Below are 72,089 nucleotides of genomic sequence, written 5' to 3' on the forward strand. Positions count from 1 at the left end.
GGAAAGAGTGCCCTCGTAAGAGGAAAACGATTGATTAATTTAGATTGATTGAGTGTAGTTGGTCAAATTGGTCGGTCATGCAACGGAGAGGTGGTACCGGAAGATCCGAGCTTACGTGGTCGGAAGTCCAAGCACGTAGGCGCCAATTAGTAAGAACGAAGTCTAGAATGCAAAGGGAGAAGAGAAGGGCGGACACTCGCGTGAGAAATATGAGGAACGAAAGCTCCTATTTATACTAATCACGCGAAGGAATAGGGTTTCGGAGACTCTTTGGAAGTGAATCTCGGAAAGATATAAAAAGATACGTAAATCATGCAAAGAAGGGCCTGGGGAAGAGCGCGCAGCGATCACTGCGTCTCTTGGAAGAGGCGCACACTGCTGCGTCATTCCCATTCCCGGAGGTTTCTCTCTTTGAAGAAAGATTTCGCGTTTGAGTTATGGTAGGACGGAAATAATTCGATTATCTTGTGAATATTACGGGATATTATTTGCCAAAAGATAAAATTTATGAAATATGGAATAGAAATATCCGGAACATTCCAGAACATTCTGACTCGGGATTTAACAGCTATCAGAAAATGGAGACGGTTTTTGACCCGGACTCCGAATGTACTCTAATTACTGTCAAAACGGCCGTATCAGGACGTAGATGGCAACTAAGAGGTTGGCATTAATATTTGAGCAAACACTTGACGATAATCTTACGAACTGTCACAAATCGTTCCGCGAATCGAACATGCGGCCCAATCATCACCGGGTGGTTTGCGGGAGGTGCAGAAACGAGGTGTCTACAGGTGGCTACTCTCAGCTTTCGTCTTATGAACCGGGACCATACAATTTCTTTGGGTCGTTTGGCTAATATGTTTGGGTTAGAAAATGCTATATCCTTTAACCCTCCCGCTGACTTCCATTACTCCCGAGTTTGGAAGGCAATTTCCGGTCTAGAGGATAAGGTTGGGGTAAAAAGGGCCACCATTAGTTGCCACAACCCCGTCATTCGGGTGTGGCATAGATTTATGGGATGCACTATTCTTGCGGTGGATGAGCCGTGGGTATTTCGAACCAATGAACTTGAAATTTTAGGGTCATATTTGTTTACAAAACCCACCGCCTTCAAGATTAATGTGGCTCACCACCTTGCAATTCATTTGTCAAAAATTACCAATTCTCCGGGGCAAAAAGTCCCAATCCATGTGGGTGGCATCATCACCCGTATTGCTCGAAATTTGGACCGTCCGGTAGACCTTTCTACCATGAATTGGATACCCAGGGAGACTTATTTGACCAAACGTTACTTGACCAATAACCTTGAGTGGCTTAAAGTCAACCCCATTGACGATCGCGAGTATTGGCAAATCAACTACAAGAATTCAATCCCGCTTCCCAATGTCACCGCCATTAAAATTGAAAAAGACAAGGAAGAATACCTCCTCCCGATTGAAGCGGAGGTATCCACCGACCAACCTCCCCCTAATCCTCCACGTGTGTATTCACGGGATCGTAGAGTGGACACTCCTTCCTCCCTCCAATACACTATGCCACAAATCCACCAACCCCCACCATGGCAATTCCAACCCGGTGAGGGGTCCTCCTCGGGTCAACCTTCATACCTCCCTTACCACCTTCCCTTACCGAGTGGATGGAGAGGATGGATATTGCCACGGCCAAGGCCGCGAGTGAGAAAGATGTATTGGGGCGGAAGTTTGATCGCATCTATTATGATCAATCCACCGGTTCCTACCCGATCTATTTTGTAGACGGGAATACGTCCCCTTTGATGCCCCTCACCCCTCCTACTTTACATGGCCCAATGGGAACTACACTAGCACTAGCGGGAAGATCATTCACGGAGGTCTAACCTCCAACCGGACTACTTCTCCGCTCCTAGGCCCGAGCAACAACCGGAGGGGCATGACGCCCATTGGATGGGGGGCATCCGCCCCTTCTTTGCTAGTGACGTGGGTGCTTCAGGGTCTGGTGGCGCCTTTATGGGAGATGCTTCAATGGGAGGTGACGGCGGTGGTGTGATGATGATGAGTGGAGACTTCTCGGGAGGTCTCATGGGTACCGGCGGTAGTGGAGGTGACCTCACCTTCAACCCCGATGACTTGATTCAAGGCTCCAAGTTTGGCACCGGAGAGAATGATGATGATGATATGGACTCCGAGTCCTGAGGGCCGAGTTATTGGCCCAACCTCCTCCCGATTCAATCCAAAATGAAAAGTATGATCTCTCCCTTAATCCAAATTCTCTCATTCATGTTTAATTTTTCGCATGCATTTAGTTAGAAATTCACATGGTTGCATTCACATAGAACTGCATTAGCTTCCAAATTTGTAATATATCGTCACATTTAGCCATTGCATTCACGTAGTATACCTTGCATTGTAATTCAATTATTGCATATAGTATAGAGCATGCATTTTCAAAACAAAACAAAAAAAAATCACAAAAAAAAATTGAAAAATGACAAAAACCAACAAAAACATGTTCTTTTGTTTCTCTAAATGCCCTCCCATGTCTATAAATAAGTGTGGGGAGGGCCTAAAAAAACAACAAAAAAAAATCTCAAAAACATGCACTTTAATTTTTATTTTCCTCCACACAATTATTTCCATTTGGAAGTAATGTAAATAAATAAGTGTGGGGAGGAAATTCATATATTGAAAAACACCAAAAATATGTCCTTTTAATTTTCAAAAACAAAAATACCAAAAATATGATATTTTTATTTTCAAAAAATCAAAAAATCAAAAATATGTTCCTTTCTTTTTCTTATTCACTCCCTATGCTTTTGTCCATTGAGGACAATGAACATCTCAAGTGTGGGAAGGGAAATATCCACTCTTGTGAATATTTGTTTATACTTGTAAATACTTTTAAGTTTGATAAAATTTCAAAAAAATCCATAAAAAATTGAAAATTTTCAAAAATTTACAAAAACACTTGCATTGTATATATATGTCTTATCTAACCTTTGGCATAGCGCATTAAACATTTGAGGCAAAAAGGAGCTAGAAGACCGCTTGGTATAATCCTTCCTATCTCTTACTCCTTTTTACTATTCTTTCTTTTTAGTATCTTGGATATTTTGAAGGAGAATGGGAATTTTGTTGTCTTGGGTGTCTCCTTGGGAGATCACGTGGATTGTTGGTATTGATGCGTGCTGCTAGGATTAGATATTGGTTGCATGTCTATTTTCATGTTCTTTTGATTCCCGCTTGCATTTCGTACATGTGCATATGTGTTGTGTTTAGACTTAGTTGCACTTTGTTTGTAAAATTTTTGCATAAACATGGTCGAGGAAGGGAATCAAGTACCCCCGTTATGAGTTATGAGTCCAATTGTGCCTCTCCCCTCCTCGTGGTTCGCACATGTGACCTCTTAGTTAACCGAGGGAGGTGAGCTTGGCCAATGAGTTTAGACCGACCTTGTGAGACCTAGGGCCGTAGACTAGACCTTAGGCTCGACTTAGCTACTCAAAGGTAAAGGTAGAGCCTCCTAGGGTGGGTACATTCATACCCCGCCCTCATCTAGGTTTGAGAGAGTAGGCCTCCTCGCGAGGCGTGTCACATCAAAACGCATAAGTGTGTCATTTCGTCCTTAGACCATGAAATTGCATTACATTTCTTTTGTGCACATGATATGAAGCAAGCTCAGTTTGTATGAACCTCACATAGCCAAATAGCCTTGCTTTCTCCCTTCCATTATCTCCCTTTTTGATTCACCCCTTTGAGCTTTAGCCTTTTCATTCGGCAACCCACCAAAATAGCTGCATTCCATAACCACCCTTCCTTAATCAAGAATTGGTCGGTTTTCTAGTTGTGTTGTAGGAGGTGATTTGGGTCATGATGGTGGATAGTATACATGTCCACTCGGGTCAAAAGCTTGGTGTTTTCGGCATTGTATATAAATAAGAGGTTTTGAAAAACAATTGAAAAACAAAATAGAAAACTGAAAAAGTCATGAAAAATCCAAAAAATGAGTTACTTGTGGTGTATATATTTGGTTGTTGTCAAGAAAAAGAAAAAGAAAAAAAAAAGGAGAAAAAGACAAGCAACACCCTTACTCATCATTTAAAGGGGTAGAAAAAGTCATTGCTAAATAAAGCGGGCAATTTGATATTTTTCCAAAATGAGTCGGGTTTACACATTTTTTGCATGACTTGGGAAACCGAGCCTTTTTTAGGGTGTAGACGTTACCATTTGTTGAAATAAGAGGAGTACTTTTGAGTTTTTCCAATTTGAGTTGGGTTTATGCAATTTTTGCATAGTTTTGGTGATCCATGCTATGTTAGGGCATAGACGTGTCTCATATGTTGCAATAAGAAATGGGTTACGATGTGTAGGCAATTCTTGATTTGAACTCCACATATCCAAACGGTGCTTTCACCAATCCCATTTTGTCCTACTCCCTAGCCCCGTTACACCCCTTCTTTCATATCGTGTACACTTTGCCATTGTTTGCATTTCATTGGACATAAGACGACCTTACACATTAGATTGCGGGCACGTTTTCGCTAGTCGAGTTAGGATAGTGGTTTTGGCTACCTTTTGTCACAAAAATCACCTTGTTCCTTCATTAAGTGACGAGTGAAAACCGTGAGGATGTCGTTGCCTAGGTCCCCTTAGTCATGGTCTTTTGGTTGAATCTCGTGTCGGTTTTATAATTCTCGGCGGACTTGCCTACTTCCCCTTACCCCGCTCTTGAATGTGTTTCTTGAGCATTGGTCACGCTAGGGTTGATTGAGCCATGCTTAGGGGGTTGGCACCTCCATTGGAACTTCTGAGACGGTACTCCCGACCAAGACCGTGTTTTGTTGTTTGAAAAATCCGGCCACTTACATGGGGAAAGTGGACCATTTTGTGAGATGCATTCTATTGCTTGATTACGTGCTTTCATGATAGATGCATCACAATTTTGTAGCAAGACCCAACTTGCCTTGCAATAGGGCACTCTTCCCTCATGGGTGTCAAATTGTGAGTTGAAGGGGCGTTGAGTACGCTAATACTCATTCGGCTATTATTTTAGAATAATTGTGTGATGCTTATATTGTGTCTCTTGTGCATTGACTTTGGACTTACTCGAGGACGAGTAAGGCTTTAGTGTGGAGAGGTTTGATATGTGATTAGTTTACGCCTTTTTACTTCCCGTTTCCCATGCATTTCGACCTCTTTAGCACGTTTTTAGCTCACTCTCGCTCATGTTTTGCCCTTTATTCCATGTACCTCGATATTATGACTCCCCGTGATCTTTTGTAGGGAATTAGCCTTGAAAAAGGGAAGACGGAATGAAACCCGAGTGAAGGAGCTAACCCGTGTTAGTTTGAGAAGAAAAAGAAGTGGAAAATGCTGAGAAGAGTGTTCACGCGCAGCCGTGATCAGTGCCACCACCGTAACACCCCCCAACAATGCCAAGAAAAAGGAAGAAGAATCTTTGAAGGTGTATTCGCACGGCATGGAAAGTTGGCAGAGCACAAAGAAGAGGAATTTAATTTGAATTAGAAGCAAATTTTCATTTGGCCTCGCTACCGGTAGACACACCGGTAGCCGGCAAACCGGTAGAGCGCAGCACAAGAGGAATTTGAAGATGCTGAAGACCGTGTTCTGCCGGCAGCCGGTCCACCGGCAGGACGCAGCAGCTGATGGATTTTGGGCTTTTCTCCTCTTTTCTTCATATCTTATGAAAGACTATAAATACCCCCTCCCTTAACCATTTGTACACACAACCCTAGATCTAAATTAATTTCCTTTTCCAAGTTTGAATCTTCTTAATTACATTGCTAATCTTTCCCTAATTAGAACAAGTTCTTCAATTATTACATCATAATTAGTAGTAGAAATTGGGTTGTAATAAGATTGAAGGTTCCTCCTTCCATATTTTTCAATCCAAATTCCTTTCTTGCTATTGAGTTGGTATAATTTCCCTTCTTAATCTCATTAGTTTACATTTGCTTTTCTTTTGAGTTTTGTTTAATTGTTTATGTTAAAATTCCAATCTTGTTGTTTGATTGTTGTTATTTTCTTTCTTGTTCATTTTTCCTTTGTTCATCTTTGTTATTTACACCCAAAGATTAAGTCTTTGATTTCCTTGTGTTAAAGATTGAATCTTTGAGTTACTTGTGTTAAAGGTTGTGTCTTTTAGTTTAATCCTCATCATTATTAGATTAAATTATCTTTCCTCATAATTATTATTGATTTATTGCATGATTAGTAGTAGAATTTATTTCTTCCACCATGTTTATGCTTAAAGAAACCATCTTTGTTGCTCCTCTTGCTTTTAGAAACATGATTAGTGAGTAGTCTTCCACTAGGACTCGGTTTGACCCGACATGAGTAACTTCACTAATTGATTTTCATAAAGGCTAGTTATTTGGGAAATTGGTGAGGGTAGTTTAGAGGAATGATATGGTTTATGGATTGATTTTGGGTAGTCTCGACTTGTGACCCTTGTCCACCAACGAGAGTTGGTTAGGTTGTAAGTTGGGTACCCGGAATTCGACCCTATTGCTAACCTAGGTTGAAACCGAAAAGGAGAGCCAAGGGAGGGTACCTCTAGACTAGCGTTTGAAATCGACCTCCGAGAGGAGGAGTGGGATGACCCGGATTATGATGAGTACTTAATGACCTTGACCAATTTCTTGACCTCCTTGGAAAAGTGCACGTTTTTGGGGTTGTTGAGTGTTGAGTTAGGGATTCCGACTTTCGAACCCGAGAGGGGGGTTGGTGGGTAGTGCTAGTGTCCTATTTCGAATCCGTGAGGGGGGTCTTAGGCGATTTAGAGCCATCTCCTCCTCACCTTGTTACCTTTATGATTAGCCTAGGGATTTAATTGTGTGAAGCTATGAATTATTGTGGGAGAACCGAGTCTTAGGCTTTTAAATCAATTGATTTACAACTTATCATTTCTTCTCGCTCATTTATCTATTTCTTGTTTAGTTTGAATTTCATTTTGTCTTAGGTAGTCTTAGTATAACAAATTCATCCTTTATTGCCGACTTAGCTAAACGATAGGATTAGAACAATTAGTAATCTTCTTAACTCCTTGTGGGATCGACCCTCTATTTTGCACAACGATAAATCGTGCACTTGCGAGGTACTATTTGATAACCATCAGTAATCTTTGTCCATGAAAGAGCAACTGCATAAGACAATTGTGTTAGCTTTAGGAAAGTCGGTTTTAAGTAAGTTTCTAGCTGATTGTTTTGATCAGTTTAGGTGTGTGTTTAGTCTAAGTAGGTCGATTTATTACTCCTATATAAGAAGGTCTTTTGTGTCGTTTATTTAAGATTATGATATTGAATTACGAAAATTGAAGTTGTTGTTTTATTGTGTTTGCAAGTTTTGGAAATCCTAGGTTCGACACGTTTTGTTCCAAATTATTATTGTTTGACGCGTTTTCAAGCATTAACCCGAGTTATAATCAATATGTCTTGATTATAGTTCATCATTGGTTGAGTTATAGGTCTAGTTCAAGCAAATATCCCGTTGGTTTGATTTATTCACATATTTCGAAACAAATATCCTTTGTTTCGTTTGCAAAATAAAAATTACATAAAAATTACCAAAGATCCGAATCCTCAACAGACAGTTCCAAAGACTGTTACTTTTGATCAAATTCATCCCAGAATCAATATTCAGACAGTTCCAATGGCTGTCCAGTTTCTTTAGTTCCGCTAATTCCGCTGCAAACTCACGAGTTCTATTCTTTGAGTAGAATTCGTATCATTAGTGGTTACCAGAGCCAAGGTTCTTGATTTCCTTAAATCTAGACGGTCCGAAGCGTGTCAAAGCCAAGTTCTTAGTTGAATTTCTGATTGCGATTGGAGTCCAAAGGTTAAACTCAAGCTAGGTAGTTTGAGGGTTGATCGGTTTTGATTACTCATCTCAGGAGCATTGTTCTAGTAAAAAGTGTGACGGTTCTTGGCAAAAAAAAAAAATTACTGTTCACGTGTGTGGTATTGTTCATCCAAAAAAAAGGAGGAGAGGAAGAAAAATACATGTTGGGAGTATTCTCGTTTGAACGAAACTACGAGGAGAAGGTTAAGTTTGATCAGACATTGCCTCCTATATTCGGCGATTATGGCGATGAGGAGCCAATGGATGATGTCGATCTTGAAATTACAAAGCCTAAAAACTCTTATGATGTCGATCATGAAGAAGACAAGTATACAAGAAGTGATGAAGAATTGTCTTTGAAGTTCAACTTGTCCTATAAAACGATTCAATGCAAAATTGAGCCAATGTTGATGAAAGGCGATTATAAATCTCCATTGAAATCGTATATATATGAGTTCTTATATGGTGAGAAGAAGAGTTCATTGGTATGTTTACTTTTGGTGGTGATGCATAGAGGCCGTAACAATGAATATGAGCTGATTTCTAATGGTAAGAAGGTCATTCTTAAGCCCATGACTTCCAAGGCGGTTCAAGCTATGCGTTCGGGCCATAAGAAGAGATCGAGTCTAACCATGATAGGGAAGGAGGACACGCTCAAATCCGAGGTAAGTAAGGCAACATTCGAGTTCAGCCACATCGATTCCTTGGTGTTTGAAGGTGAGGTACTTTCTAAAATCAACTTTGATGCTTCAATAGACTTAAATCGACCTCCAATTTTTGATAAATATGATGATATTGAATTAAGAAAATTGAAGTTGTTGCTTTATTGTGTTTGCAAGTTTTGTAAACCCTGGGTTCGACGCGTTTCGTTCTAAATTGTTATTGTTTGACGCATTTTCAAGCATTAAACCGAGTTATAATCAATCGGTCTTGATTATAGTTCATCATTGGTTGAGTTATAGGTCTAGCTCAAGCAAATATCCCATTGGTTCGATTTATTCACATATTTCGAAACAAATATCCTTTGTTTCGTTTGCAAAATAAAAATTACATAAAAATTACCAAAGATATGAATCCTCAACAGACAGTTCCAAAGACTATTACTTTTGATCAAATTCATCCCATAATCGATATTCATACAGTTCCAACGACTGTCCAGTTTCGCTAATTCCGCTGCAAACTCACGAGTTCTATTCTTTGAGTAGAATACCAATGAGATATTTGCTTGAGCTAGACCTATAACTCAACCAATGATAAACTATAATCAAGACCTATTGATTATAACTCGGGTTAATGCTTGAAAACGCGTCAAACAATAACAATTTGGAACGAAACCCGTCGAACCTAGGGTTTACAAAACTTGCAAACACAATAAAGGAACAGCTTCAATTTTCTTAATTCAATATCATAATCTTAAATAAACGACACAAAAGACCTCCTTATATAAAATTAATAAATCGACCTGCTTAGACTAAATACACGCCTAAACTGATCAAAACAATCAGCTAGAAACTTACCTAAAATCGACTTTCTTAAAGCTAACACAATTGCCTTGTTATTCTTATTCTTTGATTAGGAAACTAGTAAACTTTCCTAAACCGAATACGTGTAGAATGTAGTAAACTAGAACTTCTAACACAACTAGGAAATAAATAATTCATACTACTATTAAGAAATAATAAAATTAATACTCCTAGGATATGTCTTCTTTTAGGAAAGAAGTCTCTACACCTCTTCCCTTGGGCGCCAAGTAACCACGGAGACTGCGCCAAGTAATCACGGAGACTGTTCATTTCGACCATTTCCCTGCATCATTTTCGTATCAGAGTTACATGGAAATTAAGCTAGATAATTTTGGAATGCTTTGCATTCGGGTCATTGTCAAGTTAGATTGTTTCATGTTCAAGCGTGTTATCATCAAATTATCTTGTGGAGCATTCTTGGCCTGAGTTCATGCCTAATAGACTTCGAGTCTGTCACCCTCGAGTGGCTTACCTAGTATACGTAGTTTGCAAGCTATCACGTACATCCGAGGGTTTACCCGGTGCACACCGAAGGTAGCGGCTGCGGGTTTACTCGTCAGCACTTAAAAAAAAAAGACATATTTGGTTAAGATTAATTTGGGTTCCTTTATCTGCGTTTAAATAATTTTTTTTGGCAACCGGTTTCAAATAAATTAGGTCACATCATTCCAACGAAATCGGTTTTGCCAAAGATAATCTAAATGACTTTTTATAAGATATAAGTATCACTTATCTTTTCCTTTAAACCTTAACTAGATACTCCTGCTATTTGGTGTTTGTTTGGATGACTTGGTTTAACCCATGAGCCAAAATCCAATTGAATACGTAGCAACTCAATTGTAACACACAAGTGTACATCTCTTGGACATGATGGTTTGGAACGTTACCAGGCTAAATTGGGCATTCATGTAGCACATAAATTGTCCTAAAATACGATGTAAAATGGTTAACCATATCACTGAAAATATCTCTTGTGGTGTCAAAAAGCCGATTTTGAAAATTACATAATACACACGGTATAGTTTTATGGGTCACCACCTCCCGGTGTAGTCATCTCTCTCACTTTCTCGCCAACACTTTTGACAGAGCTCATGTAAGACCTAGGAAATAGGTATACAGGGGACAAAAGAGTTGTGAGCAGGGGCGGAACTGGGCCTTATTTACTAGGACTATAGCCATAGTAACTTCTGAGCTAGAAAAAATATATGTGTAAGCGTGTAGTAAATAAAATTTATGTTGTTTGAGTCTGGTGGTCAGATATCTACCTTTCACCAAAAAGACGCGGGTTCAATCCTCCGATTTGATTGTTTTTCGCCGTATTTCACGGAATTTTGTAATAGGCTGTTAAGTCATCCTTTTTTTTTCTTTTTTCTATAGTCAGTGCTCCTATAATAGTACTCCGTAGGACCTACTGTCAGGGTTCCAGGAAGTATAAAGTTTAGATTCATTGTTTATTTATTTATGGCCAAATTCCGAAGTGTTATGTATATTTTTTTTTTGGTTCGTTTTTAGAGTAATTGATGACATGTCTCATGCATAACTATAATGAGACAGTCTCTTAAGAGACCTAAGAGATCCACTCTTTTAAATTTAATTTTCTTTAAATTTTACAAAGTTCTAGGTCTCCTTTTCACCTATTTAATATGCATCATTGCCTTGCGAGTTCCATCCAGGTGGTTATTGATGTTAAAAAACAATTAAATATTTTATAAGATAACTAAGAAATATTTGAATAAAAATAACATTGATGGACTCGTTGTCTATTGTGGACACGGGGGCCACGGGGGGCTTGGGAAACAAGTGTTTGCATTTTGTGGAGTCGCCACCAATTTATTGTGGAAAATTGGAAACCGTTCGAATACCTCATGCCATGTCAAGACACAAAGTAGTGACATGAACACCAAGAACTCGTTACCCTTAGCATTCTATGTCTAGAATGACTCTCGTGGATGCCAATGAACACGGATGTTCACAGAGATCTGGAGTAAGGGGTGAGGGTACGTATTAGGAAGCTCTTTTGATCGAACACCTAATCCCGCCCGACTCGATAGCGGCCTCTACTAATGATTAGGGAAGATTGTCTATACTCGATATATTGTCGATTATATGCATGCAATGCAACATCCAAGTTTTAATCCTAGCATGTGAAGATTAACTAAGTCGGTTAACACGTAATTTAGCATACAATTGGGTCAAAATAGGAATTTAAGATTCAATTATATGTGAAGGCATGCAAATGATATAAGAAATACAATAATGAATTACAATAAAGAAAAATAAAATAATTACATCGGATTTAATTGATTTATGTCGAAAATACTTCCAAAACGGATAATTTGAGAAAGAACAAAATAAACAAATTAACGAACAGGAATTAGGGTGATAATACGATTAATAGTTGATTAATACGTAAGCTAATTAAACTAGGTCAAGGCAGAACGGAAGTTCAGAGACAAAAATCATCCTGGAACAGGCGCAGTAGAGCTGCGCCCTCTGGAAGAGGCGCAGCAGATGCTGCGTCTGTTCCAAGGGTGAGTTCTGGCTGTGAAGCCGGAACTGCAAATCGTTAATGTTAATTGGTGAATTTAAGGATTAATTACGATATTCGACTCGGATGGAAGTGATTTAACAGATTAATTACATGCGAATGAGTCATAAAAGCAACGAAACATGGATAAGACGACCGTAAACGAATTAATTACATGAACGAAGGATTGATTAGTGACATAGGTGAACTAAATAGGTTAAATATGAAGAATTTACGATGAACTAATGATGAATACGATAAATAACAGATGGAAATATACCAAAGGTCGAATTCCAGAAACTCAATATGAATGAATCGAATCTCTACAACCCGGATTGATTTTAATGACGAAAACCCGCTAATATTGGATTACTTGGGATTTAAGTCGGGATTAACGATGAATTATATGCATTAATGATGATAAACAATATACATGTGAAATTATTGTGCTTGTATGTCAAAGAATTGAAGAACAAACGAAAACAAATTACGAAAGACGAATTGACAGAGGACGAAGGAAGAAGAAAGGAAGCAGGAACTGCGGCAGCCTCACGAAGAGGCGCAACAGGTGCTGCGTCCCTTCGAAGAGGCACAGCAGCTGGTGCGTCCTTTCTCAACGGTCATCTTCTGGTAATCCGTAAAAAGGGTTTTAAAGCATGGTTTTATAAATCGGTTTTAAGAAGTATTTTCGACATAAAGCTTACATTAATGATACAAAAAGTAAATAACAACAATAAAAGAGAGATTTACACCCTCAGACTTATATGTTTGATGAAACGAAATGAACTAAGTTTATGATTAGTGATGCTCGACTCGAATGTAAAGAAAGTGCCCTCGTAAGAGGAAAACGATTAAGATAAATTAAGTTGATTGATTGTGGAGTTGGTCAAATTGGTCGGTCATGCAAACGAGGCTGGTACTCAGAAGGATCCGAGCTTACGTGGTCGAATGTTCAAGCACGTAGACGCCAAAAAGTAAGAACGTGGTCTAGAATGCAAAGGGAGAAGAGAAGGGCGGACACTCGCGTGAGAAATATGAGGAGCGAAGGCTCCTATTTATACTAATCACGTGAAGGAATAGGGTTTTCGGAGAAACTTTGGAAGTGAATATCGAAAAGATATGAAAAGATACGAAAAATACGCAGAAAAGGACCTGGGAAGAGGCGCAGCAGTCACTGCGTCTCTTGGAAGAGGCGCAGCACCTGCTGCGTCTGTTCCCCAAGTGGTTTCCTCCTGCGGAAGAAAGATTTCCGTGTTTGGTTTATGGAATGACGGGATAATCTTATTTTCCTTAATATTTTGTATGAATATTACGGGAAATTCTTTACCAAAGAAAAAAAAGATTGTGAAAGATTTATAAAATATGGAATAGAAATATCCGGAACATTTCAGAACATTCTGACTCGGGATTTAACGGTTATCATAAAATGAAGACGGTTTTAGGCCCGGACTCCAAATGTACTCTAATTACTGTCAAAACGACCGTATCGGCACGTAGATGACAATTAAGAGGTAGACATCAGTGTTTGAGCAATCACTTGACAATAAACTTACGAACTATCGCAAATCGTTCTGCGTACCAAACATGCGGCCCAATCATCACCGGGTGGTTTGCGGGAGGTGCAGAAATGAGGTATCTACAGAGCCCCCACTTTGACTGAGGCTTGGACAAGGCGAAAGTCAAAGTATAGCCATCAGGTCAATCGAAGATTACAACCTGACGACTATGGCGACGCGAGGCGGTTCAAGGGGTCTGAACCAAGGACCTGTCGTCGGGAACATTTTAGAGTCTGTCGACTATCGGGGAGGGTCGTTTAAAGTCCATTAGACTACGTAAGGAGGCTCGCCAGCCATAAGAAGAGATCATACCTGAAACTTCTTGAGAGACATTTCCGGAGGTGCATAGGAGCTAAGGTTAAGCGTAGGAGCTAAAGGATAAGACCTAAAGGATAAGACCTAAAAGATATATCAGGATTATGCTAGGGTGTGGGACCCTAAAGGAAAGCATCAACGGGAAGAAGGCCCAAAATATAATTCAAACTGAGGGGTAAGTAAGGCTCGAGTGTAAGAACTCTGCTGGTCTGGGAACCTCTGGAGAACGACACCTTTATCGCACTCTGTGGGAAAGCAGGAAATATTATGGGTAGCAGGACACAGACGGGAACTGCTGGGAGAAATCTGCTTGGGTAGTCTTCAAATAAACTTCAGAAGAATTCGAGAAGAACGATTGTATGTCGTGAACTCTCGTTGGGAAAGCCTTATCAGGAACTTATCTCCATGTCTCGAGAGGGATTGTCTATCCGCTTACTCTCGCTGGGGGAATATAATGGAGGTGTGTCGAAACAACTGTCGGGGAATACTTGTTCGTTGTGATAAGCAAGGTCTTGGAAGCAATAAATAATGTATAACAGTCTGTTGTTGTCTTAGAAATGCGGGTCTGAACGAAGAATAACCGTCAAACGGACCAAAAAAGATAAAACGGCAACGGGGAAGAGGCGCACCAAAGATGGGCCCACAAATAACGAACTCATAACGAATTTTTGAAAATTCGTATGAAGGGAAGCTAAGGAAGAGGGGCAATAAGAGCTGCGTCTCTTGGAATAGGCGCATCACCTGCCGCGTCTGCTCCTTAGTGTGTCTTTTCTGCGTAAAAATGCGATGAAACAGAGGGTTTCATTCATTTGTTTCGAAACATAAATCATCCATTTCTCTCTCAAACTTCAACCATTTCCGTCAAAATTTGATCCAAAAGCTTGCATTCGCCATGACTAATCGACGTATGTATATCATTCTTGCATTAATCTTCTATAACGGACGAATTGGATCGACAAAATTTAGGGTTTTCAACCCTAAAATGTCGAAAATTTGGAGCTTTTCCCCCAAATGATCTTGCCTTGTTAAATTGACCATGTAAATGGCTAATTGGTAGTATAAGGATCATAACCATGTATTTGTTTCGAATTTTCGTTGAGTTTTGAGCATTTGAGTGAAATTGAGACGGTTTCACAGCTAAACCGTAAATTGCTTCAAAAATGGCCTTAGGCTTGCCCATTTGCGACGAAACTTGACATTTGGAATCCTTGAATGATGGGTAAACTTCCTACCATCTCGGAATTTCGGTTTGTGACGGCTTTTTCAGGGCACTTTTCTAGGGCATAATCGTCGTTATAACGAAATGCTGCCGAAATTTCGACTCGAACCCACGACTAGGCTTCAACTTAGGCTTGGCTTAACCCAAATTACCACATGAGTGATCGGGTTTGTGGGAATACGGCCGAAGATGGCGGGAAAAGAGCGATTTTGAGGCTTCTAAAACTCGAAAATCCCCTAATCAAGGTTCGTCGTCACTTGACGCGGCCTAAAATTACTTTAATTTTGCAGGTGACGAGGCTTCTACTTCTGGGAGAGCTCCCATGGAGATAGACACTGCTGTTGATGCTTCTCGTGCTCTCGAGGAGGCTTTTGCTACGGCTAGGACAGCCGGGGAGGTTGCTGAGGACGAGATCCTCGAGGAGCAGGTTGCAGAGGAGGAGAAGGCCCCGAGACGGGCAAACGTGGGACGAGGAGGTCGCCAGCTGAGGGGAGCACCTGTGTGGGCTGAGACCTGGGACAGCAGGCACTTTTTTTGGGCTGCGGAGGGTCACCTGTCCTACAGGACGGTGAAGAGCTTGGTAACCTTGAGTTCATTGCTCATCACTCATATTCTTTCGTTTCATTCGCTCCAATTTCTTTTCCAATTTCATTCAAACTAAAGATAGCTTTTGTTTCAAATCACAATAGGAGTCCGGGAACATCAGATCGTTCTCGGGCTATACGATGGCTATGGAGTGCTACGAGAGGCTGTCGGTGGAGGAGCGGGCCATGATCGAGCGTGGAGGGTTCGGCGCCCTGGTGCAGGCTTGGAGGGATATCGCGAAGAGGAAGCTGCGGGCTAACCTCAGCTTGGTCCGCGCTTTCTTGGACCGATTCTGGGATACGACTTCCACTTTTCACATGCCTTTTGGTGAGGTGGGAGTCACGTTGGAGGACTACGGCATGATCTCTCGGATCGCCGTGTGGGGACCGAGGAGGTGGAGTGGTGGCGGAGACCGCCATGAGGGTGGACTCGGCCGAGGCTAGGAGGTTGATCGATCGGAACTTGGCACCGAAGGCTTTACAAAGTGCCTCGGTTTGGTGCCTAGTTCTTATGTCCGAGACTACTTTGCGGGGAAGACCTCGGCGGCCGGTGGTGATCGACGGAGAGAGACGGCTCCTCCTCCCCTGTCGTACCGAGAGAGTCCGCTTGTGGCTCTGGTGGTTCTTGTCTTCGATCTACCTCGGAGATAAGGGAGAGAGGCTGTCGACGAAGTTTATTCCCTTCCTTTCTGACCTGAGCTCCCTAGGGCGTTGGGACTGGGTCACTACTGGTTTTGCGGTCCTCATCCGCTTCCTGAGGGCCATGGTTCGTCCGAAGTTGATGGAGAAGGGGACTTCTCCTGGTGCTGTCGGCCCTGAACTATTGTTGAAGGTATGAACCTTCATTTGCACTAATAATCACTTCTTTTCCTTGTTGAATCACGAAAGATCGTTATTGACTATCTTGCTTCACAGGCGTGGGTGTACTCCTACTTTTCGAGCCTCTCGCCCAAGAGGACGGAGCCGGTGGAGAAGGCCTATCCCGTTGTGAGAGATTGGGTGATGTGTCGGACGAGGAGCAAGCGTTCTTCTCACGGTGTCTACCGGCGGGATGTGAACGCTCTACAGCTGGACAGCGTGAGCATCTCACTTATACTCGTTTTGCTTCTTTATTACTTTCACCGATCATAAGAATGATTTCTTGCTTGTCTTTTCCCAGTGGGTGCCCAGGCCTTGGGCGGAGTACGCTGGCGCTCCTCCTTTCGTGGCTGAAGTCCTTTGACCTAGGAGCTCGAGCCGGCTGCTGTTGAGGACGTCGATGGGTCCTGTGTGGTACTTGGGCGAGCGCTTGGCTCGTCAGTGCTCTCGGGATGTCTTGACGGTTCCCATCGATCCTCCTAAGACGATGTTCAGGGAGCCTTCTGAGGCTGAGAGGGAGGCTGACTTGGCTGGCGTTGGTGGTGACACCCTTCTTCTTCCTGGTGAGGACTACTCGGCATTCCTCTACGGGAGGTTGGCGTACTGGCCGGTAGTGGTAAGTACTTTATCCTTCTTTACTTTCGATTTTTGAGGATACGATGAAAGATCACCAATTAACGAAAATCATTTGGCTATGCAGGAGGTCGAGGCGGCGGGCATCGAGCCCCCAGAGTACCCCGAGACCCTCGAGTACACTGACGCGACCGGGAGGACGACGATCTCCGAGCTGCGTGACTTTAACGTAGTCGTGACGGATCTTGGCCACGGACGACCGGGCAAGATCCGATTCGGAGGGTGAGCCTCTAATTTGTATGATTTTCTTGTGTAAGAACACGTTTGATTGTATTTATCCCATTATTAAGAACTTCTTATTTGAAAATGCAGGTTGCGCCGTCCCGGTTTGTGGCGTTATGGAGGGTGACCAACCGGTTGAGAGCTACTGCCATCGAGGCACTTGTCGGCGGTCGAGGTCGTCAGGTATGAACCTTTCTTCATTTTTGAATTTTCTTATTTTCTTATGATTGTTATGAAGTGATTGACATGAGCCAATTTTGTTGCTTGCAGAGGGAGCGGGAGCTGGAGCGGGAGCTTGCCCAGTCTCGGGAGGAGACAGCTCGTCTGCTGAGAGAGCTCGAGGTCCGTGACACCGAGGTTGCTGCTCTCGAGGCGAGAGTTGCTGAGTTAGGCGGCGACCAGCAGTAGCTTTGTTGTTTTGTTGTTGTTTGTTTTTTGTTGGCTGTATCTTGCACATTTGTACATTTTGGACATTTGGACTTTGCTTGGGGCTCGAGCCCCCAGTTTGTTGTACATATCCCTTTTTTTTTGGTTGTATATGATGGCTTGAGTGCCTTTGCTGCTGGGTTGTGTTGCTTGTACCTGCAGGTTAGTTTTGAACAGGTTTGGTAGATGATGGTTTACGCCGTCATGCTGCTGAAATTTACATAAAAATCACATAGAACATGTATGCATACATATGGCCTAAATTAGCGCAAAACAAATGACTTGAAAATGCAAAAAATGCAAAATGCAAAAAATTGGTCGGAAATGACCGGACGGTAGGGAGGGTTACCCCCTAAAAAAGAAAACAATAAAAACGTATAAGTTTAAAATGGAACGTGAAATGATTTCCTGAAAATAAAATTAAAAGAAATGTACAAGTGTGCTAAAATGACGAAAATGTCGATATTGTCTCGAAATGCGCATCCGCGAAATTAGGAAACACGAAATATGACAATTTTGACGTATTTACCAAAATAATAACCCGTATGAATAGGAAATTATTCGCTAAGGAATTTAGGAAAGATCCAACGCGGAAAATCACAGAAACAATCTTTGAGGAAGAGGCGCGGCAGAGCTGCGTCCCTTTGAAGAGCGCGCAGCAGTCTGCGCTGTTCCCAGGTGTTTCCGTCCTGGCGGATTTTAGGAAACAGATTTTAGTATAAATAGAGACGTCGATAGAGGTTTTATTCACACAATTCTTCCATCTCTTCCTCGTCTTATTACATAAAGTCCTCAAAACAAACATTCATCATGAATACTTTAGAGATTCGCCTAAAAGAGTGGACCAACGAGTTTTCCAACATGGAGAAACACGACATGGGTGCTTATAATCTTGGATCATTGTTGAGTTTGAAGCTCATCAAGGTGGTCAAACCATTCCTAGACGCTTGTCTTGATTATTGGGACCCGAATTATCATGTCTTTGCTTTCCCCGGAGGTGACATTTGCCCATTTCCTGAAGAAATTGCTGCGATCGGTGGGTGGGACCCAGAACACTTGCCTGCTATTCCTTCTACTTCACAAGGGTATAAGAACAAATTTAGAGACTTGCTCGGATTGACAAGAATTGAGGTGGATCGTCTAGTAACCTCGAAAGGAGTGCAAATGTTGGACTTTATTGACCGATTCATTAACAAGGCCGACCCCACCGTCTCTTATGTTGCCAGGTGAAGGGCATTCGGATTTTGCTTGTTGCATGTATATGTCCTTCAAGGGCATGTTGATGAAGATTTGAGAGGTGATCCCCGTCTTCTGGGCCTAGTCGAACAAATGGAACTGCGCAGGAGCCCAGCTTGTTTATGCTTAGATGAGATCCTATTGGGTTTGTATAACAGGAAAGCCAATCGTGACCTACCTTATTTGGGAAGTCCCATTATTCTGCAGGTAAAAGAACACTTTTCTTTTTCTTTCTTTCTTTTTTGTTTCGTTTTTTTTTCCGGTTTTTTTGTTTTTTTTTTTTGTTTCGTTTTTTTTTTTCCAGTTTTTTTGTCTAATACCTGCTTTTGGTAGGTCTGGCTTATGGAGCGCCTTCGATTGATCGAGCCCCCAGTTCATGCTCCTTCTTATCATGCTCGCTCGATTGCTATGAGGACTAGTCTTTACATGGTGGACTTCACTCGGGTCTGCAATTACTGGGAAAACAAACTGAAGAGTGATGATGGCCCTTTGATTAGATGGGTTGTACCATGGTGGCATCTCAAATCTGTCACTGGAGTATCTTCCTTGGAACCTACCCGATCTGTGCGCATTCCTGGCTTGAAATTCATGATATGCATCTTCCCGGAGAGGTTGATGAGACAAGTTGAACTGAAGCAAATGATCCCGAAGCTTGACACTGTCCCGCAGACTGCCGTGGCGCTTACTACTGAGAGTCGAAAGAAGTGGGCCATTAAATGGGCTCAAAGAAACGTGTGGTTCCTGAACTCTTCTGTTAGTGCCTTATGGGTGTCGGACTCCTATCTGCGGTAGAGGAAAGCTACTACTCCCGAGGAGCGTGAGAGATTAAGGAAGCGCGAGCCCGTTGACTACAAGGTGCGCGAAGTGGAAAAGGAGAAAGAGAAGCATCTGACTGAGGGAGAGGAGGAAGCCGAATTTCGAGTTGTTCGTCCTTCGAAGAAACCGAAGACCTCTCCTGTCGTGGACAAAGTGATTGACAAGAATGGGAAGGCTAGGCCTCGAGAAAGACCGTTGGTGATTAGGTCCGAAGTGGCGCAAGTGCGTCCGGCTCGAGGTCGTGACAAGAAGTATGACAAAAATGACAAGGGCAAAGAAAAGATGGAGGAATAGCCCAAGTCTTTATTATTATTTATTTATTATTATTGTAATAAGAAGGTGGGGGTTTTAGAATCCTAGCCTATTTTTATTTTTGTTTTAGCATTATTATTATTATGTAACGTATTATTATTATTATTAGAAATGAATGAAATAAAAGAGGTTAAATGGTTATGAAACCTTTGTGACTTTCTATTTATTATTCTTGTCGAATTCCAAATACAACTGCAAATGTCCTTCTATTTACATTTTGAAATTAATGGGTTGTATCCTGTGAAGGATTGCCTACGTATTCATTAAAAAAATAAAATCAAACCCTTGCGCGTAGTTCGAGTAAATGTAAAAGAATAATTGTTCTAAGCAAGAGCTTGTAATGAACTTAGAAGATAAGCATGAGCTTTTTACTTACTCTTAAGGTGCAATTTAGTTTATTTGATGATATGAGGATGACAAATTGTCAAAATGCAAGAGCAGAGTGACATTAGCTTATTTCGACTTGCCGGGGCCGTTTATTTAGTGTCACAAGAGCGACACGTGAGGTTACGCGAGGCGCGTTTTTGTTCCTATTCTAGGCATAATACCGCTTTAGTTGGTCAAGGTTTGTCGGGTTGGCGAATTCATTCCCATCTAGGTCTGTGATCCTAACCGAACCCCCTGGAAGTATGGACTTGACTAGAAATGGCCCGACCCAATTAGGTTTGAATTTTCCCCCTGGATCGACAGGTAAAAGAGTTCTAACTGATTTGAGTACTAAGTCTCCTTCCTTGATGTTCCTTGGCTTGACCCTTTTGTTGAAGGCTCGTTTGATACATGCTTGATATGTTTGGACATTATGTAATGCGCGTAGCCTACGTTCATCCAAGAGGATGAGTTCTTCGTATCTATCCCTCTTCCAATCGGCTTCCGGGATTTGACTTTCGAGTAAGATACGCAATGATGGTATTTCTAACTCGACTGGCTATACAACTTCCATGCCATAGGTCAAATAGAAAAGGGTGGCCCCAGTGGGCGTCCTAACTGATGTGCGATATCCCCATAAAGCAAAGGGTATCTTGCTTGGCCAATCTCGATAGTTGTCAATCGTTTTCTTGAGAATTGTGACAACGTTCTTGTTTGCCGCCTCTACCGCGCCATTAGTCTGTGGTCTATACGGTGAAGAGTGGTGATGCCTAATTTTATACTTGGCTAGCAATTGCTCAATCTCGGCTTGGAAATGTGATCCATTATCACTAATGATCTCATGTGGGCAACCGTATCGACAAATGATGTTGTTCTGTATGAACTTTGCCACGTTTTTAGCTGTGAGACTAGTGTAGGAAGCCGCTTCCACCCATTTGGTGAAATAGTCGATTGCCACTAGGATGAAACAGTGACCTCCTGTTCCGGCTGGAGTTATCTTCCCGATTATATCAATTCCCCAGGCAGAAAATGGCCAAGGAGATGTCATCATATAGAGCAATGAAGGAGGGACATGTTGTACGTTCCCGAATATTTGGCAGTTGTGACAATGCCTTACATATTTGATGCAATCGGATTCCATTGTGGTCCAATAGTACCCAAACGTGTGATTTTCTTTGCCATCATGGGCCCACTCATGTGAGGACCGCATTCTCCATCGTGAACTTCTTCCATTACTTTTCGCGCCTGTGAATGATCAAGGCAACGTAGGATTACACCAAGAGGTGTTCTTTTGTATAGTTCTCCTTGCATGAGAATGTATTGGGAAGCTAGTAGGCGTATAGCACGTTGTCCCCTTTTGTCCATATCCGGTGGATAGGTACCGTTGAGCTTGAAATTTAGGATTGCTTGAAACCAAGGCTCCTCTGTGACTTCCTCTTCGTCGGTGATTTGGTGGACATAAGCTGGCTCTGATCGTCATTCGATACACAAAGGCATTTTCACCATGTCATCTGGCATATTAATCAAAGATGCGAGTTTTGCAAGAGCATCCGCAAATTGATTTTCTTCCCGAGGTAGGTGTAGATAGGTCACGTGATCAAAGAATTGGGCAACTTGGTCTATTCTGGCTTGATAAGGTGCTAAGCTTTCGCTTCGGATTTTCCAAGATCCCGTAACTTGATTAATGATCAGGGACGAATCCCCATGCACTCGGAGGTTTTTAATGCCTAAGCTTACTGCCGCCTGTAGTCCAATGAGACAAGCTTCGTATTCTGCAGCATTGTTTGTCACCTCGAAGTCGAGTTTGACAGATATCGGTGTATGCTCGCCTTCAGGAGAAATGAGCAACACTCCTATTCCAAATCCTCTTAAGTTTGATGCTCCATCGAAGTAAAGGTCCCAGGAGTCTACATCGGTTTGGAGTATGTCCTCGTCTGGAAATGACCAAGTATCTATTGTTTGTGCATCATTTATGGGATTTTCTGCAAAGAATTCAGCAACGGCGCGCCCTTTTATAACTTTCAGGGGCACGTACTTGAGATCGAACTCTGAGAGCATCAAAGTCCATCTTGCTAATCGTCCGTTGAGAACGGGATTCTCGAAGAGGTATTTGACTGGATCCATTTTGGAGTATATTTTGACGGAGTAGCTAAGCATGTAATGTCGTAGCTTCTTCGTTGCCCAAACAAGAGCGAGGCATGTCTTTTCAAGTTGTGAATATTTGCACTCGTACTCCAAGAATTTCTTACTAAGGTAGTAGATAGCCCTTTCCTCTTTTCCTACGGTTTGAGCTAGCATGGCGCCCATGGCTGTTTCAGTCACTGTGAGATATAAACCAAGAGGTTTATCTCGTTGAGGTGGCATGAGCACGGGTGGTTTAGCTAATATCTCCTTGATTCGGTCAAATGCCTTCTGACAGTCATCATCCCACATGGTGTGATCTGTTTTCTTTAGCTTCTTGAAGATAGGTTCACAGATCATGGTGAGTTTCGATATGAATCGACTTATATATTGTACTTTTCCCAGGAATCCTCTGACTTCTTTCTCCGTTTGAGGTTGTGGCATTTCGATCAAGGCTTTGATCTTGGAAGGATCTATTTCTATACCTCGTTGGCTAACGATGTATCCCAGGAGTTTGCCAGATGTTACTCTGAATGTGCACTTTTGAGGATTGAGCCTCATGTTGTACTTTCGTAGCCTTAAGAAGAATTTGCGAAGGTTTGCAATATGCCCCTCTCTATCTTTGGATTTGACAATCATGTCGTCTACGTACACCTCAACTTCTTTGTGCATCATGTCATGTAGGAGTGTAGTTGCGGTGCGTTGATATGTAGCTCCGGCGTTGATTAACCCAAACGGCATAACCGTATAGCAATAGGTTCCCCATTGAGTGACAAATGCGGTCTTATGCATGTCTTCTATGGCCATCTTGATTTGGTTGTAACCCGCGTACCCATCCATGAAGGATAGTAGCGCGTGATCTGCGGTATTGTCCACCAATATGTCGATATGTGGTAGAGGAAAGTCATCTTTAGGACTTGCTTTGTTTAAGTCTCTAAAATCAACACAAACACGGATTCTCCCATCCTTTTTGGGTACGGGTACTATGTTGGCTACCTAGTCAGAGTACTCGGAAACTTTGATGAACCCGGCTTTGAATTGCTTATCGACTTCTTCTTTGATCTTGAGAGCCCATTCTGTCCTTATTCGACGAAGCTTCTGTTTTACGGGTTGAAACCTGGCTTAATTGGGATTCTATGTTCGGCGATATCCATGTCGATCCCTGACATGTCTTTGTAGGACCAAGCGAAAACGTCTTTGAACTCGTTTAGAAGGTCTATGAAACTGGCCCTTTCGGTGGAGCTCAAGGTAGTCCCTATCCTAAGTTCTTGGAGTTCTAATTCGGTTCCTACATTGGTGGGTTCAGTGTTCTCTATTACTGGTCCCCCTTTCCCCTTCTTGTAGTATTTCCTTGGCTACGTAGGGAGGTATCTCAATTGAGTCTCGGTCTGGGTCATCCTCAGTATCATCATAAACAGAATTGCATTCAAGATAACACACAGAGTAAGCAGAACCTGATTTATTCATATTAAAGTTTGAGAAAAGTTGAAACAAAGAAGCCATTTGATCTGTGGTCAACGGCGGTAAAGGGACAGTTGTTGGGACATTTTCCGAATTACTGTTACTGTTCCGGGTGTGATTCCGGAGCAGGATTTGTTACCACGTAAGCTCGTAGAATGATGACTTTGCTTGACTCTTCCTTTCGGCCTCTCCTGAAACAATGAACAAACTGAGGGCTCGGCTTGGCACCGAGCGAACTCACTCCGACGCTCAAGTCAGTAAACTTAAAGGGATTAAGTTGTGTATTACTTGGAAAAGTATATTGTAGAGAGATAAGGGAGTTTATACCAGATTAATTGTGGATTATTAGCTTATTTTGGGATCCTTTCCTCAATGAGGGTTGAGGAGTATTTATAGACTTTCACCTTTTGTCACGTAGTGGCCAAGTGGCCAAGTGGCAGAGCAGGTGGAAAGACTGTTCTACCCTCGGCCGAGGGACCCATGGCAGGCCGGCGGGCCCTGTTGACTCCATGCCGAGGGGTCTTGGATGTGAGTACGCGGATGTGTATCCCGGCGGCTGGCTAGTTGCCTGGCCGAGACCCAAGTGACAGGCCGACAGGCTGCGTCGGTTAGGCTGTCCAAGGTGTTGACTTGTTGTGGATATCTTTGACCTTGCTCAATATGTTGACTCGGTCAGCGGGTGCAGAATATGCCCCATCAGTTACTATTTGAGACTAAGCTAGGAGAAACAAAGGGAGTGGGGATGACGACAGGAGGAGACTCCTTAGTGACTTCGCTAGACTCCGACTCTGACTCCGACTCTGACTCCGACTCTGACTCTGACTCGAATTCATCGTCTTCTGGTTCTCCTTTGAACATCTCTCCTTCTCCAGTGGTGAGCTTGAAGAGTCTTCCTTGATTGTTGGTCCACTTGATTGATTTTCTCCATCCTTTCTGCTGATTCGCGTTTGTTTCTGTGATTAACGCGGTAGGGTTGAAGTGGTTGTCTTGAAGTATCATAGTAATGATTTCATCCTGCGCGGCTCTAATAAATCTATCTTCTCCAAATAGTAGACTAGCAGCTTGTTCGTCTAAGCAAGGTGCTTGACGTGCTTTGACGGTATGAACCGTTTCTGGAGGAATGAAGTAGCAATCGTGAAAGATCTCGATTCCGGCTAGCTTCCTTTCGAGATAATGCCAAGGTTCGGGAAATCCGTGAAAGAGTTCTAGACTTCCTTCCTTAAAAAAGTATCCATTTAGGGTCGGGAGATAGGGTCGCATTTGGACTCCTACGTACTTACGGTTTTGAACTTGAGCAAGCATCTCGAGAACTTCCTCTTTAGTGGGTTTGTATCCTAGTCCAAGTGGTATCCTTTTTGAGTTGCCTTCCTTGTAGGGTGCGAAGGTGTTTCTTCGGATAGGGTTCAAAGGCATTCCAGGGAAGTATCCCTGGGATTTGAGTATGTGGTTGACAACCAAGTTGGAGTAGGGATCGTAGTATAGGGGTGCCAATTCGCTTTCTATGACACTTATGCTTTGAAAGCCCCCAAGTTCATGTACTGGATCCGCAAGGACTTGATTATTTGATTTCTTTTCGATTATAGCCTTGATGGGCGACGAAGTGATTGTCACCACTTTGCCGTTTAGTGGTATTTTGATCTTTTGGTGAAGGGTGGATGTTACCGCTTTGGAAGCGTGAATCCAAGGTCTTCCCAGAAGTATGTTGAAGGAAGCTTCGATGTCCACTATTTGGAAGTTAACCTTTCGCTCAATTGGCCATGTGGCTATGGTTAGGTTAACGAGTCCTACGACCTTTCGTCGTGTACCATCATATGCGCGGACACCTTGATTGGTAGGGGTCCAATCCGACTCTTTCATGCCTAGTTTGTATGCCGTTTTCAGGGGTATGACGTTGACCGCGGAGCCATCATCTACCAAGGTCATTGGCACATTCTTCTTTAAGCAAATGACGGTGATGTAAAGAGCCAAGTTGTGACTAGCGCCAAAGGGTGGCAAATCTTCGTCTGAGAAAGTAATAGGATTACTTAGCTTCGGTGATTCTTGGAAGACAAAGTTGACTACATCGTGGGGTGTGGAGTTATGCGCTACATTTAGCTTGGCCAAAGCTTGCAGTAAAGCTTGGCGATGTGGGAACGAGCTTGCTACTAATTGCCAGACTGAAAGATCAGCCTTTGTCTTCTGTAATTGCTTGAGCAAATGATCAGTAGAGTCATCTTCATTATCATTTGGTGTGATAACGTTGGTTGGACCATTTTGAGTAGTGCTTTGATATGGAAGCCCCAAACGAGTTAGGTGGTCCACATCTTGGTCTTCACCGTTTTGGACTATTTCCTTGACTAGGGAGTGTTCAATGAGATACTCGTCCTCATCATCATCGGCCCATACTCCATTGATTGTGTCTAATTCCCTCATTCTCATGATCTCGTCTTCGAGTCATGTGATTTGGTCGATTAGTTTATCAACCACGGCGACTATTTCTTGCATAGTGGCATTTTGAGAAAAGATTAATGGCGCATGTTCTTTGGGTGTCGCATTGGGGTCATGTAAAGTTGTCACCACATTTTCTAATTCCCAAACTTGCCTATCCACACTTCTTGCCCATGTGACGAAGTCGGCGATGGTAGGGGAAATGGTAGAGTAGAACCCTTCATTCTCGATCGCGTGGATCTTGTCTTCGACTGGAGAAATGAGGTGTGAACAATCTAAGGTAGATTCTTCACTTGTGATCACTAGAATTCCAAGAGGATTCTGAGTGTTGTTAGGCTTTCCTCCCGGCGGTATTGGTAGTCGACCATCCTCTATCATGTCTTGGAGCACATTTTTCAATTTGTAGCATTTTTCTGTGTCATGCCCCTTACCCATATGATATTCGCAGTATGAGTTCTCGTCCCAGAACTTGGACTTTTTTTCGGGTTCAGGAGTAGGTCCTATGGGTTAGAGTTTGCCCTGTTTCATTAGCCTTTTTAGAGCATTGGAGTATGTGTCCCCAAGATTTGTAAATTTCCTTGGTGGGGCACTTTTCTTGGATGGCTCGAGGAGGTTAACTTCATCGGTCTTGCTAGTGGAGCCGTAAGAACGACTTGTTGAGCCTTGATATCCTTGACCTACCGTTTTAGACAAGAGCCCTATACGGATGTCATCTTCGATCCTTGTTCCTAGTAGGGTTAAGTCCTTGAGGGTTTTAATATTTTGGTACCTCAAATGATTGGCATAGATGGGCTTTAAGTTGTCCACAAATTTCTCCACAAGGGTAGCCTCATCCGGGCATTCAACTAGTTGGGTACTAGTCTTCCTCCACCTACTTAGGAAGTCGGTGAAACCTTCTTTGTCATTTTGGGTAAGAACCTCTAAAGTGCGCATGTTAACTTGGATCTCGGCATTATCCGCATATTGTTTAGCAAACTCGATCGCGGCGTCTTCCCAAGTAGCGATTTTCTTGTGTTCTAGAGAGTAGAACCATTGCTTTGGGATGGTGTCAAGAGATGAAGGAAAGATCCTTAAGAACATCTCGGGTTTGATGCCTTTGATAGACATATAGTCCTTGAAAGCACGGATGTGGTTCAAAGAGATTTCATGCCCCTTGAATTTAGGGATATCCATCATGTTGAAGTTGGTTGGCAATTTGGAACTCACGGCCTCATACTTGCGATTATTCTCCGTATAAATGTCATCCCCTTTAAGATACATCAATTGCTCCTCTAAGTATTGGAGTCGTTTTTCAGCTGCAGTCATACCCATGGGAGGGCTTTCTTCCCTGCAGTCATTCACGAAGTCATCAACGACTTCACTTTCTCGAGGAGGAATCCTTGTTTCTACGGTATAGATCCGGCCCTCGATGGTGTCAAGGCGATCATGCACTTGATCTTGAGTAACTTGGATTTGAGCCAGCGCGGCTAGGATTCGATCATTACTATCTTGGAGTTGATTGAAGTTCGCGTCGCTTGTTTCAGGCATCTTGGAAACTGGATAAGAGATCGACGACGAATCAAAACACGATCGACCATTCTAGCACACTTACTAAGAAAGAAATGTTTTGACTCGTGAAGTGGGTGTGTGTCACTTGTGTCAGTGAGCTTTTGAAGAAATGACAAGGTTTGAAAAATGTTGGTCCTAGTCAACTTTAGTGTAGTTGTAGGAGTGGACTCGAAGTGAGGTTTTGAAATGGGCTTGGGCCCGAATTCTGACTCGACAAATGGACAGAGTTTTGACTCGGTTTTGCGCTAATCATTGGCCTTTTTCGAAATTTACATTTTAAAAGGGATTTTGATTTTACAAAAATCGTCATGGTTTCGTTTAGAAATGGTGATCACGTAAGGTACAAACATTTATACAAGCATTATAACGGGATGTTGAGTGCATTTAGAAAGGTTTTGGTTTAAAGGGTGGGTTGCCATACCGAACAATCAAACCCGAAGTCTGTGGAGAGGCTCGTACCAAACAAGAGTAAGGCCGATTCCTAGTCCATTTCCCCAAGTAGTGAAAGTCCTTGATACAAACAAGAGTAAGTACCATGGTATGGATGACGTCAATCGCTATCCATCCTTAGGCCCAAATAAGAATTAGGACCGTTTAGACGGGACGATTGGTCGAATGGGTTGGTTGGGCCTAGGAAGACCGAAAGAAACGATCTAGAAAGAACGAGTTATGAAAACCGACAATTGTCTTGTACAAACTATTCCATAACCTTGTTCAAGTTTCACCCTTTTGGCTACACGTAAGTGTATTATCCCCACCGGAGTCGCCAAACTGTGGACACGGGGGCCACGGGGGCGCTTGGGAAACAACCGTTTGCATTTTGTGGAGTCGCCACCAATTTATTGTGGAAAATTGGAAACCGTTCGAATACCTCATGCCATGTCAAGACACAAAGTAGTGACATGAACACCAAGAACTCGTTACCCTTAGCATTCTATGTCTAGAATGACTCTCGTGGATGCCAATGAACACGGATGTTCACAGAGATCTGGAGTAAGGGGTGGGGGTACGTATTAGGAAGCTCTTTTGATCGAACACCTAATCCCGCCCGCCTCGATAGCGGCCTCTACTAATGATTAGGGAAGATTGTCTATACTCGATATATTGTCGATTATATGCATGCAATGCAACATCCAAGTTTTAATCCTAGCATGTGAAGATTAACTAAGTCGGTTAACACGTAATTTAGCATACAATTGGGTCAAAATAGGAATTTAAGATTCAATTATATGTGAAGGCATGCAAATGATATAAGAAATACAATAATGAATTACAATAAAGAAAAATACAATAATTACATCGGATTCAATTGATTTATGTCGAAAATACTTCCAAAACGGATAATTTGAGAAAGAACAAAATAAACAAATTAATGAACAGGAATTAGGGTAATAATACGATTAATAGTTGATTAATACGTAAGCTAATTAAACTAGGCCAAGGCAGAACGGAAGTTCAGAGACATAAATCATCCTGGAACAGGCGCAGCAGAGCTGCGCCCTCTGGAAGAGGCGCAGCAGATGCTGCGTCTGTTCCAAGGGTGAGTTCTGGCTGTGAAGCCGGAACTGCAAATCGTTAATGTTAATTGGTGAATTTAAGGATTAATTACGATATTCGACTCGGATGGAAGTGATTTAACAGATTAATTACATGCGAATGAGTCATAAAAGCAACGAAATATGGATAAGACGACCGTAAACGAATTAATTACATGAACGAAGGATTGATTAGTGACATAGGTGAACTAAATAGGTTAATATGACGAATTTACGACGAACAAATGATGAATACGATAAATAACAGATGGAAATATACCAAAGGTCGAATTCCAGAAACTCAATATGAATGAATCGAATCTCTACAACCCGGATTGATTTTAATGACAAAAACCCGCAAATATTGGATTACTTGGGATTTAAGTCGGGATTAACGATGAATTATATGCATTAATGATGATAAACAATATACATGTGAAATTATTGTGCTTGTATGTCAAAGAATTGAAGAACAAACGAAAACAAATTACGAAAGACGAATTGACAGAGGACGAAGGAAGAAGAAAGGAAGCAGGAACTGCGGCAGCCTCACGAAGAGGCGCAGCAGGTGCTGCGTCCTTTCTCGTCGGTTATCTTCTAGTAATCCGTAAAAAGGGTTTCAAAGCATGGTTTTATAAATCGGTTTTAAGAAGTATTTTCGACATAAACCTTACATTAATGATACAAAAAGTAAATAACAACAATAAAAGAGAGATTTACACCCTCGGACTTACATGTTTGACGAAACGAGATGAACTAAGTTTATGATTAGTGATGCTCGACTCGAATGTAAAGAAAGTGCCCTCGTAAGAGGAAAACGATTAAGATTAATTAAGTTGATTGATTGTGGAGTTGGTCAAATTGGTCGGTCATGCAAGAGTCCGAGCTTACGTGGTCGAATGTTCAAGCACGTAGACGCCAAAAAGTAAGAACGTGGTCTAGAATGCAAAGGGAGAAGAGAAGGGCGGACACTCGCGTGAGAAATATGAGGAGCGAAGGCTCCTATTTATACTAATCACGTGAAGGAATAGGGTTTTCGGAGAAACTTTGGAAGTGAATCTCGAAAAGATATGAAAAGATACGAAAAATACGCATAAAAGGACCTGGGAAGAGGCGCAGCAGTCACTGCGTCTCTTGGAAGAGGCGCGGCACTGCTTGCGTCTTTCCCAAGTGGTTTCCTCTGCGGAAGAAAGATTTCCGTGTTTGGTTTATGGAATGACGGGATAATCTTATTTTCCTTAATATTTTGTATGAATATTACGGGAAATTCTTTACCAAAGAATAAAAGATTGTGAAAGATTTATAAAATATGGAATAGAAATATCCGGAACATTTCAGAACATTCTGACTCGGGATTTAACGGTTATCAGAAAATGAAGACGGTTTTAGGCCCAGACTCCAAATGTACTCTAATTACTGTCAAAACGGCCGTATCGGCACGTAGATGACAATTAAGAGGTAGACATCAGTGTTTGAGCAATCACTTGACAATAAACTTACGAACTGTCGCAAATCGTTCCGCGTACCAAACATGCGGCCCAATCATCACCGGGTGGTTTGCGGGAGGTGCAGAAATGAGGTATCTACATCTATCTCTTATATTTGGCTCTGATGTTAGAAAAATGACACATAAATTAAAGTTGTATATATAAAGGAAAGAGATACAGTGAAGGTAAATTGTATGTATATTGAATGAATTGTGCAAAGGCATTACAAGAGATTATATACTAGAGCTAGGCCTATAAAGAAGGAACTAAATAACAAAGAAAGGGAAAGAGATAACTAATTATAGTATATTTACAACTAATAATAAGATACGTAATCTCAAAAGATAATATGAATTATGCATTATTTGAAGGATGGGTAACTTGATTTGTTTCCTTAATATTCCCCCGCAAGACGGACTGTCCATTGAAAAGTTCGATCTTGGAGATGAGCGTTTCAAACCGAGGATGAGGCAAGGCTTTGGTTAATCCATCAGCAAGCTGATCATCACCAATAATATAAGTAACCCGGAGAGAGCCATTCTGAACCTGTTCACGAACAAAGTGAAAAGCAAGAGCAAGATGTTTAATGCGCGAGTGAAAGACAGGATTAGCGAAGAAGTGTGTGGCACTCAAATTATCACAGTAAACCACTGGTAGAGTGTTAAACGTGAGGCCAAGTTCCAAAAGAAGGGACCGAACCTATATAAGTTCAGCGGTGGTGTCGGCTACAGCTCGAAATTCAGCTTCAGTAGAGGAAAGGGCTAGAGCCTTTTGTTTCTTAGAGGCCCAAGCAATCAGATTTTTACCAAGATAGACCAGATAACCGGAAGTAGAGACATAATTGTCTTTGTCACCAGCCCAGTCCGCATCACTGAAAGCATGAAGTTATAAACTGAAGACCAAGATGCATAGTACCATGTAAATATCGTAGCAAACGTTTCAGGGCAACCCAATGAGTAGATTGTGGGTTTTGCATAAATTGAGCTAGTCTGTTGACATAGTATGATATATCAGGATAGGTAAGGGAGAGGCATTGTAGACTGCCAACAGTGGAACGATAAGCAGAGACGTCACAAGGAGGTGTGTCGGTTTTAGTTGTGAGAGGCGGATAAGGCCGCATGGGCGTGGTTGATGGTTTACATTCGAGCATAGCACAACGTTGCAGAAGATCAAAGACGTATTTGGTCTGGGATAAAAGTAGACCCTTGGAATTAGGGGTTACTTCTACACCAAGAAAATAAGAGAGAGAGCTGAGGTCTTTCAACGAAAACCGTTTAGCAAATTGAGTAATAAAGTCAGTAAGAAGAGAGGTGGGGGGACCAGTCACGATAATTTCATCAACATAGACAAGAACGTAGAGCACTCGAGAATCCTTTTTGTAGATGAAGAGTGACGGATCAGCAAGAGAGCGCAAAAACCAAATTGTATAATGTAATTCTTTAGTTCAGTGTACCATGCCCGAGGGGTTTGTTTGAGACCATATATAGTTTTCTTGAGACAACACACATGGGTAGGATGAGAATCGTTGAGGAACCCCGGTGTTTGGGACATAAAGACAGTTTCATGAAGCGAACCTTGGAGAAAAGCATTGTTGACATCGAATTGACGAAGGGGCCAGCCATGAGCAAGAGCAAGTGGGAGGAGCAGGCGAATTGTAACCGGTTTAACAACGGGACTAAAGGTGTCGGAGTAGTCAATACTATGTCGTTGATGAAAACCTTTGGCTACCAAGCGAGCTTTGTGTTTTTTTATTGTGTTATCGTGATTATACTTGACACGGAAAACCCATTTGCAGCTTATGACGTTTTGGGCTTCGTGAGCAGGAACAAGGGACCATGTATCATTACGAATGAGACCTTCGTATTCCTCGAGCATGGCAGCACGCAATTATGGGGGAAAAGAGATCTTGTTTAGTTGTGGTGGGAAGGAAGGTTGGGGAGGAAGTAATGGCGAGTTTGGCATAACGAGGGTTATGTTTCTTGATATTGTTCAATAGCCCGGTGACAACATTGGGTTTTGGTGGTGGGGGAGGTGGTGGTGGTGGTGGGACAATAGAGGGAGATGAAGTAGAGGCACGTGGAGTTGTCGAGGGAGGTGTCTCGGTGAAGCCAGGGGTAGAGGGCAAGGGAATAGAGGTGTTGGGCAGGGGAGAGGTGTCGGACAGAGGAGAGGGGATGACAGGAGGAGAGGATGAGGAAGGCGTAGGGGAGAATGTGGGAATGACAGCAGGTCGAGAATGTGGCAGGAAGATGATTGGTGGGTCACACCAGTCAGTAAGAGATGGGGCAGGTAACGAGAAGCAAGACGAGGAAACGGGAATTCATGTTCAACAAATGTGACATGACGCGATGTATAAATACGATTTGCGGTAGGATCGAGACAATGATATGCACTTGGGTGGAGGAATAACCGAGAAAGACACAAGCTATAGATTTTGGATCGAGTTTGTGTGAAGTGTAGGGCCTTAACCATGGATAATATAGACAACCAAAATCTCGGAGTTTGTTATAATTGGGAGACCTGTGAAATAGGCGTGAGTAAGGAGAGTCGTGTTGAAGAGTTGGCGTTAGTAAACGATTGATAAGATAGACCGCAGTAGCAAAGGCACTCGGCCAAAAAACAGTAGGAAGCTTAGCACGTGTGAGGAGAGCCAATCCCGTTTCCACGATATGACGGTGACGACGTTCCGCATATCCATTATGTTTGGTAGTGTGAGGTGGAGATGTGAGATGAGAGATTCCGTGTTGAAGTAAAGAAGGTGTAATTTTGATGTATTCGCCTCCGTTGTCGGAAAACATTTGGATGATCAGCCTATTGAAATATTTTTCGACAAAGAGTTTAAATTGTTGGAAAATAGTGATAGTATCAGACTTCTTTTTGAGTGGATATAACTATGTGTACTTCGTAAAATGATCGACAAATAGAACATAGTATTTAAAGTGATCGTGAGATAGAGTCGGAGACGACCAAACATCAGAAAAAATCAATTCAAGAGGAGCATTAGACGTGAGCGAGGAAGCGGAAAACGGTAACTTGTGACATTTATTGATTTTGCAAGAATGACAGGAATCTAAATTAGAAATAGAAATTGGCAAACTAAATTGTCTCTTGAGAAATGAAAAAACATGAGAGGAGGTATGGCCAAGCCTATGATGCCAGATGAGCGTTGAAGAAGACGAAGTAGCAGTGAGGGCATGTGAGGATGACGGGTGCCAGGAGTATATTCCCTGATCAATTGTGTCGTCGAGAAGGATCCGTCCCGTCGTTGTATCGTCCTTAAAAAAGAAATGAGATCGTGAGAACTCAATAGATGCATTGTTATCAATACAAAACTGAGAGACAGATAAGATATTACGAGCTATTAATGGAACATGAAGAACATTACGAAAAATAAGAGAAGAGTAATTAGAATGAATGGTAAAGGAACCTATATTGGATATAGGAAGAGAGAAACCATCACCAATGATAACATCATCGGGACCATCATAAGGAGCATGGAGAGCAAGGGTATTGAGGTCGTTGGTTGATAGGCTATCGCACACGTATGCAAAGATAATATTTATACCCTAGCAAAACAAATGAATGTAGTACGTAGGGGTCGAACCACAGAGAGACGGGAGTTGTTAATTAGTTGTTATGGAGTGAATTTTACCTTGAGGTCGGTTATCGTTTGTTGATTGGTTGGTTGGATTATGGAAGAAAACAATAATGATAAAGAAATAATCTATGGAGGTCGTCACACATGCAAATTATGTAAGTGCTCAAATTAAACATAGGAGTTGATAAATCGTTAATTGTTTAGGCTTAGAGACACCCACCTTACGATATTAGTGTCAACCATAGACCGGGTCCTAGAGAAACTCTCGTCCATGACTAGGTCGTCCTACTACACATGCCCAGTCTAATTCAATTCCGTGCCTCTCGACTTTAGAACGAATGAACAAACTTAATCAATGAATAAGGTCTTTAAACAAAGATTAAACATTAAGATGCAAACATGTGATAGAAACAATTAGACAATATTATATCAACCAAATTTAACATTTTACAAATACTTTTTATGCATGGCTCCCTTTATTCCCTAGACAAAAGAAACTACTCTAACATGGTGGAAATGTAAATTAAACTATTGATAAATGAAATGGCAAACATAATGAAAATATGAATAAGAAATTACCTTGCAATTGGAAATGGAAATGGAAATGGAAGAACAATACTTGTAATATAAATAACTTGTAAATGTAAATTGTTTTATAACTTGTAATGTAAATGGGAAATGTAAATAATATAAAGTAAATCTAAACTAAACTAAACTAAGAGCTAATCTAAACTAACTACTAAATTTAGAGAGAATTTCTATGTAAAAGTGTGTAGAAAGATGGTGTGTAAATTGGTGAAGTCTACACCCTTTATATAAGAAATGAGGGTGAAACTTAGAGCAAATACAAGGGGTCAACCCCAAATATTTTCTCTTAATTGCTTGAGTAATTGCCTATAGAATCCCATGTGAGCCATTAATCCCATCTTTAAGCCTTTTGGTTAATCACACAATTTAGCATCCAAAGTTGAGCATCCCATGTTGAGTTTGTGTGGACTTATTAATTGGGCTTGACATTTCTTGACTTGTGTTATGCATTTCTCAAATTAATCCACCACATTTGCTCATGCAAGTCCATGCTTTATTTCATTGTTGGTCCATTCTTCTCTTCAACTTAGCTTTGTATCCTAGTGCTTGTAAATACGTGGAATTAAGCTCCTTAAAGCTTAAGTACCTACAAAATATGATAGAACATGCAAATGCAACTAGAAATACAATATTAGCTCAAAATCACTAAGGTTAGTGCATAATGTCAAATATATTAGAGCTAAAAGAAGGAGATAAAGTCTATATAAAATGGACTTATCATTGGTGATGTGGTGAGTGGCACCACTGTCAACAAGCCAGGAGTCGGGAGAGGAAGAGCTGACAGTGGCGGTATGCGCCTGAGGGCGAGGATTAGGAGATCGATTTAGGCGAGTATACGGTGTTATCGTGAAAGATGGGTGATTTTTCTTGAAGTTGCGGCAGTTAAGAAGGGTATGTCCCTTGTAGCCACAATATTGGCAGATAGAGACATCGGTGGAGGGTGTAGGCAGGAGGGGAGGAGCAGTGTTGCGGGGTTGGTAGCGTTGTTGGTTGGAGCGGTAATTGGTAGCAAAGGCAGAGGTGGGAAGAGGAGTGACAGAGGTTGGGGTAGGGTATTGTAGATCATGGTGGATTAATTTTTCATGGAGAGCATCAAAGGAGATGGGAGTATCTCGTGCTTCAACAGTTTCTTTGATAGCACGATAGCGAGTAGGATCGAGACCGCGAAGAACCTTATCAATGATGTCTTCGGGGTCCATAGGTTTCCCGAGGTTAGCTAGTTCAAGGGTGCAAGTTTTGATTTGATGCATATATTCTGTCACAGTTTGGTCCGGTTTCTTGGTGATGGCTTCAAGGCGGTTTTTGATTTGTAAGATGTGTCCCCGAGAGGGGTTGGCGAAGGTGAAAGCAAGGACAGACTAGACTTCGTGGGAGGTTTTGGATTGGGTGACGAGTGGGGATATGGTGCCGTCAAGGGTACCAGCGACTCAACGAGGGAGGCAAGAGGGAGTTGATCTTGCCTAGTCCAGGTTGAGTGTGCAGGGTTAGGAGCGGGTTTGTTGTCAACTGTGACGGTAGCAGATGGACATGGAAGGGAGCCATCAACATACGGGAAAAGTTCAAGACCTTGGAGAAAGGATTGAATTTTGAATGCCCATCGGGTATAGTTGGCGGTGGTGAGAGTTTTGCATTGAGAAAGGTTTACGAAGATGATGGGTGTGGTGGGTTCGTTGGCATTGGGGAGTATGAGAGCGTGGTTGGCCATGCTCGAGAAATACGATGTCGAGGATCGAAGGCGGTTGATACCATATAAAGGAAAGAGATGCAGTGAAGGTAAATTGTATGTATATTGAATGAATTGTGCAAAGGCATTACAAGAGATTATATACTAAAGCTAGGCTTATAAAGAAGGAAGTAAATAACAAAGAAAGGGAAAGAAATAACTAACTACAATATATTTGCAACTAATAACAAGATACGTAATCTCAAAAGATAATATGAATTATGCATTGCTTGAAGGATGAGTAACTTGATTTGTTTCCTTAATAGTATAGTGTATAAGAAAAAAATAAATTTGGGCTTGTCAACTTTAGTTGTATTACACATCGTCTAAAAATAAACCATTTATTCAAAAAAAAAAAAAAAAAAACATTTATAAAATTTTGAAATATAGCCGTTGGTATTTATAATTTGTCCCCCCTGGTTGTGAGTACACTTGTGACTCCGCTCAATAGAAGAACATCATGTATATTGAGACCGTCCTCAAATACAAAGTTAATAATGTATTGTTTTTTTGTACATAAAAGAAACCACCACCACCACCACGGAGCAATGGAGCACGGTCACCCGGCGTGCCAATTACAAGACACTGTCGAGGGATGATGATTTTTCATGACTGGCAACTTGTCAAAGTAGTTAAAGAGCCTATTCACATTGTCCTTCAGGATAACTGATAAATCAACAGTGTCAGTTTCATCAGTGTAAACCCAAAGGTCACCTGGCTTCACTTGTTTAAGAGCATCTCGACAATAGGGGCACGATTGAGACCGAGAAAACCTGATGTAAAAACAATAGCAAGAACCAAGTCTTAATCTTAGATGGTTTAGATCGGCTACTATAGGAACACTCGACAATAAAATGAAACAATTCAGAGGAAAATGTGCGTGAAAAGCGAACGTACTCAAAAATACAGTATCACATTTAGGATTCTCAGCATTTCGTAACAAACATATAAAAGCGAGCGGAAACAGATAGTTTACCAGTCTTGGTAACACTTGAAGCACAATGAGTGGCAGCAATTGGGTAGAACAACCTTCTTGTTCATCTCCATACAAATCCCACACTCCTCCTCTAGCTCTTTCTCCAATTCCGTCCTTTTACCCCTTTCATGAGCATCATATCTTCTATACCTTACGGCACATGGTTCCTTTTGTTTCCTGTCTTCCAGATCAGGAATTCCTGTTTGTAGTTGCAGCAGTGATGGGAAAATCACACCTACTAAAAGGGAAGAAGAAGCATTCAGGTGACGGTAAAAACATTCTAAATGGTTTTGCGCTATTTTATCATAAGACGTACTGATTAATTTAAAACCCACCATAGAACTGCCTAATGCTTGCTTTCTTTTCATGGACGTACATTGTATTCTTCCCATCTGCATAAGTCTGCACCAAACGACACTTTGTTGAAGGAAAAGGAGCGAAAATCAAAGAGAAAGAAAGACAGAAACGCATACAATGTAAATTAGAACCCTGAGTAACCCAAGCGCGCCAGCAAGGTAACAATCAGTCCATTGAACAAGGAAACGAAATAAACAAGAAGCTGGACTGTAAGATAGTCTCATTTGGAAGCAAGCTCCGCCGGGTTGCCTTCTATACTCTGAAGCACTGCAGCAGAAGTAGACAATTGACTGATACGATCAGAAACCGACATCAAATGACAGAATTTCCTGCTCGCTTACCTACACACACTTTTCCAAAATAACCAATCTCAACTTATTTTTACAAACCCTAGACAATCCAATCAAAGCATTTACCTCCAGAACTTCATTTCAATTATCACCTAATTTCAGCTTGATAACTCAAGACGTGAGGCTCTGATACCATATTATGAACCATCTCAACCAAAAGCTTAAGCTTATGGTTGGAGTCCCAAGATCGGCTTTATACTGTAACACTCTTTAAACAAATACAGTACAGTTGCATTCACCAATCACAATTCAGACGCGATTAATACTCAATTCCTCACTTTTTAAACAAACAAACAGCATTCACCAATCACTTTTTTCGGACATGATTAGTAGTACTCAATTCCACCTCCAATTCTTTACTCTTTCAACAAACAAACAGCATTCACCAATCACGAATTTCAAACACGATTAATACTCAATTCCAGCTGATCTAATTCCTCACTCTTTCAACAAACAAAGAGCATTCACAAAATTCAGACACGGTTAATTCACAATTCCTCACCCCAACAAACAAAGAGCATTCATCACCAATCACGAATTTCGGATACGATTAATACACAATTCCTCACTCTTTCAACAATCAGAGAACATTCACGAAACTCGAACACGATTAATACTCAACTGGTATTTACCAATTCCAGCTCCAATTTCATCTTTAAAACCAACATAACATTAAACTTAACAACTAAACAATACAATTTCAATCAAACAGCATCAAACATATACTAGAATCAGTAAAAACATCATCAATCAACATATAACATCATAATAATCATCAACAAAACCAAACAGGCAAACATCACTCCAAATTAAATAATTCACAACAAACAAACTACTAAAAACATCAAATGCAATATAAAAAAAATTCTTATTTCTATAAACAGTAAAAAATTCCATGCATCATGAAAAAAAAAATGAAATTAATAAGATTTTACAGAGTATTAGCGAACTGAATATCAGCTTCAAGAGCCTTGATAGATTCTCGAAAACTCTTTCTCATTGTTTGCACCATTAATTTGAACTTGAAAACTACTGTGTATGTATAGTAGAAACTAAAGTGTCTTAAGTTAAGACGACACTCACACTTCAAAACCGATTTAAGTAAACCTTAAAATGAAAAAGAATTGCGAGAAGTCTTAAGTTAAAACCGTCTTAAGCAAGGAGACCGTAAATTAAAGTAATGTATAGTTTCTAGCTTTAAATTAACATAACTTTTGATAAAAATTGTGCAAGAGAGACAAAGAGGGAAAAGAGGAAAAAAGAGAGTGCATGAGCAGCATGAGAATGATGCTGGCGAATTTTCAGGGCAGGTAGTTGTAACCTCTACCAATTTTTTGTTTTTTTTTTTCTTTATTTGTTTGTTCTAGTAATAAAAGGTGAAGTGCATTAAATACGATATAAGACGGTCTTACTCACAAAGTTTGTAAAACAGGCTTTTTTTGGTAAAACTATTGTTCTACTTTTACAATATGATTCGTTTTACAAAATATTTCTCTAAAGGATCTTACACATGAGAACAACTTTAAACAATTATTCCCTTCGTCCCAGTCATTTATTATCCTTTGGTTTTGGCACACAGACCAAGGAAAGGGGAGGGAGCCAATTACTAAATGACAAGTAGAATGAATTGAGCGTGAATGATCAAATTACTCATCAAATTCATTCTTAAAATAGAAAGGACAACAACAAATAACTGAGACACCTCAAAATGGAAAATAACAACAAATGACCGGGACAGAGGGAGTACTAAACATGATTACTTTTGTCATTTTACTTTGGTATATACAACTACTAGTTTTAAACCCGTGCAAAATTGCACGGGTATGTATTTGGGCCGGTATTAATATTTTTGGATGTATTTTTTTTTCTTGTATTTCTATTCTACTTATCTAGTTGGTCTAAATCAGCAATCTACATAATTAATGTTTAAACTTGTTACAAATACGTGTTCACATGCAATGGTTTAAGAGAAAATAACGTAATCTACTATTGTAAATAAAATTTGCCTACATAAAAAACTTTACATCCCGATAAAAGAAATATAATTTAATAATCAACTTTAACATATGCAAATTATTCTAAAAATTGAAAAATTTCATGATAGACTACATTAGTAGTCGCGGTAGAAGTACGCATATCTGAATCACAAATTTCATGATAGACTACATTAGTAGTCGTAGTCGAGCAATATGCACTCTATTACCTAAGAGAGTACGTCTTATCACGTGTGCCCCCAGATCAGTCACAATTAGTCTCGTACCATTACACAACCCACGTGATTGATCAATGTTTCGCAAAAGCATCACCATAGCACCCACCTTCAACCTCAATTGTTGATTCGGGAGTCCGACACATTTTATACTGTTGATGAATTTAGTAGAGTTAATGTCACCGTCACCTGTACCTCTGTCATCACTACACACCTCATCGGAGCTTAAATAATTTCTCTCATCCTTTTTAATAAGCGACAAAACATATTCATTTACTGATTCAACAATCTCGTGAGTATGGGCGAGGATTGCCCTTTGCTAGAGATATTCCGGATTTCACAATTGTGCAAGCAGATCCAGATAAGTGACATTTACTAATGTCTTAATAGGATTCGTATACGGTTTTAAGTTGTGGACGGGTTTAGTGCGCGACTGATAGTAAATTTGCCATAATTTTTGCTCCAAGTAAATAAATCCTCGGATTTTTTTTTTTAAAAAAAATATATGTTAAATTTTTACAATTGTTTAATTATCGTGTTATATTTTAGAAAAATATTTATCAAAACAATTTTTAATCATTTGTGTGATAATTTTTAAAAATTTGTAAATTTAAATATTTCAACAAATGTCAACATTTATTTGTTTTTTTAGAGATAAAAAAATAAATTTTGCTTGAAACGCTTGTTGAACAGTAAATTTACTCGGTAGCGTATCATTGTCACCTACCATTTTCGGTGTGCGCGGCTGGTAGTTAAGTTGCCGAGTTTTTTTTACTATAAGTAAATACTCCGTCATGATTTTTTTAAAGAATATATCATACTATCTAGTTTAAAAAAATTATGCATGTAATTTATTCGCATTACATGTAATTCACTCCCGTAATTAAATATAATTCCTTCTCGTAATTATGTAATTTTATTGTTATTTTTTTTTAAATTATGTAAATCAATAATTTGTAATTAGTTTCATTTATTCCGATTTGTAATTCATTCCGCTTATATGCCATTAATTTCATTTATTCGGAATGTATAAAATTATTTCCTAGTATTTGTTCTAAGACGGAATTTGTCGCATGTTTGTATTGACGGATTCTGAAGAAATAAATAATTTGCACACTAACGGGTCCCACCATAACCTGAATTTCCAAAAAAAAAAAATTAAAAAAAAAAGTTGTATTAATGATGTGGCGCGTCCTGGAATCAGTATTGTCTTCTGAATTAATAAAGATAAGATTGTATACGAGAGTTTTAAAATTGCACGATGATTTTGAATATTTTATGTCTTTATATAATTTAAAAATTCATTGTATAAATCTTTAAAAACTAATCCGTAATTGTGTAAACAATCTTTCATAATCGAATATTAGAGAAAAGTTCTAAACCTCCGATCAATGAATTCTAACCGGAAATGATGTAATTCATAACTGGTTTCATGATATTTACTTCCTGTATTTTTAGAGAGAAATACTAACCCGAGTTTTTCGAAATGAATTAGCATATAGAATGAGTATGGAAAATAACAAAAATTCTCATTATAGACGGGAGATATCCGTCTATAATTATAGACGGGCCAAATATCCACCCATTTTAAGCATAAGACAATCAACAAGTTGTATGGTGAAGCCCAAAAATATCACCACTTTAAGCATATTTGACCCGTCTTTCACTTTAGACGGATATATCCGTCTATAGTGAGATCAATTGGGAAAATAAGGGCGTAATCAAGTAAGTTTATTTTCTAAAATAATTGGAACATAGAGTCATAGGCGTCAGAAGTCAGAACTCACTAGGATGAGTTTGATAGGGACTAAATTCATACAAATGCAAACTAAAACGGAAAATTTGGAAGGTAGTTGCATGAATGTCTATTTTAATGAATAGATATAGCAGTTGAGAACATGTGATTTTAATCCTTTAAATGTTTGTTAGTTTGTTAGTTTGTCCTATTCACGATTTATGAGTGTCCTGATTCATGAGTTCCGAGTTTTCGAAACATGAATACCAAATGTTAATCGTCATTATCTGAATTAATGGCAAACTTAATTCAACAAACCGTAATTCAACTAACGCATATTACGAGGATCTTCCGAACAGCCATGAGCAAACGATCAAAATTAGGGGTGAGCAAGTTTAGGTCCGGACCGGAAAAATGGACCGGACCGGACCATTTGGTCTGGACCAAATCCGGACCGAATTTTTTAGGTCCGGTCCTCGGTCCTCATTTTTTGAGTTTTCGGTCTTCGGTCCGGTCCGGACCAAACCCGGATATTTTAGGTCCAGACCAAATGGACCGAATTTTATGTTTCTAAAGACTATCATTAGAATATTATAAACTAAATTATCATTTTATCTTCACAAGACATTATAAATTAATATTGAGTATTTTTTTCTCAAAAACAATCGTCTAATTATTCATCGACATTTAATTTAGTGAAACTTAAATGTAATTATCATACACGAAATAGTGAAAGAATTAGTTCTAGGTCCATTTCAGACCGGACCGGACCGAATATTTCGGGTTTGGTCCGGTCCAAGACCGAAAGTTTTAGGTCCGGTCTTCGGTCCACAAAAAATTTATTTTCGGTCTTCGGTCCGGTCCGGTTTGGTCCGGTCCGGTCCGGTCTTGGACCGATGCTCAGCCCTAATCAAAATGTACCTCAGGTTCAACTAACCTATCGATTCACTACACTATAGCTCCCACTATTTTAAGGTTTAAACCTTCCGGTTTAGTCTGGATTCGAGTATGAGGGTAGTAAAAACTCTCCCTTGTGAGTTTTAGTAGTGCTGCAGTCCCATGAGTCCATGGCTCGAATTTGAGACATCTACTAACATAAATGTAACCACGAATAATTCCCAGTTTAGACCGCCACCCGCTCTAACATGACTAAATTATACAGTATGAAAAGAAAGGGAAAGAAAATGTTACCCTGGTGATTGTTCAGAGACTACAAAAAAAAAAAAAAAAACTTGACTGGCTAAACAATTGTATTGTCATAGCAACACGATACTCCTTCTGGAGTTCTAAAGTTTGGTCAGGGCAACCATAATTTCGGGCCAATTGCAGAGCTGGTATTTTCCGTTGGAGGGGCAATGTAGTAAGTATAGTCCGTGGAAGTGTTGAGAGTTAGAAAAGGAAAGGTTTTTTTAAGAGTGCAGCAACAAAACTTATCTGAGATTCAACTGAAAGGGTGATTTTGACTTGACAAAACCCGGCCCCAAAAGTGACCTGACCCAACTGTCCGATTGCCACCTCCAGGTCGGTGTAAATTGGGTCCAGTAAGGGATGCACAAGCTAGAGTACCTTGAGAACCCCTATTCTTTATGCAAGAAAGAAGATTCTGCGAGATCGATAGCACGAGCAAGGCCAGCTGCCTTATTCTCGCACTCTTTCTGTTCGTCATTAGGGTCACTATCAGCTACAATGCCCGCCCCAGCTTGGAGGTGGGCGACCCATTCTCTTCTCTTATTAACCTCCTTATAGGTATACATTGTATCATAGCGTGCTGCAGTGGAGAACACGATGGTTCTCAAAGCAAGGGCTATATCCATGTCGCCTGTAAATGAGATTCCCCCAAATCCACCACCGTATGGTCCTCGTCGGGTGACTTCGAGCTCATCTATTAGTTCCATAGCTTTAACCTACAAGAATCATAGTGTGGAGGTTAGTACTGTGCAAAACTACAGACCACCTTGTGTCACGAATCTAACAACAACAACATCAGAGCCTTAATCCCAAAATGATTTGGGGTCGGCCGACATGAATCATCATTCAGAACCGTCCATGGGTGAACGCACACCTCAAAAATGCGAAAAACAGAAAATAAAAAGTGAAAAACAAAAGGGGAGTGAAACATAGTACGAAAGCCAAGTAAATTTATAGGTTTTAAAATCGAAGTCCGGATTTTTTTTATAAAAACTTAGAATTTAAATCGAGAATAAAGATTAAAACGATTTTAAAAACCGGAATAAAACTTAAGGGTCCGGAATACCTTAACAGTGAACCAAATATGAATATATAAGAAAGTTGTTGGTAAAAAGGTGTAATAAATTCGAAAAGAAACAAATAAATTATAAAAATTAAATAAAAAACATTAAATATGTCAAATAACGACAACTACTAAAAATCCACATGTATCATTGCCCTCCATTGTGCCCTCTCCGTCACCATTCCCTCATCAAGCCCGAGAAATCTCATATCGTGTTGTATCACTCTCAGCCATGTCTGTTTTGGTCTCCCTCTACCCCTAGCAACCTTTTCTGTTCCCCAAGTCTCCAGCCTTCTAACTGGTGCGTCCATAGGTGCCTTCTAACTGGTGCGTCCATAGGTCTCCTTCTCACATGGCCAAACCATCTTAGTCGGTTTTCCATCATCTTGTCCTCTAGCGCCACTTTCACCTTTTCCCTAATCACCTCATTCCTTAATCGATCTTTTCTTGTATGGTCGCATATCCACCTAAACATACGCATCTCCGCCACACTCATGTAACAATGTTTCACGGCAACACTCGGAGCCGTAAAGTAAGGCAGGCCTAATCGTCGTGCGATAAAATTTTCCCTTTAATCCTTTGGCATATCATTATCGCATAAAAACCCTGTAGCACTTTTCCATTTCAACCATCCCGCTTTAATTATGTGAGCCACATCTTTGTCTAACTCCCCATCTTTTTGAATAATAGATACCAGATATCTAAAGAAATCTGCCCCCTCTACAACGTTTCCATCGAAAATAATACCTCCCACCTCTATCGATCTCGACCCCGCCACGTTACTGAACCTAAACCTAAACTCAAGTACTCGGTCTTACTCCTGCTTAACCTAAACCCACGAGTCTCCAAAGTATGCCTCCAAAGTTTTCCAACTTTCTCTGAACGCCCTCTTTCGTCTCATCAATCAACACAATATAATCCGCAAACATCATACACCAAGGGATGGATGTCGTCCTGAATATCCCTTGTCAACTCATCCATAACTATAGCAAAGAGAAAAGGATTAAGTGCGGAACCTTGATGCACCCTAATGGTAATGGGAAATTCTTCCGTTCTTCCAACATTAGTTCGAACACTTGCACTAGCCCCCTCATACATGTCCTTTATGAGGTCAATATATTTTCGAGACACACCTTTCTCGCAAAAGCCCACCAAAGTGGTTCTCTCGGTACCCTATCATATGCCTTTTACAAGTCAATAAAAACCATATGCAGGTCTTTCTTCTTGTCCCGATGGTGTTCCATCAACTGTCTCATGATAAAAATCGCATCCATAGTCGATCTCCCAGGCATAAATCCAAATTGGTTATCCAAGATGTGTACACATTTCTTAAGCCTTTGCTCGACTATCCGCTCCCATAACTTAATCGTATGACTCATAAGTTTAATTCCCCGATAATTGGAACACTCTTGAACATCACCTTTATTCTTATACAAAGGGACAAGAGTGCTTCTACTCCAAGCTAATGGCATCTTGTTGCTCCTACAAATCTTGTTGAAGAGCATGGTTACCCATTCGATTCCTCTCTCCCCCAAGCACCTCCAAACTTCTATGGGTATACCATCAAGTCCCTCTGCTTTCTTTAACCCCATCTTCCTTAGCGCCTTTCTAACTTCACTCTTTTGTATTCTACGCACAAATTCCCGATTAACCATGCTTGGTCTTACTTGTACATCCCCAAAACCTTGCTCCTGATGTCCATTGAATAAAGTATCAAAGTAGTAACTCCATCTAGCCTTTATTTCGTTATCCTGAACCAGAACCTTGTCGTCCATATCTTTCACACCCCTAACTCTCCCAATATCCCTCGTCTTCCGGTCTCTTATGTAGGCCAGTTTATAGATATCCTTCTCTCCTTCTCTTGTGTCCAACTTGGCATACACTTCTCGGTTAACTTTTGCCCTCGCATCACGCACTGCCTTTTTGGCGGCTTGTCTAGCCTCCTTGTACTTTTCAAAGTTCTCATCACTCATGCATTTCCCCAAAACCTTATAACATTCACGCTTTGTCTTTATCGCTTGTCTGTTGTCTCACCTCATCGTTCCACCAAGATGTGTCCTTACTTGATGGTCTATTTCCTTTAGATTCCCCCAACACCTCCCTCGCTAAATCCTTTACAACATTAACAATGTTAAATATTTGAGAGCAAATAACAAATTAATCTGTTTTCTGCGTAACATAAATACATAATCATCTCCCCTTGCCGTTTGTTCTGACCTCTACTACAGTCTATACCTTAATAACATAATCACTCTCTATCCAACCAAAACCTAAAGAAGAAAAGAGCCAAGAGAGAGAAAAAAAATGAGATTTGGGCAGCGAGTTGGGGTAGCAGGGTAAGTTCATGATTGGGGTAGTTAAAAGAATAGGCATGAGTATATTAACTAGTAAGAGCGTGATATACCTTAGGTGCTCCACTAACTGTCCCAACAGGTAATGCGGCACATAAAACATCCCAGCTCGATAAATGATCAAGTAGTTTCCCTGTCACCTACAAAAATAAGCAAATACGAGTAGCTGATAATAAAGTCCAGATTGTGAAACTCTTCAGCATACTATGCAGCCAGGCTAATATCTATCATTCCTCGGTCCCAATACACAGTGCTAAAGTTGTATCCCTTTGCAAATAGAAAAAGAGGAAACCAGATTTTTCTTAAATCTTATTAAAGACTACAAGAAGCAATGCATGGAATGACAGCTGGACTATCATGAAATTCCAACATATCTGTGGTGTTTTTTTTCCCAACAAACAAAGAATTTCTCAATGCCCTACTCCATTTACGTTTTTCAGAAAAGAAAATGTATTCAAGTTGCAAAGAATGTTCAAGCATTGCATTTCAGAAATGCAAAAACAAAGGAAAGGGCTCGAAAACTCCATCAGCTTCCCAGAAAAAAAAAAACATCAACAACAGACAAACAACACGTTCTACTTTCCTTCAAAAATAAAGAAAAGAAAAAACACAACTTACAGTGGAGCTGATATGCATCACGTGAGAATATTTCTCAATACTCATGAGCTTTTCAACCTTCACAGAACCGAATTCCGAGACCTACTCAGAAAGCAGTTACCAGATCCCAAATTATATTTCTGTTATAAAAGGAACAAGAGAAACACAGCATAAACTTTACTTAACGCAAGCCACAACTTTGTCATGAACTGTCCACAGTAAAGGGATCGAGTTGAAAGGAAAGGAAAGCCTGCAATCAAGGTGAGAAGAACCAACCTTTCCAACATCATTCCTTCCCAAATCAACCAGCATGATGTGCTCCGCACATTGCTTTTGATCATTCAAAAGTTGGTTTTCCAACATAAAATCTTCCTTCGGCGACTTTCCTCTTCTGACAGTACCGGCAAGGGGTCTATTAGTGACTGTACCCTGAAATAGCACACAGGCTTCAAATCTTTGAAATTAATCATATTATGACCCTGGACAAGCAATTTTTACACAACAGTCCAGTGAACGGTAATATAGTCAAATATTTAAAAATGGGATACAATGAATGCCAAATAAACAAACAGATGGTTGTTTTAGATTATCACAGGAACTTAGTAACAGAATAAAAGGTAACCTTTTTTACACGTGTGAGAATTTCTGGACTCGAAGCAACCAAAATACAACCGCGCGCCTGCAATGTCACATATAAATGAGTGGTACCTAGAAAGAGGATCAGAAAGGACACAAAGCAAATGTCCCAAAGAAGGAGACAAAAACCAAACACTTGCCTGCAGATATGCCATATAAGGACTTGGATTAACAATTCGCAGCGCCCTATATACTTCAAATGGATCAGCAAATGTTCGTCTCTCAAAACGTTGACTCAGTACAATTTGGAAGATGTCACCAGCAAGGATATGTTCCTTGGCTTGCAAGACAGCGTTTTTGTATTCTTCACTTGTCATACTTGACGTCTTCAGTGTATTACCAAAAAGACGTGTTTTTAGTTTTATAGAACCAGCTAACAACTTAGGTCTGAAATAGTTAAATCCACCATGATTCAGGCTAAAAATCATTGGAAAAGTATATAAAATTAAACAAACGCATCAGGGAGTGCTCACGTGTCTACATCATGCACCCGAGACAGCAGAGAATCTAGACGCTTCATCCCATCTTTGTACGCTGCCTCCGTGGAGGAATAGTGATCCATGCGAACCCAGTGTATCACATACGCTTTCTGCCATTACAGGAAAATAAAATATTGCAAGGCATTATTTAAACAATAGAATTTTCCATTTTAAATAGGGCGAATAATTTATTAGTCTTTGGTTTAGGAATGTGATGGAGTAAACCAAAATGTCTCACGATATTGAATGTGCTACGTATAATGTGGAGTGGCAATCAACACAATTTCATTCGGATCATATAAGGAACCACTTTTCTATGTTTTCCACACATGGAAAACTTGCTTAGAATGCTTACATACAGCCCTCTTCCAAGCCATAGGCGGACTGATGTAACGTTCCTGATCTTATATTGAAAAGATAGTAACCTTACACCAGCCTTGAATTTCACGAAACAGATGTCCTTATTATCATAGGGTTCACTTCACTTATAGTAGCTACGGCCTCCTGGTAAGCAGATCAGACTCTTAACATTATTTCTATTCAAGTTTTGCGCATCTCAATGCAATAAGCTACTTGACAATATATGCAAACAATTATTACCAAGCTACACAACTAAAGATTTTTTTATGAGAATGCAGAAACAGAGCCAGCAGACATTATTTCAAATACCTTTTCTACATTATCAAACACAATGACATCATCATACAAGCCCAAGTGAACATCAGGAAGGTTCCTGTCATCGTGTGGTGCACTTGAAAAAGGAAGTTTTTTCTTCTCTACATACCGCACTGTATCATATGAGAAGTAACCAACCCATCCACCTGTGCAGGCCATTAAAAAAATTCAGAAAATATTTCCGGTCAAATAACCAGATATATGTCAGCCGACCCCAAATCATTTTGGGATTAAGGCTCTGATGTTGTTGTTGTTGTTGTAAATAACCAGATATATGTAACAGGGTACTTGTTGATGTCTAACTTGTTTATCTTTTAGCTACATAGCACAAACTCCAAGCAACCAAAAGAAGTAAGTCTAGTAAAATAGGCATAATATGATGCTATGTGGGGTTGCATGGCACTAGCAGAGTAGCAGTATAACATTCCAGTACTTGACTACCTGTCAAGGTAAGATCAAAGAACATCTGGCTTGCAACTTGAATACATAAGGCTCAAAGAGTATACTGAATCATACAATCATTAATGCACCTGATGGAAGAGCGATTATTACATTGATTAATCTCAGGACCACATAAATCACTGCAAAGGTCAAACTTCCCATGGTGTGCATTGCAAACTGCGGCTAGCTTACAAAGTTACAACAGACTTACAGGGTACAAACTAGAGTCATATGAAATCTCAGAGAACAAATCTCAGAGAACAAAAGGACTAACAAATGTATCTAACTACCCATGGTGTGCATTGCAAATTTATATGAGTAACACAAAAGGTGAGAAAACACGAGATAGCTGATTCCTTATCTGACGAGAGCAACTAAAAGAAAAATATCATCACTAATTTCTCACCACAAAACGCATCAGGAAGCTCGTCAATCAGCTGCGGCTTCCAGTCCTCCATAATTTTCTTGGGAACTGACATTGGATCCTCCACATTCTCCTCAGTCCTTTTCCCTCTGTGGTGATCCATCACCGTCACCAAATTCTCCTTTGCCACAATTTCCATGCTTGGTTGAGCCCCAACAACACTATATCTTCCCTACAAAACTCATCCAGATCATTAAATACTATGCAATTTTATAGCAGCGTTATTTTTGTGAAGAACGAAACCATTAAATACTATGCAAATTCATTTTCTTCAAACCTATACCAACAGGAATCATTATAATACACACCAAGGTACTCGACTGTCTTCTTGCTAACTAGGGAAACCTAATATCTCTATTTCTTACCAGTATAACATGCACGAAAACGCAGATTCTGTGTGTTCTAAATTCCAGGGCCAGATCCTGTTCCACCTTACTGATGCTCTCTTTAGCTAAGGCCAAAAATATAACTAAACTATTTTTCAATTAAAAATAGGAGCTTTATTTAAAACAAAGACGAAAATGCACACATTGTAATTCATCTAGTCATTTGCATCAACAGTACAAATAAAAATGTACTCATTACTCAAAATAGTTGCTCATGGAAAGAACAACTTCAGAACTACACAAAAAAACTTAAAAAGAAAAAGGATATAAATAAATTGGCATGTAAGAAATCAAACTAACAAAGAAAGATGAAAGAATCATACAACACTAGAGGTTTTCCCTGGTTCAACTGATTCAAAAAGAAAACTAGGCGCTTCTCTATCATCTTCCTTAACTAAACACCGGTAAGCAAGCACAGGTGTCAAATGATCGGAGAATATGCACTTGTATAACGGTATTAAATTCCCTTTCTTCGCCGCCTCGTTAAACTCTGACGGACTATCAACTGCATTGATTGAGCAACTCAATAACAAGCAATCACTACTAACTAAAAACAAGATAGTAGCTAAAGAGAATTCAGTGTTTGCATAAATTCATTCAACATCACCTCATAATCAATAGCATTAAATTGTCAATGCAATAACAAGCAATAAGTACTAAAAATGATGATAATGTGTACAGAATTCAGTATTTGCATTCATTACGCATCACCTGATTGGAAAAAAAATGAATAATTGAATAAACTACACAGTGCATTACTTTAAAATCGACTGTCAGCTGCATCAATCAATCAATGCAATAATACGCAATCAGTACTAAAAAGAAGTTGATAGTAAAATTAAGTGTTTGCATTCGACATCACCAGATTTGAAAAAAAAAATGATTTAACTCAATGAAATAATTTAGTGAATAACTCAACATATTACTTCAAAATCGACCACTAACTACATTGATCAATCAAAGCAATAACAAACAATCAGTACTAAAAAAACACGATAGTAAGAGACTTCAGCATTTGTATTCAACATCGCCTGATTAAAAACTGATTCATTCGATTAAAAAAATTAAATAAACTACTCCATGCATTGCTTCAAAATTGACTGTAAACTGCATTAATCAATCAATGATTCAATGCGATAACAAGCAACCAGTACAACAAAAGTTGAAAATCACAAGAGATTTTCAGCATATTAAAAAAAAAAAAAACAGATTAATTCAACGAAATAATTTAGTAAATAACTCAGGGCATTACTTCAAAATCGACTGCCAGCTACATTAATCAATCAATTCAATAACAAGAATCATTACGAACAAAAGTTGATAATAGTAAGATTTTCAGAAAATTTTAAAAAGAAAAAAAAAACTGATTATTTCAACAAATAATTTCGTGAATTACTCTATGCACTGCTTCAAAATCAAGTGTAAACTGCATAGCGATCAATGTTACAGAAAAGAGTTCATAGGAGTAACAGATTTCAGAGTCACATTCAACTTTATCAAATCAATAAAAACTAATTATTTCAATGAAATAATTCAGTAAATTATCAACGCATTACTTCAAAATCGACTATCAGCGGCATTAATCAATCAATTCAATAACAAGCAATCAGTACTAAACAAACTAACAAAGATGATAATAGTAAGAGATTTCAGCATTTTCATTCAACAGCACCTGACTAAAAAAAGCTGAATAATTCAATGAAATAATGAAATCCCCACTAAACTAAAAGAATAAGAGTTGCTCACAATTTTCCCGCTCAATTGATTGACAAATATGGTGGGCCCACATTAAAATTATGACTTTTAATTTATTGACTAAAGATTGCATCCACCTAATAAAATATTACAATCAGAATAAAATATTACAATCAAATCAAATGTCAACTAAAAATAGGCTTAACACTGTCATTATTCACGCTTAATATACCCGTAGTATACTAATTTGTTCTTTTTTAAGTTGGTGGTTGGAGTTGATAAGGTTTCATTTTTATTTGCTTTTTTTTTCTAAAATAAATTGTCCTCTTTTTTTTTTTTTAAGTTAACTAATCCTTATTAATATGGGTTATTCATAATAAAGGATAAGGAGTAAGAATCAATAATTCTATTTTTTTCCTATTAAAAATAAAAGAAAAAAGAATATAGGGGTAAATAGTATTTTTTAATTGTTTGTAAATCGTCCTTCTAGATGTGTCGTATACTGTTTATATATGTTTCCGTTATAAGGTCATTTTATAATAACAGAGTACTGACCCTATATTAGATTATGTTATTCCATCATAGTCGGCTATCATTATTTTTAATAATAAAAATAAGTTCACACAAAAATAACTTAATCTAAAAGTCCTTTGAATAGTAAACTTTTTTTTTATATAATTTTACTAACATTATAATCAGTACATTACAACATACTATTATAACTACAACTCATTTATGTAAAATTTTTTAATTTTTACAAGCTCAATTAATTTAACCCTCACAAATGTCGTGCTTTAGCACGGGATCTCAACTAGTAAACTACTAAAGCATTACTTCAAAGTTCAAATTTGACTATCAGCTACATTATCAATCAGTGCAATAACAAGCAATTAGTACTAAACAAAAATAGTACTCCCTCCACGTCTATTTGTCCTCCCATTTACCTTTTTCGAGGGGTCAATTTTTTAAAACTTTGATCATAAATAAATTATAGACTATAATATTTGTATAATATAATATTTACATATTCAAATCGTTCATAAAATATTATTTCTAACCGGAAAAAATAATATATAAGCGGATAAATGACAGTCGAAGGGTTGCATTGAAGACCGTGTATAAAGTAAACGGGAGAAACAATGTGAATTGGAGGGAGTAATAGATTTACAACATTTGCATTCAATGTCGCCTGATATCCTATGACTCAATCAGAACATGGTATTAACTTTTGACAAGTACACATTAGGGTAAGACGATAGCTAACGTCATTCTAACATTTAGAGACATTCACTTAACTCTTTAATATCTCTCAAAATATATGACTAAATATCATTAAATGTAAATTCATATAAAAACACTTTCATAAGGAGACTAAGAATACAACTTTTGTGATTTTTCAATAATATATTTTCAACAAAGTTTACGTCAAAGACTTAACTCGAAAGACAAAAATTCTTTGAGTTGTTTGAAATTCTTAATAAGACATGTCTAAATCAATAAAAAAATAGCCCACATACTATATAAGTCCATAACAACTCCTTCTTTACAAATTTAAATTAATGAAACTTTACTTTAAAAACGGGTATCTAAAATGAACTAAAACACTTGGCCTAGACTTAGAGTAATAAACAAAGACACTCACTAAAAGTATAAGACCATACTAAACTAAGAATAGTCTTCTTCTTCTTCTTCAAACTAAGAATAGCCCAATTGATAGAACGTTTAACTCGGCATCTACCTTATTCCATTTTACTCTTGTCCAGTGTCCACGCCACCTCCCTCTATCTCCCTCCTTAAAAACAGATTTTTGCTCCAATTTTACCCCATTCACATCCTTTTCCATTTTGTCCGTTACCTCACTCTATGAAACTGGGATGTGACACAATACGGTGATTTACGTATTTCTACTCTTTTGACTTCAAGTTTGGAGATCTACTAACTACATGGGATTTAGGTTGACTACAGAGTCATTTTGTTTTTAAAAAAGAAAGTTTTGAAAAAAGAAATTAAAGTTTCAATTGCCGACTTTTTAAAAAAAATTGAAAATAACCAGGTTCATATCAGATTTTACCTTCAAATTTGTAGATATATTCTATTGAGTTTTTTTTTTTTGGGCTAAAATAATGTTCGTTATTCTTCTTATAAAACATTTCAAATTGTTCTTTTAAAATGATCTTGTTCTAATTTTGCAGATCTAACTAAACTCACATGTTTTTCATGTTCAGCTTCTAATTTTCTGCCTTCATTTCTAATAATTTTTTCTACTTATTTTTCGTATTTAGGTTGATCTTCTGCTTCCTATTTAATCCATTTCAATATATCAAGTTCTTTTAATAATTTTTATGTTTTTCAATTATAAGCTATTAAGAATTTTCTTAATTGTGGTTATTTTGTTGTTTTATTCAATTTTATAACAAATTAATTTGATTGGGTGTTTTATACATGTCTCCATTGAACGTGGATACTTCAAGACAAAAAAAAAAAGATGCTTTGAAAAATAAACACTTAGCTCTGTCGTTATTGCTTTTATATGCTTGTTTGGTTGCCACCATAAAAAAATAAAAATGGGTGAATAGGAAAATCCCATGATTTGGAAAAATGAAATATGTTTGGTTACCCCAAATCATGGGATTTTCTTTTTCCCTTGAATTGCCAACTCCTCCATTATGGAGGAGTTTTAATTACCTAGCTCCCTCTAGGTAATTAGAAACTCCCGTGTCAATTCAACTCCCGGATGTCAGTCAAACGAGTTTTGTGCAATTCACATGAAATGACCAATTCTTGTGCTTTGTAAAATAAAGGGAATTTAATTCCTGGATGGCAACCAAACGTAGCTTAAGTAATTTATGATCTACAAAACAATGTTCCCTAATATCTATCTTGATTTCTTTTAATGAATTAATATGATCTTTTATTTTATCAAACACTCAAAATAGATGTGTAAGTTAATATAAATACACATATTGCTTAAGTATACATAATGTATTAAGATGAGACCAGAACACTACACCACAATACAAATCTAAAACTTCAGCAAATACTAGAGATAAAAAAGAGTTATTTGGGCTACATTATGAATTATGATCACCCTCTTACTAATAATTTTTTCCGCACTCGAACCATCTTATGGTAAGAAAATAGAAGTTGTGTTTTCAATGCGATGACTGAAACACTTGAAGTTAATTGCATAAGATATACAGAAAAGAAAAAGAAAACTTTCCCACCCGAGTCCGTTAAACAAGACAAATTTTGTGAATTTACGATTCTTGAAGAGTATTTTCATGAAGTGGAGTTAAATTGTACGTTGTTCTAAAGGAAGAGTAACAGATTTCCAAGCATATAAGGATGATGCTAAGTTTGCGGAAGAATGTCCGAATGGAATTTCTCATTGGGTAGCAAAAGATGATGGAAAGCATTTGCTTCCTTGGATACCCCGCAGGAAAACTTTTAGGCATGCTTGGGGTCAGAGTTCAGGCAGGTTTAGACTTTGGCTGTAAGCACTTAAGTCTGAGAGTAGTGATAAATTCAAGGGAGATATGAATTAATCTAAGGAAGTCTTGGAGACAAGCCCATATTGTGATATCTATAATTGAATAAATTGTTCAAAGATTACTGTGAGTATGTAGTAGTTGATAAATAAGTTCCTTGAATTTATTGTTATTCTAAGTCTAAGGTGTTTTATAAAGTTAAAACAAGAAATAAAAATATTATTATTACCTAATGTGTTTGTATGATCATGAAATATGATGAACTTTAAATTAAGTACCTTTCCCAAGCAAATGAAAATGCTGTTAGGCAGTAGGAAGGTAGAAGCCAAGGAACAGTAAGGAACGTGTTTTATACTGTACTTTACTTATACAAGATAAAATACCATTTTTTATAACCATTTCTTAAATATTACGTATTCAAAAGAACAACCCCATGCAATATGCACGGGATTAACACTAGTAATGATATGAACCAATTTATTAAAGAGTTTTGCTGAGAACCATCTGTGTCCAGTCTTCCCTCCAACCTTCTCTCTTAATAGAACCATTAAATAGATTATATTTTGTCATCAACTACTAATATGCAAAATGGCCAAATTTGAACTTATTCACAAATTTTTGTTTCAGAAAACAGGTCAAATAGAGATGGACGAGACAAAAAGCAAAACGTCTACGGAGTGGCAAACTCTTGTCTCATACTCTCATCCACCTATTCGGGGTACTATTTGACTTGTTTTACAACTTATACTTCTTTGTGACACAGTGAGAGGAGAGGGTTCGAGACGATAGAAAAGAGAAGATGGATAGCAATCCTCTATATCAAAAAAAAACTCAACGCACTACTTGAAAATCGACTATCAACTACATTAATCAATCAATCAAAAGCAATAACAATATTAAAAAGAAATCCAACATTTGCATTAAAACTCGCCTAACTAAAAAAATTAATTAAATTACCAGCAGAAAGAGAAGGCAAAGAGCTAAACAAATGATCGGCATGGAACTATCAACTACATTAATCAATCAAACGCAATAACAATATTACAAAGAAATTCTAACATTTGATTTCAAAATCACCTAATTGAAAAACTAATTAAATTACCAAGACAAGGAGAAGACGAAGAGGTAAACAAATGACCGGGATGAAGGGAGCAAATAACTCAATGCATTACTTGAAAATCGACTATTAAGTATCAACTACATCAATCAATCAAGCGCAATAACAATAATAAAAATTTGAATTCAAAATCACCTAATTAAAAAATTACTAGTAAATTAATTAAATTACCAAGAGAAGGAGAAGTCGAAGAGGTAAACACATGATCGGGACGGAGGGAGTTATCAACTACATTAATCAATCAAACGCAATAACAATACTAAAACGAAATTCAACAATTTGCATTAAAAATCACCTAATTAATAAATTAATTAAATTACCTAGAGAAGGAGAAGACGACGAAGATGAAGAAAGATTGATAGGGAGGAGAGTACGGCGAGGAGATGGAAGCTTGAGAGAGAGTGAGCGGCGGAGATTGACAGTAAAGTTGGAAATGGGGGGAATCAGACGGTGGTTGCGGCGGTGAGGAGAGAGAATATGCGGTGGCGTAAGTGACGGTGGTGTTAGAGCTTCCATTGTTGTACACCGACAAGAAGGTTTCAGTGTGATTTTGGGGGTCGGAGTTTACTGTTACACTGTGTTTCAGTTTACGGAGTTTCTACGCAAGTACAGACGTTGTAATTGCGACTTTTTTTAGTTTGATTTGATACTCTACAGTCAACGGGGGTCGAAATTTTGGTTTGGGTCAAGCTCCGAGAAAATGCATAAATATGTATGACCCTACTTGATCTCAATTTATTTTGGTTCGATTATGTCTGAGTTTGCTTCTCCCGGTTTTTGATTAGCTGAGTTCGAAGTTTCGAACTTTCTCAAATTAATTTAGTTTAGTTTACTTAATTTTTTTTTTTTTTGAATTCAATATTTGTGAATTCTATTGAAATGTAAACAATTACTCAGGTGAAATTGAAGAACACACAGAGTAAATTAATGTGAATTTTATTGAGTAAATCTTAACTTAGAATGATGTACATTGGTATGCTTATATATACAACAAAGTGTAAGAAAATATATGTAACTGATTTTGTAACAAACTATTTACAGGCTGTCAATGTAACAAACTATTGCTGATGTGGATGGAAGTTTCTGGAATGATCCAGAAACATGATGGAAGGTTGAAGACGAGGAGCAACCAGTAGGAGCAGCAGGAGAGCTGAGGAACTCATATCATCAACACCCCCCCCTTCAAGTTGGAATGTGGTGGTACATCCACAAGTCCCAACTTGTCAATGAGATAACGATGCTGTTGTTCACCAAGAGCCTTGGTGAGGACGTCTGCTAGTTGCTGAGAAGTGGAGACATGAACTGTCTTGATCAAACCTGATGTAATCTGTTCTCGTACATAATGACAGTCCAGTCTTATGTGCTTCGTTCTCTCATGAAAAACTGGTGTTCCGGGTGTAATTCCAGATCAAGTATAGTTACCACCCTTGGCTTGTTGAATGATGTCTTGAGTTGGATTCTCCTTTGGTCTCAATCGTTCCTCACGGCCTCTCCAAAGAACAATGAACGAGCAGGCGAGGGCTTGGCTTTGTGCCAAGCGTACTCACTCCGACGCTCAAGTCAGTAAACTTAAGAGATAAGTTGTTACTTGGCTAAATGTGTATTGTAGAGAGATAAGGAAGATATTACCAGATGAATAGTGTATTTAGGTTTAGTTGTGTATTCGTTGGGATCCTTTCCTCAATGAAGGTTGAGGAGTATTTATAGGCTTTCACCTTTTGTCACGTAGTGGCCAAGTGGCCAAGTGGCTAGCAGGTGGAAAGACTGATCTACCCCTCGGCCGAGGGGCCTATGGCTGGCCGGCGGATCCTGTTGACTCGCCGCCGAGGGGTCTTGGATATGAGTACGCGGATATGTGTCCCTTTGGCGGTTACCATGCCGAGACCAGGTGATGGGCCGATGGGTCGCATCGGCTAGATTGTCCAAGTCGTTGACTTTTGTGGATATCTTTGACCTTGCTCAATCATGTTGACTTGGTCAGCGGTGCAGAATATGCCCCATCAATTTGCCCCCAGCGTAGTCTATGCCGTGGTATGGGCTCCGATGTATGTTTGAGCGTATATTCTGCGCAAGTAATTTGTAAAAAATTTCCTGCATCGGCTTCTTCTGCGGCGGCTTCTTTTACCTCGGCCTGGTCTTTCTTAGGCCGTACCATATCCCCCCTCCACATGGATGCGTAAAGGGTATCCGATGTGGAAAAGAAAGTGATTATTTGGCCGAGACCAGGGTTGAGAGTGCGGTTGTTTTTGATTGCCCCCGCCGGCGCTTTTTAGCTTGGTTGATTATGTGGCGGCGGGAGAGCAGATGCTTGGGAATTTGTTGAGGAAGGTGAATAGGCAAGGAGATATGAATAGGCGTGTTGAAGACGCTTGGTCACTGTTGCATTGATTGACGTCTAATCTGTTTAACGATTGACATCCCGTGGTTGCATGTCCGACACACGTGTCCGCACGCCGATTGGTTGACGCTTCATGGGTCTGTTCTTTGATTGGTCCTTCTTCATGGGCTTTTCCTATAAATAGGGCAGTTATCCCGTGAAATTGGTCACCAATTTCATTCTCCAAAATTTTTCCTCTAAACTTTCGAAGGTTTCTTTGTCTTCTAATTTTCTCAGTTGTCATTCAGCGAGTGTTTTTCTTCAAGGTAAACAAACAAACTTCTTCTCTTTATTTTGTTGAACAATTATTGCTATTATGTCTTCTCACGACGCCGGGACTAGCACTTCTGTGCTTGGGAGGGTTCTCCGTTGCGTCTTGATGGGGAGGAGATACTAGACGCCATTCCGATAAGGTTTGGGGGCCCTAGGTCTCCTTCTCCCGTAGTCGATCCACCAATTCTGGAGGGACGGGAGGATGAGGGTGACGATCTTTGATGAGGATGAGGGGACCCCTTCGATGGTGGGAGGCTGTCTGTCCCGGATCATGGGGAGCCCTGCACGATTGGTCTTGAACGTGGTTGGTCTCATAAGTTCGCCGATTGTTCCGGCGAGACATTTTTCGGAGGCCATTTCTCATTTGGTGAGGGGTATAAGATCGTTATTCCTAAGAAGGGTCAGGCGGTCTGTTGCCCTCCACCGGGTCACACCGGCGTGTACATCGGGCATCCGGAGTATGGGTGCGGTTTCCTCCGAATAAATACGTCGTGGCCATTATCGGTGCTATGAACGTCGCGGTGGCCCAACTACATCCGCTGGCGGTGAGGACGATAGTTGGCTTTGTTTGGCTTTGTCTCTTTAGGGGGGAGATCCCGACAGTCAACTTATTCCGCCGACTTCACAGTATTCGGCCGTCAATTTCCGGTAAAGTGGGGTGGTGGCGCATACGAGACGGAGCCGAGCTATCTCTCCGTGAACAAGCTTACTTCTTGCAAAGGCGGCAACGACGGTGGGTGTATGTCCAAGTGCCGGAGGATTACCCTTTGCCTCGGTCTTTCGAGCCTGTTCACTTTCGGTGTGAGAGCGGGAAGAGTACGATAAATGTATCTCCGGGGTAAGGCTAAGATGGATGCTTCGATGGTCCTTCTTGCGAGGATGAGAAGCGGGCGATGCTGTTGTTTGACGCCGAGAAGGGATGGCTGCCCCGACTCGGATTATTCTTCAGGATGAGCGCAGCCACGTCGGCCTCATACCGCCCTCGGCCCGGGGTGAGTGGGGTCGGTGTGAGGCCCATCTTAGCTTGTTATGTTCCTGTTTTTAGAGCTATGTTTCATTTCTTTCATGTAATTCCTTGTTTGATTTCTTGCAGACCGGTCCGGCGTAATCTGTCCGAGAGTACCTTAAAGAGGATAGGCCTTGATAAGGACGGGAAGGTCGTTCAAAGACAAAGATCCTACGGTGAAAAAAGTGATCGTAGACCGGCTCCTAACGACCTTATGGAGAAGCATTTGAAGTCGTTGGATCTGCGGCGGCCCAAGTACGGGTTCTCGGAGGTGTGCCGAAGAGAACAAAGAAACGCGTCCGGGCGGGCGACGGCATCGGTGTCCACTCCCTCCTCGACCCCGGTGGTGCAGAAGGATCATGTGGAGATTATCGACATCACTGACAAGGTGGTGACCGTTGCTAAGGGTCCTTCTTCCCCAAAGAAGAGAAAGGAGCCACCACCGCTTCCACCGTTCCGGGAGAAGCCTACCGCCCTTCATTTAAGAGGGTCCAAATCGGTACGGATCTAACTTGCGGTTCGGATTTAGCGGTTCGTTGGACATCCCCGATGACCGGCTTTACGATGTGTCAATGCAAGGTGATATGGATGCTCTGTGTAAATTTTTGTAGATCCTCCTCGGCGACCACCGTTCTTGCTGAACGGCAATCGTGGAAGCGACACGAGAAGGCTATTGGGAGGGCGGGTGCTGGAAATGTCATCGTTGACTCCTCGGCTCAGAAGATTTCTGCCTCCGAGCTTGTGGCAGAGGGTGCGAAACTGTATAAGAAGCTGGGGAGGTGGACCCAACAGGCCGGCTCCTATATCACGGAGCAGGAGAAAACTATGGCCCAGCCGCGCCATTGCTCGCAAAGCTTAAATCGGATCTCTCGCCGCAAAGGGGAAGCCGCGAAGGCTAAATTGGATCTCTCTTCTGCCACGAAGCGCGTGGAGGAAGTTGAGAAGCTGCTAGGGGCCGAGAAGGCCAAAGTTGAGGAAGATGATGCCGCCACCGCCAAGATGATGGAAGAGCGGAACAGGTATAAGGATGCTTACGACGCCGTGGTTGCCAAGAGGATCGTGGAAGGATCGGTTCGACAACCAAAGAGGCGGAGGCGCTCGTGGTCGCGCAGTCGCCGTTGCCCAAAAGGAGAAGGATATCGAAATGCTTCAAGACGATCTCCTCCCTAAAATGTATGCCCGATTTCGGGGACCGGGCCGAGGAGGCGACTGGGGAGGCAATTAAGAAACTTCTCCCCGACGGCACCTTCCCGTGGGATAAATTTGACCTTCCCGGATGAGATGGCGATCGCGAGCGGCAGCGGATGCGGAGGCGGCGAAGGCGGCTCAGATAGCTGAGGCCAAGGCGGCCTGCGATGCAGGGGTGAAGGAGGGTGACGGGCTAAAGGTACTTGAAAATGTCGAGCCCTCTTCCGAGCCGGCCATCAAGATGTCGCTCTGCCGATGAAGGGAAGCAACAGCATAGGGAGACGGGCGGTCGTCACCGGACTCACCCGGCGTCTCGGATAGCTTTTGTCGTTGGGGCCAATTATTGAGCCTCCTCTCCCGCCATCTTTTGGCGCTTCAAATCCCAAGTCTCAGTAACCTTTTGTTTTTTGTTTCGTAGCTTTTGTAAAGCTTTGGTAGGTAGAGTTTAGGCTATTCCCAAGGGGACGGCCGTCGTTTGTACTCTCATTGAAATCATTTTCAATGAAGTTTCGTCTTTTCGGTCCTCGGCTTGGCCGGGACTTTGGTCACGAACCTTTGCTTTTCTTGCGTTATTAATTGAGTGCCTTTGTTTTTACCGCCAAACATGGCCGAGGCGATTAGAATACATATCTCAACCGTGTCTAACGTCTTTAGTGTATTGCTTGATTTGCGTCTCGGCTGCACCGAGTCTATGTTCCTGCTAGCATATCGGTCGTTGTGTCCCCGTCGCTCTCGGCTTTGGCCGAGGTAATCGAGGTTACGGCTCGATAGCGCGTATCGGTCATTGTGTCCCCGTCGCTCTCGGTTAGGGCCGAGGTAATCGGGGTTATGGCTCGATAGCATTCGTGAATCGTAGGCATATTGACCGCCGACTAGCGTCTCAAACCGCACCGAGTATACGTTTCTTCTAGCATATCGGTCGTTGTGTCCCCGTCGCTCTCGGCTTTGGCCGAGGTAATCGGGGTTACGGCTCGATAGCGCGTATCGGTCATTGTGTCCCCGTCGCTCTCGGTTAGGGCCGAGGTAATCGGGGTTATGGCTCGATAGCATTCGTAACTGTAGGCATATTGACCGCCAGACTAGCGTCTCAACTGCACTGAGTATACGTTTCTTCTAGCATATCGGTCGTTGTGTCCCGTCGCTCTCGGCTTTGGCTTTGGCCGAGGTAATCGGGGTTACGGCTCGATAGCGCAGATCGATCATTGTGTCCCCGTCGCTCTCGGTTAGGGCCGAGGTAATCGGGGTTATGGCTCGATAGCATTAGAATCGTAGGCATATTGACCGCCAGACTAGCGTCTCAACTGCACTGAGTGTACGTTTCTTCTTTGGGTGACTGACCGGTGGCAACTTTATGGAGGGGACAAGTACTTTGATGGAAAATTTGGGTGATTCTTCATTTGCTATGATTACGCGTTGGGGTGTCCACAATGGGCTTGGACACCTCCGCCGCTATACAAAGTACTTTCTTAAGTTGTCGGTATTCCAATGGCTCATCAAAGGCACACCCTCCATGTCCGTCAGCCGGTATGTACCCGGCCTCATCTCTTCAACCACTTTGTAGGGACCCTCCCAGTTGGCCGTCAGCTTACCGTGAATGTTTCCTTTGTTGGTGGCAGCTGACTTCCTTAGGACTAGGTCTCCTATTTTTAAGTCCCTTTTGTGGACCCTTCGGTTGTAGGCTCTTCTCATCCGATTTTGATATACTGCCAAGTTAAGACGTGCTGTATCTCGGCTTTCTTCGACCAGGTCTAGGGAGGCTTTCAGGCCCTCCTCGTTTTCACCTGGGTTGAAGGTAGTCGTTCTGAATGTCGGCACCGTTGCTTCAATTGGTAGGACTGCTTCGGAACCGTAGACCAGGTGGAAAGGGGTGTACCCCGTTGCTTCTTTCTCGGTGGTCCGAAGGGACCACATGACGCCGGGTAGTTCGTCGGCCCACCTTCCCTTAAGGTCTTCAACTGTTTTCTTCAAACCGTTGAGGATTGTTTTGTTGGCTGCTTCCGCCGCCCGTTGCTCGTGGGTGGGACGGAGGAGTACGCAAACTTGATGCCAAGCTCTTCTAACCAGTTCATTATCAGGTCGCTCCAAAATTCTCGGCCGTGGTCGAATACCATAACTTGGGGCAACCCGAAGCGAGTTATCACATTTTCCCAAATTACCTTTTAAACCGCCGTGGTCTTCGCCGGCATCTGCTACAGCTTCTACCCATTTGGTGAAGTAATCAACGGCGACGATTAAGAACTTCCTTCCTCCGGAGGCTGTGGGGAAGGGACCTAGCATGTCCATCCCCCACTGTGCGAAAGGAAGGGGACTAAGCACCGGTTGTAGGTCCCTGGAGGGAGCGTGTATTACCGGGGCATGCATCTGACAGTTTGTGCATTTCTTGGTCTTTGTTCTGGAATCTTGAAGCATGGTGGGCCAGAAGTAGCCAGCTCGGAGAGCTTTGTGGGCTAGTGTTCTTGCCCCCATGTGGTGTCCACAGATGCCTTCGTGAATCTCTGTCAATATCAGTTCTGCGTCGGCTGGACCGACACACTTCAAGAGTGGTCTTATTACGGATCTTCTGTACAGTTCCCCTTCGAACACTAAGTACCTGGTGGCGATTCTTTTTATTTTGGCCGAGGGATTGCGGCCCTCCGGCAATTCACCTGTGAGTTTGTATTTCATGATCGGGGTCATCCACGTTGTCTCGGTCTCTATGTTGCCTACCATGCCGACAGTCTCTGTGATGCTCTTCGTATTCCTGATATCTACCAGCACGGTTCGGCTGACATTCTTGATGGTTGAGCTGGCCAGTTTGGAGAGAGCGTCGGCCCGGTTGTTTTCGGATCTGGGAACGCATTGGATTTGGAAAGATTTCAATTTCGCTATGTCGGATTTTACCCTTTCTAGGTACCTTACCATTCCGTCGTCCCGAGCCTCAAACTCCCCTCTGATTTGGTTAGTAACCAACAGTGAGTCTGTCTTCAACACAATGTGTTCGCCCGTACCCTAGCTAGCTCGACTCCGGTTATCACCGCCTCGTATTCGGATTCGTTGTTCGAGGCCGAGAAGGTGAATTTCAAGGCGTACTCAAACTCGTCTCCGTTTGGGCTGATGATAAGGATGCCGGCTCCTGAGCTGTTCGTCGTGGAGGAGCCGTCGGTGTAAACCTCCCATATGCCTGGGTTTGGCTCTTCTTGATATGTGCATTCGGCCAGGAAATCTGCAAGTGCTTGCCCCTTTATCGAAGGCCTTGGTTTGTACTGAATGCCGAAACCAGAGAGTTCCACTGCCCATTTGATGAGCCTGCCGGATTGTTCGAATCTTTCCAAAGCTTTCTCAAGTGGCTGATCGGTTAGGACCGTCACGGGGTGTGCGTCGAAGTAGGGTTTTAACTTCCTTGTGGCAACGACGACGGCGAAGGCTGCTTTCTCAATTAGTGGGTAATTTCTCTCGGCGGGCAACAGCGTATGGCTGACAAAGTAGATTGGGTGTTGCTGTTTGTCCTCTTCCCTGATGATCACGGCGCTGACCGTGGCCGAGGTAACTGCTATGTATAGGTATAGCGTCTCCCCCAGCATCGGCCTGGACAGAGTTGGGAGAGTCTGAAGATGGGCTTTCAGTTGCTTGAAAGCCGTGCTCTGTTCCTCCCCCCAGCTGAAGTCTTTATTCCCTTTCAATACTTTGAAGAATGGGGTGCTCTTGTACCGACCGAGAGATGAAACGGGCGAGAGCCGCCATTCTCCCGGTCAGCATCATAACCTCTTTTCGATTCCTTGGTTCCGGTAGGTCTAGGATTGCTTGGATCTTGTCTGGATTTGCATCGATGCCTCTGGCACTGACAAGTACACCGAGGAATTTACCTGCCCGGACACCGAAGTTGCATTTCATTGGGTTGAGCTTCATCTTGTATTTCCTTAGTGAACAAAATGTTTCGTGTAAATCGGCCAGTGCTCATTTGTCGGACTTGCTTTTTACAATAGCATCGTCGACGTAAGCCTCAATGTTTCGTCCTTTCTGATTTTGGAATACCTTGTCCACCAGTCTTGTATACGTGGCGCCGGCGTTTTTCAAACCAAACGGCATCATTTTGTACATGTATGTGCCGTTAGCGGTGATGAATGCGCATTTAGGCATGTCTTCCTCGACCATGAATACCTGGTGATACCCCGAGAAGCGCGTCTAGCGAGGCTCGGCATGGTGTATCTGCCGTGGCGTCGATCAAGCTATCTATTCGAGGCAAAGGGTAACAATCTTTGGGGCATGCTTTATTAAGTTGGGTAAAGTCTACACACATTCTCCATGCCCCCGATGATTTCTTTACCATCACAACATTGGCTAACCACTCAGGGTAAGTGCAAGGCATAATAAAACCCGCCGTAAGTAGTTTATCTACCTCGGCTTTGATGGCCTCATCTTTCTCGACTGAGGAGTTCCTCATCCTTTGCTTGACAGGGCGAGCGTTGGGGAGTACGTTTAGCTTGTGAATAATTACCTCCCGGCTCACGCCTGGCATCTCGGCCGCTGAGTAGGCGAAAACGTCTTTATTTTTCCTTAGCAGGTCCAGGAGTTCGGCTCTGAATTTTGGTTCCAGGTTGACACCGACGGTTACGGTGCGGCCTGGGTCAATCTCCACCTCCTCAGTCTCTGCTCCTTCGACCATGCTGATGGTTCGGTCGCCGTCGGCCCTGGGAGTGTGTTGTATCTGGAAGGATTTTTATTTTGAGGCGACGGCTCTCACCCTCTCTAGATACCTTGTCGTCCTATGGTCCCGAGCCTTGTGCTTTCCTTTGATCTGGTTGGTCAATAAGAGCGAATCTGTTTTCACCACGACATGCTCCGGCCCGGCGGCTCTAGCTAGCCTGACTCCGGTTATCACTGCCTCGTATTCGGATTCGTTGTTTGAGGTCGAGGGGGTAAGTTTCAAGGCGTGCTCAAACACGTCTCCGCTTGGGCTAAAAATAACGATGCTGGCTTTCGAGCTATCCGTCTTGGAGGGGCCGCTGGTGTGTATCTCCCATACGCCGGGGTCCTTCTCGTTCTGCGAGACGAGCTTATGTGCTTCCCCCCGGTCCGAGAGGTATATCAATGTCAAGGCCCGGATGGAAATTACGGCGTCGGTTTCACTCAAAGTGACCCGACCTATGAGCACGTTGTGGGCAGATGTGCCGTCGATAACTATAAACTCAGACATAACATTCCTGGCTGCAGTTCCCTCGCCTAGCCTCACTGGCAGTCTGACCGACCCCAGGGGTACCAGGCCGACCTTTAAAAGTCAGATAGCGGGTTGGTGCAGGGGCTCAAATCTTCGACTCTCAGACCGAGGCTGAGAAAGCATTCTCTGTACATAATGTTTGTGTAGGCGCCTGTGTCAATCAGGCACCTCTTCACCAAATGGTTGGCTATGTCCAGGTGGACTGTAAGTGGGTCGCTGTGAGGAGCGATGACTCCCTCGTAGTCCTCCTGCCCGATGGTCATATCGGGGATGTTGGGAGCGGGGGTGGCTGTATTGGGCACAAAGTTGATGGCCTGATATGGCTCATTCAGGTGCCGTTTGTGCCCATGAGCGGACCCATCGTTCCCGTTGCCTCCGATGACCACGTGGATTACTCCTACCCGTTCAGAGACGGACTTGCTATGCGACCAGCCGGCATCTGGTTTCTGTCCCCCGGCAACATATTTGCCGAGGCTCCCCTTACGGATCAGTTCTTCAATGGCATTCTTCAGATGTCGGCAGTCGTTGGTTAAGTGTCCGGTGTGGCCGTGGTACTCACAGTACTGGCTCGTGTCACCGTCACTCCTCGGCCTAGGGGGTCTTTCCCACTTCTGGCCCTCGTTCTTGCTCAACGCGAAGACCTCGGCAGCCGATACGACTAAGGGGGTGTGATCATCGTACCGTTTTTTGTAGTACGTTCCCGAGCTCCCCCCGGCATCCGCCGAGTTCTGTTTCCTGGTAGATTTGTCGGGCCGTGACCTGTTATTGTCACGGCGTCTTTCATCGGACCGTGACCCGTTGTTGTTACGGCGCCTCTCATCCGGGTTGTCCTCCCGGTGACTCTTCTTTTCGGAGGGCTCGGCTTCGCTGGGGCCTACCCACGTCTTGTGATAGTCTTCTACCTTGATGGCCTGGTCGGCCATCCTCCTGGCGGTATCCAGGTTCAGGCCTCCGCACTTGATGAGCTCGTTTTTCAAGTCTCCCCTTGGGAGGCCCTTCATCAGCGCGAAGGCCGCCAATTCGGGATTAATTTCTCGAATCTGCTGGGCCTTTCCGTCGAACCTCTTCACGTAGCTTCGTAGAGACTCGCCCCCCTCCTGTTTGATAGTTAGGAGGCCCGATGTCTCCACGGCCCTTCTCTTGTTGCAAGAGTACTGGGCTAGAAAGGCGTCTCTTAGGTCAGCGTAATAGTATACCGAGCCGTCGGGAAGCCCCTTGTACCAACTTTGAGCCATCCCATGCAGAGTTGTCGGGAAGACTCGGCACCAGACCTCATCGGGCTGTTCCCATACCGACATGTAAGACTCGAAAGCCTCAGCGTGGTCGGCTGGATCACTGTCTCCCTTGTATGATAGAGGTGGCAACTTGAGCTTAGTTGGCACCTGGACGTCTAGGACGTAGGCGTTGAGGGGCTGTCTGACCGCGTATCGAACGACGCGCGGCGATCGGCTCCTCGCATTCCTAATCCGGCTCCTCTCCTCGTAGCGGGAGGGACTTCTTCTTCGACTCGGACTTCTTCTCCAACTCTGCTGAGTCGGACTCCTCTGGTTCCTCCGGGGTAAGCTTCTAGTGTCTTCCCCACAGACGGCGCCAATTGTTCCGGGTGTAATTCCAGATCAAGTATAGTTACCACCCTTGGCTTGTTGAATGATGTCTTGAGTTGGATTCTCCTTTGGTCTCAATCGTTCCTCACGGCCTCTCCTGCAACAATGAACGCAGGCGAGGGCTTGGCTTTGTGCCAAGCGTACTCACTCCGACGCTCAAGTCAGTAAACTTAAGAGATAAGTTGTTACTTGGCTGAATGTGTATTGTAGAGAGATAAGGAAGATATTACCAGATGAATAGTGTATTTAGGTTTAGTTGTGTATTCGTTGGGATCCTTTCCTCAATGAAGGTTGAGGAGTATTTATAGGCTTTCACCTTTTGTCACGTAGTGGCCAAGTGGCCAAGTGGCTAGCAGGTGGAAAGACTGATCTACCCCTCGGCCGAGGGGCCTATGGCTGGCCGGCGGATCCTGTTGACTCGCCGCCGAGGGGTCTTGGATATGAGTACGCGGATATGTGTCCCGGCTGGCAGGTTACCATGCCGAGACCCAGGCTGATGGGCCGATGGGCTGCATCGGCTAGATTGTCCAAGTCGTTGACTTGCTGTGGATATCTTTGACCTTGCTCAATCATGTTGACTTGGTCAGCGGTGCAGAATATGCCCCATCAACTGGGTTGTCAGCAATTTGTTGAGCAGCTTTATTGTCACAGTGCAATGTAATAGGTGTAGGCAAAGTAATTAACAGTTCTTTGAGTAACTCATTAATCCAAACGATTTCACTGGCTGTTTGGCTCATGCTTCTGTATTCTGATTCAGCAGAAGACTTGCTAACAGTTGCTTGTTTTTTTGTTTTCCATGATATTAATGAACGTCCAAGGGATATGCAGTAACCAGTTAAAGATCTGCCAGTATATTCACATGATCCCCAGTCTGCATCACAATAACTATCCAAAACCAGATTGTTTTGAGCAGGATAGAAAAGACCCATATTGAGAGTACCCTTCAAATATCTGATCAGATAGAGTGTTGCATTCATGTGAGGTTGCCTTGGTTCACATAAGAATTGACTCAACTGTTGAACACTGTAGCTGATGTCAGGCCTTGTGAAATTAAGATAGAGCAACCTGCCAATGATCCTCCTATATAACTCAGGTCGTTCTAGAGGTTGTCCCTCGTTAGTTGATAACTTGGGACCAGTAGGAAGGGGAAATTTTGCAGGTTTTGCATCTGACATATTTGAATCTTTAAGGATATCCACTATGTACTTTCTTTGATTCAATAGTATGCCAGCAGATGACCTAGCAACCTCAATACCAAGAAAGTATCTCAATTGTCCTATATCTTTAATGGTGAAAGCTTGATGAAGTAGGTCTTTGATATGTTGTATTTCTACTGAATTGCTTCCAGTTATCAGTAGGTCATCAACATAAACTATTATTGCTACAAAGTAATTGGTGGATTGTCCTTTCTTAGTAAACAAGGAGTAATCAGAATGAGCCTTGGTGTAACCATGCTTGATGAGGAATTTAGACAACTCAAGGTTCCATTGTCTTGAAGCCTGTTTGAGTCCATACAGAGATCTCTTTAAAAGACAGACATCATCAGGATTCCCTTTGCCATATCCTTCTGGTTTCTTCATATACACATCTTCATCAAGAAAGCCATGTAAGAAAGCATTATTTATATCTAATTGATGCATTGGCCATCCTTTTGCAGCAGCAACTACTATAAGACACCTAATAGTGGTAAATTTAGCCACTGGACTGAAAGTGTGCTTGTAGTCTTTGCCCTATATTTGACTATATCCTTTTGCCACGAGCCTGGCCTTGTACCTCTCAACAGAGCCATCAGGATTAAATTTAATCTTGTAAACCCATTTTGCTCCTATGGCCTTTTTGCCAGATGGTAGAGGAGTAAGGACCCAAGTCTTGTTCTGCTCAAGAGCCTCAATTTCCTTTTGCATTGCATGTTGCCAGTTAGGATCATCCTTGGCCTTACTATAACAAGCAGGTTCATATAATTGTAACACATTACAACAAGAAGCTTGATAATCTGGTGTGTATCCTTGCAGATTTAGAATTGCACTGTGAGCTGAATGTGTCTCAGTACTGGCAGAAGGGTTAGCAATGGAGGGTGGTAAGCCTTTACAGACAAAATCATTTAGTCTGGATGATAAGTGTCTGGCTCTGGTGGTCTTCCTAACAGGATCAAGTCTCAGATCAGAATTAGCATTATTATGATTAGACATGTGGGTGCTGGCAACTTGATTTGTAGGAATATTTGGAATAGTAGTGTGAGTGTTGGGAATGGGACTGGTTGGTACACCATCATTGGTATTTTCCTCAGGAAAGAAAGAGGGATTGGGAATAGAAGTAGTATGAGATGTTTGATTGCTTGGTATAAAATGAGAAGAATAAGTAGCTGTGTCTTGCTTGGCAGAAGGAAAAATATCCTCCCTGAATATAACATCTCGGCTGTAAATGACCTTGTGGCTGTCCAAGGTGTAAAGCCTGTAACCCTTCTTACCCATTGGATACCCAAGGAAAACACACCTAATGGCTCTGTCCTCAAATTTATCTCCATCATGCCTAGCAGCATAGCACAGGCATCCTATGACTTTCAGATGCGTGTAATCAGCAGGTTGGCCAAATAAGCACTCATGAGGAGTTTTCCAATTAAGAACAGATGTAGGTAGCAAATTGATTATGTGGGTGGCAGCTAATATCATGTCACCCCAAAATTTCTTAGGGATACCAGCCTGTAATCTTAGAGCTCGTGCAACCTCAAGTAAATGGCGGTGTTTCCTTTCCACCCTGCCATTCTGTTGAGGGTTTCCAGGGATAGATGTTTGATGCACAATGCCATTATCAGCAAAAAGCTTGGCACAATCTTTTTGGAGTATTTCAGTACCATTATCAGACCTTACTCTCTTGACAGTGGTATTGAATTGAGTTTTAACATAGGCTAAAAAATGGCCAATAGTCTCGCAAACTAAGTTTTTATGTTTCAGTAACATAGTCCAGGTAGTTCTGCTATAGTCATCTACAACAGTTAAAAATATGAAGCACCATTTAAAGCAAGGACCCTGTAACCTCCCCAAAGATCAACATGAATCAGCTCAAAAGGAGCTTTGGTCACAGAAGAACTAACAGGAAATGGTATCTTGTGATGCTTGGCAAGTAAACAAGTGTCACAATGAAAATTTTTGTCATTGATATCAGAAACAGCCTGAGGCTTTACATGTTTCATTGTGGACAAGACACTATGACCTAACCTAGCATGCAACAAATAAGTATTTGAGGATGTTACATGAGCTGAAACAAGAGTGTTGCTATTAGGTATAGTACTACATTTATTCGTATCATAAGTAGTAAGACTAGTAAGATGATAGATGCCAGCAAACTTCAATCCAGAACACAA

General features: G+C 41.3%; 2 protein-coding genes across 6 annotated transcripts; both read right to left on the bottom strand.

Annotated features, from left to right (window-relative positions):
- Window positions 1–37,116: 37,116 nt before the first annotated feature.
- LOC141622902 (E3 ubiquitin-protein ligase AIRP2-like) lies at window positions 37,117–39,827 on the bottom strand. 5 transcript variants are annotated; one of them, XM_074438928.1, is made up of 5 exons: window positions 39,538–39,827; window positions 38,369–38,519; window positions 38,231–38,297; window positions 37,896–38,133; window positions 37,117–37,692 (listed from the first exon to the last, which is right to left on the bottom strand). In XM_074438928.1, the coding sequence occupies exons 1-5, from the start codon at window positions 39,612–39,614 to the stop codon at window positions 37,479–37,481; spliced, it is 747 nt and encodes a 248-aa protein (XP_074295029.1). In that variant the 5' UTR covers window positions 39,615–39,827; the 3' UTR covers window positions 37,117–37,478. The 5 variants fall into 5 exon arrangements, with proteins under 5 accessions (XP_074295029.1, XP_074295030.1, XP_074295027.1 ...); XM_074438929.1 differs by having other exon boundaries at window positions 37,896–38,130; window positions 39,538–39,784; XM_074438926.1 differs by having other exon boundaries at window positions 38,231–38,312; window positions 39,538–39,784.
- A 3,787-nt stretch (window positions 39,828–43,614) lies between these two features.
- LOC141622906 (anthranilate synthase alpha subunit 2, chloroplastic-like) lies at window positions 43,615–57,808 on the bottom strand. The gene is made up of 11 exons (XM_074438932.1): window positions 57,407–57,808; window positions 51,110–51,291; window positions 50,383–50,572; window positions 49,530–49,681; window positions 48,855–48,970; window positions 48,522–48,768; window positions 48,368–48,424; window positions 48,022–48,174; window positions 47,767–47,847; window positions 47,202–47,288; window positions 43,615–44,450 (listed from the first exon to the last, which is right to left on the bottom strand). The coding sequence occupies exons 1-11, from the start codon at window positions 57,600–57,602 to the stop codon at window positions 44,124–44,126; spliced, it is 1,788 nt and encodes a 595-aa protein (XP_074295033.1). The 5' UTR covers window positions 57,603–57,808; the 3' UTR covers window positions 43,615–44,123.
- Window positions 57,809–72,089: the final 14,281 nt, after the last annotated feature.

This window comes from Silene latifolia, chromosome X (genome assembly GCF_048544455.1).
Source record: "Silene latifolia isolate original U9 population chromosome X, ASM4854445v1, whole genome shotgun sequence".
NCBI classification, from domain to species: domain Eukaryota; kingdom Viridiplantae; phylum Streptophyta; class Magnoliopsida; order Caryophyllales; family Caryophyllaceae; genus Silene; species Silene latifolia.

What these genes read in the sequence shown, in the direction of transcription:
- LOC141622902 (XM_074438926.1), bottom strand. Translation starts at nt 39,614, where the DNA reads ATGGTGCAAACAATGAGAAAGAGTTTTCGAGAATCTATCAAGGCTCTT. An exon ending in TCAGGGTTCTAATTTACATT is followed by an intron (nt 38,313 to 38,368) that starts GTATGCGTTTCT and finishes CCTTCAACAAAG; the next exon opens with TGTCGTTTGGTGCAGACTTA. An exon ending in AAGCATTAGGCAGTTCTATG is followed by an intron (nt 38,134 to 38,230) that starts GTGGGTTTTAAA and finishes CTTCCCTTTTAG; the next exon opens with TAGGTGTGATTTTCCCATCA.
- LOC141622906 (XM_074438932.1), bottom strand. Translation starts at nt 57,602, where the DNA reads ATGGAAGCTCTAACACCACCGTCACTTACGCCACCGCATATTCTCTCT. An exon ending in GCTTCCTGATGCGTTTTGTG is followed by an intron (nt 49,682 to 50,382) that starts GTGAGAAATTAG and finishes TGGCCTGCACAG; the next exon opens with GTGGATGGGTTGGTTACTTC. An exon ending in CTTATATGGCATATCTGCAG is followed by an intron (nt 48,425 to 48,521) that starts GCAAGTGTTTGG and finishes GTGACATTGCAG; the next exon opens with GCGCGCGGTTGTATTTTGGT.